At 44.5% G+C, this 72,089-nt stretch overlaps 1 protein-coding gene across 1 annotated transcript; it reads left to right on the top strand.

The window, feature by feature from the left end:
• The first annotated feature begins 16,329 nt into the window (after positions 1-16,329).
• Positions 16,330-64,531, top strand: FMOD (fibromodulin). The gene is made up of 3 exons (XM_077299558.1): positions 16,330-16,668; positions 17,124-18,054; positions 63,952-64,531. Exons 2-3 carry the CDS (start codon positions 17,133-17,135, stop codon positions 64,101-64,103), a joined length of 1,074 nt encoding a protein of 357 aa, XP_077155673.1. The 5' UTR covers positions 16,330-16,668; positions 17,124-17,132; the 3' UTR covers positions 64,104-64,531.
• The last annotated feature ends 7,558 nt before the right edge of the window (positions 64,532-72,089 follow it).

The following is a 72,089-nucleotide window of genomic DNA, read 5'->3' as shown; positions in this document are numbered from 1 at the left end:
ACGACGTACGATTCTCAGCAGGGTCCCTGATCGCTGCTGCGTGTCAGACACAGCGATATCGTATGGATATCGCTGGAACTTCACGGATCGTACCGTCGTAGCGACAAAAGTGCCACTGTGAGACAGTTCCCTAAGTGAGTTTGTGTTGTTTGATTTGCTCTTATTATCTCTCCTCACCAACAGGTCTGATACTATTGGGCCAGAGAAAGGGCGCCAAAATGTAAACTATAAATAGATCCTGTGACTGGTCAAAAGTGCCCAATGATTTTATGGAGACACTGTATATATATATATATATATATATATATATATATATATATATATATATATATATACTGTATATATATATATATATACACTCACTGGCCACTTTATTAGGTACACCTGTCCAACTTCTTGTTAACACTTAATTTCTAATCAGCCAATCACATGGCGGCAACTCAGTGCATTTAGGCATGTAGACATGATCAAGACAATCTCCTGCAGTTCAAACCGAGCATCAGTATGGGGAAGAAAGGTGATTTGAGTGCCTTTGAACGTGGCATGGTTGTTGGTGCCAGAAGGGCTGGTCTGAGTATTTCAGAAACTGCTGATCTACTGGGATTTTCACGCACAACCATCTCTAGGGTTTACAGAGAATGGTCCGAAAAAGAAAAAAATCCAGTGAGCGGCAGTTCTGTGGGTGGAAATGCCTTGTTGATGCCAGAGGTCAGAGGAGAATGGGCAGACTGGTTCGAGCTGATAGAAAGGCAACAGTGACTCAAATCGCCACCCGTTACAACCAAGGTAGGCCTAAGAGCATCTCTGAACGCACAGTGCGTCGAACTTTGAGGCAGATGGGCTACAGCAGCAGAAGACCACACCGGGTACCACTCCTTTCAGCTAAGAACAGGAAACTGAGGCTACAATTTGCACAAGCTCATCGAAATTGGACAGTAGAAGATTGGAAAAACGTTGCTTGGTCTGATGAGTCTCGATTTCTGCTGCGACATTCGGATGGTAGGGTCAGAATTTGGCATAAACAACATGAAAGCTTGGATCCATCCTGCCTTGTATGGAGCATCTTTGGGATGTGCAGCCGACAAATCTGCAGCAACTGTGTGATGCCATCATGTCAATATGGACCAAAATCTCTGAGGAATGCTTCCAGCACCTTGTTGAATCTATGCCACGAAGAATTGAGGCAGTTCTGAAGGCAAAAGGGGGTCCAACCCGTTACTAGCATGGTGTACCTAATAAAGTGGCCGGTGAGTGTATATATATATATATATACTGTATTTATACAGTACAGACCAAAAGTTTGGACACACCTTCTCATTTAAAGATTTTTCTGTATTTTCATGACTATTAACATTGTAAATTCACACTGAAGGCATCAAAACTATGAATTAACACATGTGGAATTATATACTTAACAAAAAGTGTGAATCAACTGAAAATCTGTCTTATATTCTAGGTTCTCCAAAGTAGCCACCTTTTGCTTTGATGACTGCTTTGCACATTCTTGGCATTGTCTTGATGAACTTCAAGAGGTAGTCACCGGAAATGGTTTTCACTTCACAGGTGTGCCCTGTCAGGTTTAATAAGTGGGATTACTTGCCTTATAAATGGGGTTGGGACCATCAGTTGTGTTGTGCAGAAGTCTGGTGGATACACAGCTGATAGTCCTACTGAATAGACTTTTAGCTGCTTTTTTCTTGCCATAATACAAATTCTAAGTAAAGGAAAACCATTGGCCATCATTACTTTGAGAAATGAATGTCAGTCAGTCCGAAAAATTGGGTTAACTTTGAAACTGTCCCCAAGTGCAGCTGCAAAAACCATCAAGCGCTACAAAGAAACTGTCTCACATGAGGACAGCCCAAGGAAATGAAGACCAAGAGTCACCTTTGCTTCTGAGGTTACATTTATCCAAGTCACCAGCCTCAGAAATTGCAGGTTAACAGCAGCTCAGATTAGAGACCAGGTCAATGCCACACAGAGTTCTAGCAGCAGACACATCTCTACAACAACTGTTAAGAGGAGACTTTGTGCAGCAGGCCTTCATGGTAAAATAGCTGCTAGGAAACCACTGCTAAGGACAGGCAACAAGTACAAGAGACTTGTTTGGGCTAAAGAACACAAGGAATGGACATTAGACCAGTGGAAATCTGTGCTTTGGTCTGACGAGTCCACAGCATCTTGCAGTGGCATGCTATTCTATCCGGTTTGCGTTTAGTTGGGCCATCATTTATTTTTCAACAGGACAATGACCCCAAACACGCCTCCAGGCTGTGTAAGGGCTATTTGACCAAGAAGGAAAGTGATGGGGTGCTACGCCAGATGACCTGGCATCCACAGTCACCAGACCTGAACCCAATCGAGATGGTTTGGGGTGAGCTGGACCGCAGAGTGAAGGCAAAAGGGCCAACAAGTGCTAAGTATCTCTGGGAACTCCTTCAAGATTGTTGGAAGACCATTTCCGGTGACTACCTCTTGAAGCTCATCAAGAGAATGCCAAGAGTGTGCAAAGCAGTCATCAAAGCAAAAGGTGGCTACTTTGAAGAACCTAGAATATAAGACATAATTTCAGTTGTTTCGCACTTTTTTGATAAGTATATAATTCCACATGTCTTAATTCATAGTTTTGATGCCTTCAGTGTGAATGTACAATTTTCATAGTAATGAAAATGCAGAAAAATCTTTAAATGAGAAGGTGTGTCCAAACTTTTGGCCTGTACTGTATGTATATATATATATATATATATATATATATATATATATATATATATATATATATATATATATATATATATATATATATATATATATTTATTTATATATATATATATATATATATATATATATATATATATATATATATATATATATATATATATATATATATATATACAGCTCTGGCAAGAATTAAGAGACCATTACATTACAGCCCTCTAATGGGTAGTCCAATCTCCAGACCTGACCCATTGAAAATCTATGGAATGTAATCAAGAGGATGATGGATAGTCACAAGCCATCAAGCAAAGAGGAACTGCTTGAATTTTTGCACCAAAAGCAGTGTGAAAGACTGGTGGAAAGCATGCCAAGACTAGTGTTGAGCATTCCGATACCGAAAGTATCGGGTATCGGCCGATATTTGCTATATCGGCATTCCGATACCGAGATCCGATACTTCTGTGATATCGGGAATCGGTATCGGGATCGATATTAATGTGTAAAATAAAGAATAAAATTAAAAAATATTGATATACTCACCTCTCCGACGCAGCCTGGACCTTACCGATGTAACCGCCAGCTTCCGTTCCTAAGAATGAGTGCTTGAAAGACTTTAGATGACGTCACGGCTTGTGATTGGTCGCGATGCGTTCACGTGACCGCTCCGCGACCAATCACAGGCCGCGACATCATCTATGGACTTTCAAGCGCTTGAAAGACCTTATATGACGTCACGGCTTGTGATTGGTCGCGTTGCGGTCACGTGACCGCTCCGCGACCAATCACAGGCCGCGACATCATCTAAGGACTTTCAAGCGCTCATTCTTATGAACGGAGGCTGGCGGTTACAACCAGGGCACGTCAGAGGGTGAGTATATCAATATTTTTTATTTTTATTCTTTATTTTACACATTAATATGGATCCCAGGGCCTGAAGGGGAGTTTCCTCTCCTTCAGACCCTGGGAACCATCAGGATACCTTCCGATACTTGGTGTCCCATTGACTTGTATTGGTATCGGGTATCGGTATCGGCGATATCCGATACTTTTCGGGTATCGGCCGATACTATCCGATACCGATACTTTCAAGTATCGGACGGTATCACTCAACACTAGCCAAGATGCATGAAAGCTGTGATTAAAAAATGTGGTTATTCCACAAAATATTGATTTCTGAACTCTTCCTGAGTTAAAACATTAGTATTGTTGTTTCTAAATGATTATGAACTTGGTTTCTTTGCATTATTTGAGGTCTGAAAGCACTGGCGTTTTTTTTAATTTTGACCATTTTTCTTTTTGAGAAAAAAAAATACAAAATTTATTGCATGGAAATTCAGAGACGTTGTCAGAAGTTTATAGAATAAATGAACAATTTACATTTTACTCAAAAATATGCCTATAAAGAGAAAAATCAGACAAACTGAGCATTTTGCAAATCCGCAACGTGTGAGCGTTGGCATTATTTTGAACAAAAAACTTACTACAATATTTCTATTGGAGCCTAATATTGATACAAAAGTCATTCATGGGTCTTGAAAACAATCAAGATATCAGTATTGGTAAAGTTCAGTATTATTGTAATATTATTAATTAAATACTGTGAAAGAAATTTAGGCTGGCGAGGAAAAAATGCTACAAAATTAGAAAAGTTAATTGTTTATTTTGCATCAATTAACAAAATGCAAAATGAATGAGTAAAAGAGAAATCTACATAAAATCAATATTTTTGGTGTGCCCATGTTTTGCCTTAAAGCGGTATTAATTCTTCATGCACACAGCTTTGAAGGAACTCAGCCGGGAGGTTGTTCCAAATCTCTTGGAGAATAATCTTTTATGGACTTAGGTTTGCATAAATCGTTCACTCTCTTCATTTAATTCCAGACTGACTTAACCCCTCAGTGACAAAATCAATTTTGTGCTTAATGACCAAGCCAGTTTATACAATTCTGACCACTTTCACTTTATGTCACTATAACTCTGGAACGCATCAACGGATCCAACTGATTCTGAAATTGATTTTTCATGACATATAGTAGTTCATGTTAGTGGTAAAATTTCCTTGATATGACTTGCGTTTATGAAAAAACGGAAATAATTTTGCAATTTTAAAACTTTTTTATGCCTTTAAATCAGAGATTGGTGTCACACAAAATACCTAATAAATAACATTTCCCACATGTCTATTTTACATCAGCACAATTTTGGAATCAAAGGTTTTTTTTGTTAGGAAGTTATAAGGATTAAATTAAAAGTTGACCAGCGGTTTCTCATTTTTCCAACAAAATTTACAAAATCATTTTTTTAAGGACCATCTCGCATTCTAAGTTACTTTGGGGGGTCAAAATAACAGAAAATACCCAAAAGTGACAACATTCCAAAAACTGCACCCCTCAAGGTGCTCAAAACCACAATCAAGAAGTTTATTAACCCTTCAGGTGCTTCACGACAACTAAAGCAATGTGTAAGGAAAAAATGAACATTTTACTTTTTTCACAAAAAATTTACTTTGGAACCAATTTTTTATTTTCACAAGGGTATTGGAGAAAATAGACCACACAATTTGTTGTGCAATTTCTCCTGAGTACGCCGATACCCCAACAGTGGTTTGGGTGCATAGCAGGGCTCAGAATGGAGGGAGCACCGTTTGACTTTTTGAATGCAAAATTGGCTGGAATCAAATGTGGTGCCATGTCGCGCTTGGAGACCCCCTCATGTACCTAAACAGTGGAAACCCCCCAATTTTAACTACAACCCTAACCCCAACACACCCCTAACCAAAATCCCAACCCTAACCATAACCCTAACCACAAACTTAAACCTATCCCTAGCCCTAACCCTAACTTTAGCCCAACTCACTTTAGCCCAATCATAACCCTAACTTTAGCCTAACTCTAACCCTAATGGAAAAATGGAAATAAATATTTTTTTTTATTTTATTATTTCTCCCTAACTAAGAGGGTGATAAAGGCGTTTTATATACTATCTTTTATATTTTGATCACTGTGATAGGGTCTATCACAGTGAGCAAAATGAACCAATAGGAGAAATTTCCTATTGTTACAGGCCGGCAGATCTCGGCAGGCACACTGCACAAGCGCCCGCCATTTTTCCCGGAAGATGCCAGCAGCTCGGGGGATTCCATGGGGGGATGCTGAAGGATCCAGGGACAATGGAGGTATCGCGGGGGGATCGGGGGACCTTATTTCTCTCTTCATTGATGTGCAATCACATCAGAGGAGAGAAAATTAAATGGAAAATCTGACTTTTTTTATTCTTTACAGTCGCTGTTATACCGTTAATAATGGCGATCGCAACACCGGGTAAAAACCAACCTGAATCATGTCCTCTGGGGTCTCAGCTACCCCCAGTAGCCAAGACCCCAGAGAAATTCTGACTCTGGGGGGTGCTATACCATTAAATCTTAGTGTCCTTAATTAACGTCGCTGTGGTTTAATTACCCTTAACTGCCGCCGTTAAAAGGCGTATCAGCTGTCATTTAGGGGTTAATGATATTGTCCTATACACTGAATATGTCTTATCCTCTTCACCACCATTTTTCATTTTTACCTCCTTTTCTTCCAAGAGCCATAACTTTTTTAGTTTTCCAGCTATATAGCCATATGAGGGCTTGTTTTTTGAAGGAGGAGTTGTACTTTTGAATTGCACCATTCATTCTGCCACATAGTCTACTGGAAAATAGGAAAAAAAATACCAAGTGCGATGAAATTGTAAAAAAAATGCAATTCAATAATGTTTCTTTGGATTTTTTCTTTACCATGTTTAATATATGTACAACAACAAATATAATAGAATAGATGCATGATATAAGTGAGTATTCACCGATTAAATAGATACATCCTACCAATAAAGTGAATAGACACCGAAATCATCAATAATATGCTGAATTTTTCAGACTATAAAACTCACTTTTTCCCCAAAATTTGGGAGGAAAAAAGGGGTTGGGTCTTATAGTCCAAATGCAGGCTTACTGGGTGGCTGCAATGGTGGTGGATCAGGGTCCCCCCACAGGAAGCGTGCGGTGGCAGAACTGTGGCGATGCTGCGTGGCCAATGTCGGCAGTGAACAGAGCGGAGTGCATCATTGGTTTCAAGGTGGATATTTCCCTGAAGCCATGTGCCTCCTCGAGCGGTACATGTGCAGATTGTGTACTCGGTCTAGCTGAGATTTCAATCTGCTCACATGCTGATGAAGGCAAGCATTTTCCTGAGGCTGTGGGCTTAAGAAAAATGGCCGTCGGAGGCCGTGCATGCACAGAAATATGGCCTCAGAAAATTGGCTGCTATGAAATCAATGATGCACTCTGCACTGCTCACCGCCGACACGGGGCTTGTAGCATCGCCACACTTCTGCAATCGCCAGCCAAGGAAGGGACCTTGCTCCACGCAATGCACTCTGCTCTGCATCATTGCCAACACCAGGCCCACAGCATCGCACCCCTTTCAACTTCTTGAGAAAGGGACTATGCCTTCTGTGACGCCGCTCCACCTCCACCGGCCCCCAGGTAAGATACCTTAAATTTGGGCTATAAGATGGACCCCATCTTGTAACAATCTTTTTTTTCCTATTTTCCACCCCAAAATTTGGGGTGCGTCTTATGGTTTGGTGCTGTAATGATAGGACTGGCGAGTAAACTGAGACCATGGGGCACCTTTCCTGGCCCTAGAACTAGGGGGCACCCTAACTCGCCCTGTTCCCCGGGATACCTCAGATGGCGAGGCTGCCTCCGCCCTTCCACTGTCTCCTAACTGCAGCCCTGCGTCTGTCCCCTTCCCCCGTGTACCGCAGTACATCAACCCAATCGACAGGGGAACAAAGACAAGGGTAAAAAAAATTCCACTCACACAAATATACTCTCACAAATAACAGATGTATTCACCAGGGTGTAAAGGACGGGGAAAGAAAATAAGGTAGGTAAGGATGAGGAATTTCCATGCGTACAAACCAAGCAACTTTCGCACAATAAACTCCTCCAGCTCTCCAGACACCAGCTCTTCACTCTAGAGGTCTATCTAGCAAGTGCTATCTCAGACAAGGATCTGGCCAGAAGGCCTAGCTTTTATAGGATAGAGGAGTGGCTAACCGAGCACAGCTGAATGCAGGGATTACCACATGGCTGATTAACCCCTGTCCTGCTGAAAGAAAACAAACACATTTAATACACTAGAGAAGTGCTTCTTCTCAGCAGTGTAGCAGGAGCCATCAGACAATGCGATCTTCTGGTACTGCTCTGTTGTGGTAACTCCGTGACAGGTGCTTCTTATAGTCTGAAAAATACGGTATGTATTTTTTATTAATACACCAATATAAAAAACTGCATATTAGCAGAGAAGGTAAAAGTACATAAACAAGGGACAAAATCCAACACAGGAAAATTACAAGGAAAAATGTATAGAAAGTGGGTTGGTTTATAAATAAATATTAAATTTCAGTATAAGTCCAAATGGATAAATAGAATAAATAGTCATGTACAAAACATCCAGCAGATATATCATAATACATATAAATAAATAGGGAAAGATTATCATGTATGGACACCCTATAGCTCCAACGTACGTTTTGCCGGGTGGCTTTCTCAAGCATGTATGGTAAAACTGACCTGGCAATATGATTCCCCAGGTCAGTACAAGTATGTAAATATGTAGAAACCAAACATGTATTTTTTTTTTATTTAGGTGGTTAAAACAAATTCAGAAATTTGTAAAAATAATTAAAATGTTGCTTTTGTTTCCATTTTCAGAGTCTTGTAACGTTCTTTTTTTTTTGTTTTTTTCTTCTTTTACTCTGAGCTGACAATTTTACGGATACCCTTTTGGGGTAGATATGATGTTTTGATCACCTTTTATTGAATTTTATTGCAATGTTAGAGTGATCAGAAAAACATTATTCTGGCATTTTGATTTTTTTCTCTTAGTGGGAAAAACAAAATAACGATCTTGTAGTTATGATACCTTTTAATGGCTAACAAAAATAAAATAAATGATGTTACAAAGTAAGATTTTGTGACTTCTTAGGTCCCTTCCTCAGGCATGCTATAACAACGTATCTGAAAAAACACAAATATATACACAAAAAGAAGAGTGGCATTTTTATGATTGAATCCAGGAAGTTAATTTCTGTTTTTGAATGGTCCAATGTTATGTTTATGATGGGATGAAACATATTACACTTTCACTGAATTTTAAAAGTTCTTGTTCAGACTCAATCCAGATTATTAAGATGTCATTGATGTAATGGTAATAGGCCAAGGCTTTGAAAGAACAAGATGGTAAAAAGTAATTTTCCAGTTTAGCCATGAAAAGGTTGGCATACTGGGGTGCCATTTTGCTGTCCATAGCAGTTGCAGTGCTTTATAGATATAGCTCCTTACTGAAGGAGAAAAGGTTATGTGCGTAGATAAATCTGGAGAGTCGCAATGCAGACTCAGAAGGGATCCCATTAGCTTCAAGAAACATTTGGCAATTCTATAGTCCATCTTCATGTTGGATATTAGAATATAGGGATTCTAAATCCATGGTGGCTAAGATGACATTCTTAAGGAGAGGACCTATTTTAGATAGCTTTTTTAACATGTCTGTGGAATCCTTGTAAATAGCTGGCTGCCTTACCAGCGGTTTAAAGACATTATCTATCCACCCTGATATTTTTTCAGTGAGTGCTCCCGCCCCTGAAATTATAGGCCTCCCTGGGTTACCTGGATTATAAATCTTAGGAAGCATATGGAAAATTCCTATCATAGGATTCTCAAGTCTAAAGTCTAGAAGTCTTCTGGAATCTGTACATAGACCTCTAATGACTTTGATGATGACTCTTTTATTTTTTTCTCTTTATGCCTGTGAGTGAAATGATGAAGAAGCCACACCTCGCCACCCAGTCTGACGTTAAAATTATGTCACCCGGATCACAGGCTCCTCACTTGTACAAACATGTCGTTTCACACCCCATAGGGACACATAAGGTCAGCTTGGCACAGTTTTACACAGACCTCCATCTACACTGGCCCAAGGAGGTATGGGAAGTGAGAGAAGGTGGCTCATGAAGTCACTAATGTGGCACCACACTTGCCCAGAATTCTGTCAGGCTGAGAGGCTCCGGTCACTAACCCAAGTGAAACAGAACCTTATCATCCCGGTAGGACTGCCACTAGTTCCTTGTTCAATATACGTCTGGTCTGTTAACAGGGCTATATCGGGCCAGAAACCTGCCCCAGTAGAAAGTGTGATTAGGCAGAGACTAGACAATACATCATATATAGACAATGGTTGTACATATATAAGGGTCATATATGCAAATACAATAGGAGTAGGACAAAGGGTATAAACAGTTACCAGTTAGATGAAAGGCCTGTCTTGTGGGGGGAAGGGCTGCCACATGGCAGGTTTCTGGAGCCCTCTTTGTGTGACTTGTCCTTACATGATGTCCTCGTGATCTCCCAGAGAAAAAGCAATAGGAAAATGCTGCACACCATCATTTAACCATCTGGGTCACTCCCCTTCTGCCCTCTGGGCTGAACCTAATTCTCCTCCTCTGGAGGTTTGGAGATAAATCTCCCAAAACCTATGAAAGATCATAAATCCTTTCTGGACGGCCCTAGGTCAGTGGTTCTTGCACCATTGGATCCAACCGGGCCCCTGCTACTCATAGAGACTAAACACAATTTTGCTACCCAGCTGCTTGTGGCTTTTCTATGTATGTCCCTTCCCATACATGTTAGGAGGACTCGAGACCCAGACAGGCATTTGCCCTGGTCTGGGGATCTCGGAAATATATACGATGTGCAGCTAGGACATAGAGTATTTCCATAACTCATTTATGAAATCCTAGCTGCCTGAACAAAGGACTCAGGCCACATGGCTTGGATGCACAGGGGGTCTTCCTGTAGAAGGTTACATACCAACTGCTAGTGGGGGTGTGAATCCTTTGTTGATTGAGCTGTCAGCTGTCCTGTTACCACAGCATGTGGAAGAACTTTTTATAATTCCATGCCCAATAGTATGCAGATGATTGACTTGGAATTATGTCTCCAACATTCTTCACAACGCCGCTTACCGATTGTATTAATTTATTTAAAATTTTGACAGATTGGACTTTGCGGCGATACCAAATATGTGTATTTTTTATTTTTGTTCAATTGTTTTATTTTTATTGGGGCAAAAGGGGGGTGATTTGAACTTTTAACATTTTTTCTTTACTTTTTACTGTATTTAATATTCCACTTAGGAGACTTGAAGCTGAGATCATGTGATCACCTGAGCTGTACATAACAGTGTTTCAGTACTGCTATGTATAGCAAAAATAACAATCTCCTTTGAAATGCCAGCGGATTCAACGATGCACTTCTTGTCAATGGGTGTTAAATGCAACTGTCAGTGATTATGGAAGAAAGAAACTAGGATAGAAAAAGCACAATAGGGCCTTATCCGATGACAATGGGGTGTAAGGGAAAGGGGATATACACTCACCTTGCTAGGTTGCTGAATGGCAACACATAATGAGCATATAAAACAGCTGCTGCACACATACCAGTCAAAAGGACGAGCAAAGATACAGAGAGGAAGACGGAGGTATCACTCATGCGCTGCTGATATCCAAATATCGGTAAAATTAAAACATTTTATTTAGAGAGGTTTAATATTTGGATATCAGCAGCGCATGAGTGACGTGTTCGTCTTCCTCACTGTCAGTGATTGACAGCAACATTTGAAACATTTAACTAGTTAACAGCCTCAGATGGATCTCTGATCCACCTGCGACTGTTAGAGGCACTTGATGGCTGATTAAATCAACAAGTGCAAGAAAAGATGATTAAATTCCACAACAAATGCAGTGAAACAAGCCAGCTGAATATGTCAGCCCGCATCAAAGGCAGTGAATGGGTTAATAACATTGACTGCATGTTTCATGTCACTGTCCTGGTGCAAAATAAATTTGGACTAAAAATAATAAGAAAAAAAACACTGTCGCTACTGCCACATCCAAATTCAGGAAAAACATAATGATGAGCCAAAAATATTCAGACTGAGTACAGATCATGCTGTACTCAGTTTAATAGATACCGTATTTTTCGGACTATAAGATGCACCAGACCATAAGGCACACCCCATATTTTCAGAAAGAAAATAGGGAAAAAAATATAATGTGTCAAATGGAAGTTCGTCTTACATCCCAGACTGGTGCAGCGGTAGTGCTCTGTGGTGCTGCTCTGTGTTGCTCCTCTGTGGGGCAGCAGCGGTGGTGGTGGTGCTCATCTGAGGGGTGACGGTGGTGGTGGTGCTCTGTGGTGCTCCTCTGTAGGGTGGCGGCGGCGGTGGTGGTGCTCTGCAGTGCTCCTCTGTGGGGTGGCGGTGGTGGTGGTGCTCTGTGGGGTGGCAGGGCTCACCGGCATTTTGTGAAAGCCCGGAGGCCCCCGCAGATCCAGTGCTGCGATGCGGTGGCCTCCGGGAAAACGGCTGCCGGGGGAGGTGCATGCTCAGATTCAGATCTCGACAACGAGATCTTGTCCCAAGATCTCAGGACAATATCTCGTTGCCGAGATCTTAATCTGAACATATGGTTACCTCCGGGAAAATGGCTGCTGGGGGTGGTGCATGCTCAGATTCAGATATGGGGCCTCCAGGCTTTCACAAAATGCCGATGGAGCCCCGCTGCCAAACAGAGCATCACCACCGCCGCCACCCCACAGAGGAACACCACCACCGCCGCTGCAACAGCCTGGGAAGGGAGGCTGCATCGCCCTGCAGCGTCCAACCGAGATCGCCGCCATAATATTTGTAAGTATATTCCGACCATAAGACCCACTCCCATTTTTCCCCAAAATTGTTTTGGGAAAAAGTGCGTCTTCTGATCCGAAAAATACGGTAACTTTATTCTATAATGACAGAATTTTGTGAATGAGGAAAGTGACACTCACCACTGGCATATCAGCAAAAGGCAACTTTATTCAGGCATAGGATGGCAAACAGAGACATAATTATAACCAGCAACAGTTGTTTCGCCTGAGTACACGCTTCTTCTGGCTCTCATGTCATTATTAACACACTCTCGCTTATTTTACAGAATACTCGGTCCATAATTTTATACTTTGATAAATACCAACAACAAAATCATAGCTAATGGGAGTCATTATAAAAACAGAGACAAACAAACATAATGCAATAAAAAATATGAGTCACTAGTAAATGCTGTCTTATAGAAAAGGGCTTCTGTTTTTTTCAATAAATATATTTATTTTTATGTTTTTATCCTGGGTTTTGTCTGCTTAGTGGCCAGTGTGAACATGCACTTAAATGCTGCATGCACACCAACTCATATTCCTGTTCATCTCTTCAGTTACATTTTTTATAAGTAACATTTAATGTCCATCACCATCTTCTTTGGGTACTTTCTGAAAATGTAAAACAATTGATACTGGTATAGCATGACAGATATGTTTCTCTCTGTATTTCTCAGCATTGAGCACACCATTAGTTATGTCTAAATCTCTAACTCAGTTTGCGGAAAATGCAGCTCTACGCTTTCAAATAACCTCCACAATGATTCACTGTTACCGGCAGACACTCATTATTGTACCATTCTCCGGCCATTTGACCAACAAACTGTACTTGATTCTAAATCAAAGGTATGGTATCTGAAGACAATATTTCCATGAAGACAACTTCTGTTCATTTTTCTCCAAATAGTAAATTATGGTAGCTGGATCCTACACATAGCTACCAGTTCTGAGCTGATGGCACTGCTGGGCATCTTCAGATTTTGAAGGAAAGTAAACATCGCCCTATATCACTTCTCCTCTATGCCTCAAAACTACTGGAACAACACGTCCATGTTGAACTGTCCTCCCATCTATCTTCCTGCTCCCTCTTTGACCGCTTACAATCAGGCTTCCGGTCACACCACTCCACTGAAACTGCCCTAACTAAGGTCACTAATGACCTATTAACCGCCAAGAGCAAGCGACACTACTCTATCATCCTCCTCCTGGACCTTTCCTCTGCCTTTGACACAGTGGACCATTCCCTATTACTACAGACCCTCTCATCCTTTGGCATCACAGACTTGGCCCTATCCTGGATCTCGTCATACCTAACTGACCGAACATTCAGCGTCTCCCATTCACACACCACCTACTCACCTCGCCCCCTATCTGTCGTAGTCCCGCAAGGTTCAGTTCTAGGGCCACTGTTCTTCTCCATTTACACTTTTGGCCTGGGACAGCTCATAGAATCTCACGGTTTTCAGTTTCATCTCTATGCTGATGATACACAGATCTACAACTCTGGACCAGATATCACTACCCTACTAACTAGAATCCCTCAATGTCTATCTGCTATTTCATCCTTCTTCTCCGCTAGATTTCTAAAACTTAACATGGACAAAACAGAATTCATTGTCTTTCCCCATCTCACGCGACCCCCCCAACGAACCTATCCATTACAGTAAACGGCTGCCCACTCTCCCCAGTTCTACAAGCTTGCTGTCTCGGGGTAATCCTCGACACTGATCTCTCCTTCAAACCGCATATCCATGCCCTTTCCACTTCCTACCGCCTCCAACTCAAAAATATTTCATGGATCCGTACATTCCTAAACCAATAATCTGCAAAAACCCTAGTCCATGGCCTCATCATCTCCTGCCTCAACTACTGTAACCTCCTGCTCTGTGGCCTCCCCTCCAACACTCTCGCACCCCTCCAATCTATTCTAAACTCAGCTGCCTGACTAATCCACCTGTCCCCCTGCTATTCCCCGGCCTCTCCCCTCTGTCAATCCCTTCACTGGCTCCCCATTACCCAGAGACTCCTGTACAAAAGCCTAACCATGACATACAAAGCCATCCACAACCTGTCTCCTCCATACATCTGTGACCTCGTCTCCCGATACTTTCCTGCACGCAACCTCTGATCCTCACAAGATCTCCTTCTCTACTCCCCTCTTATCTCCTCTTCCCACAATTGTATACAAGATTTCTCTCGCGTATCACCCCTACTCTGGAACTCTCTACCACAACATATCAGACTCTCACCTACCATCGAAACCTTCAAAAAGAACCTGAAGACCTACCTCTTCCGGCAAGCCTACAACCTGCAGTAACCACTGATCGACCAACCACTGCACAACCAGCTCCATCCTCACCTACTGTATCCTCACCCATCCCTTATAGATTGTGAGCCCTCGCAGGCAGGGTCCTCTCTCCTCTTGCACCAGTTGTGCCTTGTATTGTTCAAGATTATTGTACCTGTTTTTATTATGTATACCCCTCCTCACATGTAAAGCGCCATGGAATAAATGGCGCTATAATAGTAAATAATAATAATAATAATGTGTCTTTCATCTTCTGACCTAAGATTCCTTGGCCAGCCACTGCAACTTAAGACCCTCTACATTGCCAATTTATTTTTTCATCTTAAAAATAGATTGATCAGCACTTCTTAAAACTCCAGTCTACTTTAAAATCTTTGCATGGGAAAGACCATGCTGATGCGGCATAACTACCTTATGTCTAGTTGCTGTACTCTGTAGTTTTTCCATGGTGTATGAGTAGACATAAAAATGTCTAAAACAATATAACTTTTGAAGCAGAGTATATTAGGCTATGTGCACACATTGCGGATTAGGCTTAGGAATTTCTGGTGCGGATTCTGCCTCTCCTGGCAGAAAACGCACCTGCGGTTTTTTGTGCGGTTCCGCAGCATTTTTTTGTGCGTTTTTGCTGCGGTTTTCTTGCGGATTTGCTGCGTATTTTACCCCTGCGGTTTTCTATAATGGAATGGGTACATAAACGCTGCAGATTCACAAAAAAGAAGTGACATGCTACTTCTTTTAAACCGCAGCGTTTCCGCAGCGGATTTTCCGCAAAGTGTGCACAGCATTTTTTTTTTCTCATTGATTTACATTGTACTGTAAATCAATTGCGGATCTGCAGCGTTTCTGCACTGCAAATAATGCTGCGGATCCGCAGAGAATCCGCAACGTGTGCACATACCCTTAAGAGTCCGACACAGCTGTTTCTGTTTCAGTTAACAACTGTTTTTTCAATGTACCAATAAAACTGATGATCATTATCACCTGTTTAATATAATTGGTTACACAAACATCAGACTATAGTCCTATAAAATCCATTAATTTATGCAAGTGAAAACAGAAGAATTGAAGCTGCATTGAAGGCAAAGAGTGGCCATACTGAATATTGATTGATTTAGATCTCTCTTTTGTTCTTTCACTTTCATTTTGTTAAATGAAAATGATAAACTATTAATGCTTCAATTTTTTAAAAGCATTCCTTCTTTGCAGCATCTTTCCACACCTGCCTAAATCATTAGCATTATGCTGTATGTCACTTTTTATTTAAAAAAAAAATACTGTGACGAAGCTAATCAGAATGTAAATTGTGAAATCTACAATTAGGTCCTTGTTATGGACTAAAAAGAATAAGCTCATAATAGCATGCAGACATTTTAACAGGGCCTTATTGCATGAGAATAACTCTGGCAATACAGTTAAGGGCAGAAGACAAGGAGGAGCCACAGAGAAGTTACAAGTGAAGGTTGTAATTGGCAGGAGACGGAGGAAAATTTCCACTTTCATCCCAAGTCTCAACTTCCATAAACACCTCATAGGAACACAGGGAAAGGAGCTCATCAGAAAGGAAAGAGAGATCGTGACAGAGGAAAAGAAAAAAGTATTTAGCTAAATAAAGGGGAAAGTATTTTCTTTTTACTAAGAAAAAAATTGTGTGAAGTTAAGTCGAGGGTGTAGAGAGAAGAGATTTCTTAGTGAGAAAGACACATCATTTTGTTGGACTTGCACTACTGTATGCTATTAATAAAATACAGTATAAAGCAGTGTTCAGATGTAAACTCTTCAAGATACCTGAAGAATTGACTTACTATACAAGCTTTAAGGATACTGGACTGAAGTTACAGAAATAACTTACAAGGTAAATACATTACTATATATTTCATTTTAATTGTATATTATGTTAGACCTCAGGCCATTAATTGTTCTAAAACTCAGGACTGAAAGCTTACTTATTCTTAAAATCACAAAATCACAATTTTCTTCCTAATTGTAAAATTGTAATAAGCCATAAAAATTGTTTATGATTTTAAATATTGCATATCATCATATGTTGTAAAACTATTATATTTAATAGGAAATGCTTGCTTCCATGTTCGTTCATCTACTCAAAATGCAACGTATATTTTACATTTGTCTCCCCTACTATATGCCTCCTCTTTTAACATCCATACGTATTTTGATACCACTGATCTTATAACTCATATTATACTTGCTTTCAGTATATGGCTTCCAGTAAACACTAATGTCAAGTCTTGTTACATTTTGCAAAATTGCTTTTTATGTAAGTAATGATTTTTACTTTTTCTCCGTAAGGTGACCACAATGAAGTTCCTTGCTATCATTCTTTTGGTCTCCCTCTGTGAAGTCTCATGGTCACAATATTATGAATATGATTCTCATTGGTGGATTTCTTATTTGCACAGTCAGCAGTACAGCTATGGTCCCTCTTATGATTATGATCCAGATCCCCCAAGGACATCTGTCAGTGACTGTCCGCAGGAGTGTGAGTGCCCCCCAAGTTTTCCCACTGCTTTGTATTGTGATGGACGCAATCTGAAATATTTGCCCTATGTTCCATCTCGTGTTAAATATGCCTATTTTCAGAGCAATCAGATTACTGCTATTCCAGATGGTGCCTTTGACAACGCCACAGGACTAGTGTGGCTGGCTCTGCATGGGAACCAGATTTTAAGTGATAAAGTTGGCAGAAAGATTTTCTCCAAACTTCGAGGGCTGGAAAGACTTTATATGCAAAACAATAATTTGACCCGCATTCCTAGTGGCCTGCCTCGTTCACTCCGTGAACTACACCTGTCTTCGAATCAGATAAACCGAGTTCCCGCTAATGCACTGGAAGGGTTGGAAAATCTAACTGCTCTCTACCTTCATGAAAACCAGATTCAAGAAGTGGGAAACTCACTGAAAGGTCTGAAGTCTTTGGTGCACCTGGACCTTAGCAACAATCAGCTACGTAAACTACCAGATTCCCTTCCAGATTCTCTGGTGCAGATGTATTTAGAATATAATCAAATGAGCTCCGTGCCAAATGATTATTTCAAAGCTTACCCAAAACTACAGTATGTTAGAATATCACATAATCGACTTACCAGTGATGGGTTGCCTGGAACCACATTCAATATGAGTAGCCTTGTGGAACTTGACCTCTCTTATAACCAACTGCATCGTATACCACCAGTTAACACCAACTTGCAGCACCTGTACTTACAAGGGAACCAGATTGCAGGTGAGAATAATTGTCCCTGTAAATGGATGCACTCTAACAAAGTTTAATTGTTGGCTAATGCTTTGCTTGTTTGGTAATGCCAGGGTCCATAAAATTTTAGAGCTTCAGTTAACTTAAAATGTTTCATAGTCTATGACATGAGCTATGATTCAAAATGTTTGTTCTTTATTCAAGTTCTCCATCAGATACTTGTTTCAAACTTAAAGAGGTTGTCCGACCCTGAAAGTTTCTTTTACTAATCTATGCTGTATTACAATACTTGTATATAATACCCCTATACATTTTGTTTTTTGTTTCTACCTTTTCCACCTGAATTTCACTTCATACTCTGTAGGTAGCCACGATGCCAGCCTCAGTATCCAGCACTGCCCTCTGCTCGCCCACTACACACTCATTGACTGTTAGTAATCTGCCCCAGCACCACCCTCTATCATTCCTCCCATCATTGGAAGTGACAGAGGAGCAATCCTATGTACTCAACTGTAGTGCAATAATCTACCTCACATCACATCCACATTGGTGATAGAACCGTCACATGTCCCCAACATCACCCCTGACATAGGAATACTGTGAAGTGAAAAGTCTATAGCCATGTGTGTGCAAGAGTGTAAATATATATGTATGTGTGTATATGTATAATTATGTTCTCCCACACACAAACCTCAGCTTCTGCAAAACAGCAAAATATACATCTCAGTTACTGCTGAGCATCATAATGCACACCTCAGCTGCTGCAGAACCTCAGAATACATGTCAGCTACTGCACAACCTCATAATACACTTCAGCTGCTCCAGAACCTCAAAATATACACCTCATCTACTGCAGAACCTAATATTATACACCTCAGCTTCTGCAGAACCTCATGATATACATTTCAGCTGCAACAGAACCTCATAAACATCTTAACTGTTATCATTGCTTGAAATTGATAGAATCGGTTTTATTTCCACATTGAGCCATACATAGTGATCTGGAGATAGAAGTATATAATGTATGACTCTGAGGCTTCCAATTTTCTTTTTCCACACAATAAGGAACCTGACACCTGATAGCTTCTGCACGAGATCCTGGGCAGAATGAATCAAACATTGGCACTATTATTGCAGTTGTGTATGTTTTACTCTGAAGTTACCATGTTTTAGATAAAATGTACATTTAATATTTGTCCGGCAACTACGCTGACTAGCTTGAGTCTGATCCCCTGAAGCTTCTCTCTGTTTTGCTTCCCTAGACTGACAGGTGTCCCCCTTGTGTTTGTAATTCTTCAAGTTGACATTGACATGCTGAGTCCTAAAGGTGTGTAATATGCGCTCTGTTAGGATTTCACTGTACTTGCTGACTCCAGCGTTCATCACATGATCACTCACATATAATTTGCAGACTTGTGGTCATGTGACATTGAAGTTCCTCTTGCTTCTCTCAACTGAAAATTAGAACAAAGAGAGTGGCAGTAGGAATGTCAGTCTTCATATGACCACAAGTTTGCAAATTGCATGTGAGTGATTACGTGATGACCACTCAAATCAGCAAGTAGAGTGAAATACTAACAGAGTGCATATTACACACCTTTTGGGCTCAGCATGTTAGTTACACCCTGCAGAACTACAAACATGTAAATCACACCTATCTATGAGGCCTCTTTCACACATCCGTGTTTAAAATAAGTGTGGTATCCATCTTTTTCACGGATACCACACATATCCATTTTAACCTAACTGTGTGTCCATGCAAAACACAAGGAGACAGATCTGTTTTTTTCTGGTAGCATGGATGAGGGCTAATACAAGTCTATTGGTCCATAAAACTTACGGCATCCATGTGCCCTCCGTGTGCTGTACATATTTAACATTATTTGGTATAAGGGAAGGAGTCCCTGGTCCCGGGACACCCGACAACAGAGTTATGACATTAACTCTGACCGAAACCATTTTTTTTTATCCATTATGGAATCTATCACTGCTCTGACAGGGCAACTGCAGCAGTTTAGTCTGGAGGTGGCAGAAATACGCACTGTCGTTTTGCAGTACCCTAACACATCAGGTTTGGGGACCATGGCTCCAGGCAAACTTTAGTGGAGCCCAAGATCATTTTGCCTGACAGGTTCTCTGGGGGGCATGAAAAGTTTGTTGCTTTCAGGGAGATCTTTAAATTATTCTTCAGGTTTCAGGACCCCGAAGCATGGGCATATTCGCTCCCGCCTCACTCCCAGTCGCTCCAGATGATGGAGGAATTTTTTTGGTGCTGGGTCTTATATACGACAACCCCGACCGCGTCTACCTGGAGTCCACACTATGTCAGCTTCAGCAAGGAGACCGGCCGGCGGAGGAGTATTGCTCCGAGTTTTGGAGGTGGTCCACTGACATGAAGTGAAATGACCCCGCACTCCGTAGCCTGTTCTGTGAAGGGCTAGCAGTAAGGGTGAAAGATGCCTTAACCCTGTTTGAGGCTCCAGTTTCCCATGAGGCGGCCATGTCTCTGGCTGTCCAGATGGATCGCCGTCTTTGTCAGAGACATAAAGAGACACCCCAATGTGCAGGAGGTCCGGGGCCAAGAGAAACTTGCTCTGAGTCATCTGCGGAACTCATGCACTTGGGTGGGGCCACTCATTCTGGAATGCAATCTGCTGTTTGGTGCAAAGGGGAGTATGTTTTTACTGTGGTAGAAAGAGCCATTTTGTGGGCACGTGTTCTTACCTATCTCACTGTAAACAGCCAGAGGAAAACTAAGGAGCCCGGTTGTACATACTGTATCTCCTCCATGGGTTGGACACAATTTTTTCTGCCTGCTGAGATCCATCTGGGCAAAAATAAGGTGGTTATCTCTGCCTTTCAATACAGTGGAGTGGGGTTTAACTTGAACGACTCTAGGTTCGTCCAAATTCAGGGCCTAAAACCACCTACACTGTTCAGACCCATACCCATAATCACCATCAACTCTACACCCTTGAGAAAGGGGTATTTCACTCAAGCCGTCCAGGGGTTACATCTACAGGTAAGGGCCATGCACTCAAAAGGTATTGACTGTTATATGCTAGAGGACATGTGCTCTCCTGTGGTTTTTGGACTTCCTTGGCGCACTCTGCACAACCCTGTGGTAGATTGGCAAACTCAGGAGGTGGTAAAGTGGAGTGAGTATTATCAAAAACACTGTCTATACCTAAATATCTGTTGGACTTTGGGGATGTGTTCTCTCTTACATCAGACCTTCATCAGTTACAGGACAAAGTAAGGTTATTAGATCAGGTGGACCAATAATCTTGGTTGGAGATCACTAGACCATTAAACATTCTGTGACATGAAAAAGTGGGACAAGGGTTGTCAGACCTGTGCACATATAGGGTTAAGTGCGGAGTGCCTCAGTGGCATGTGCGGACACGGTGTCCACTGCTGGACCGAAACATTTTACTTACTACTAGTGTGGACAACATTAAATTATCTGATCACTTAAGTTGAGTGCCGAGTCTCTTAATATATGTTAATGGTGTGGCAACCTACTCTGGCATCTACAAAAGCTGTGCACATGCCTATCTATTCAACTTATGACTCATGCTAATGACTCAGGAATGTTTCAACAAAACCCAGTGATTATGAGATTGTTTTTTCTTGGCACATTATAGTTTATGATAATCGTAAATTGATGTCAATATGTTTTGTGTTTATTTACAAAAAATATGAGAAATGTAAGAAAAATGTAAAAAAAATTGCAATTTTCAAACTTTAAATGACTATCTCTTTGATAGTCAATCAAGATAGTCATACCATAGAAAAACATTAATAAATAACAATTCCCTCATGTCTGCTTTACATCAGCAACCATTTGTAAAATGTTCTTCAATTTTATTAGCATTTTAGGAGGTTTAATAATGTAGCAGTATTTTTTCATTTTATCAAGGAAATTTACAAAATATATTTTCTTAAGGACCTATCCAAGTTTGAAGTGACTTTGGCGGTCCTTTATATTGTGAAACCTCCAAAAGTGATCCCATTTTAAAAACAGCACCTCCCGACGTATTGAAAACTGCTGTCAGGTAGCTTTTTTTTCCCATTCAGGTTATTTTCAGGAGTTAATGCAAGGTGACTAGTGTTGAGCGATACCTTCCGATACTCAAAGGTATCGGTATCGGATGGTATCGGCCGATATCCGAAAAATATCGGATATCGCCGATACCGATACCCGATACCAATGCAAGTCAATGGGACACAAGTATCGAAAGGTATCCTGGATGGTTCCCAGGGTCTGAAGGAGAGGAAACTCTCCTTCAGGCCATGGGATCCATATTCATGTGTAAAATAAAGAATAAAAATAAAAAATAGGGATATACTCACCCTCTGACGCGCCCTGGTAGTAACCGCTGCAACCGGCAGCCTCCGTTCCTAAGAATGAGCGAGTGAAGGACCTGCGAGACGTCGCGGCTTGTGATTGGTCGCGTGACCGCTCATGTGACCGCTCACGCAACCAATCACAAGCCGCGACGTCATCGCAGGTCCTAAACTCACGGCATTCTTTGGAACGGAGGCTGCCGGTTACATCGGTAAGGTCCAGGGGCCGCCGGAGGGGTGAGTATATCCATATTTTTTATTTTAATTCTTTATTTTTTACATGAATATGGATCCCAGGGCCTGAAGGAGAGTCTCCTCTCCTCCAGACCCAGGGAACCATACACTGGGAACTTCCGATTCCGATTTCCGATATCACAAAAATATCGGAACTCGGTATCGGAATTCCGATACAGCAAATATCGTCCGATACCCGATACTTGCGGTATCGGAATGCTCAACACTAAAGGTGACATGACTCATTTGGACTCATTTAACTTCGATTTTATCACTGATCAACCCATGTCAGCAGATAATACTGTCATTTTGGTGGTGAACAGATTCAGTAAGATGTCACATTTTATTGCACTATCCTACCTAATGCCAAGACCTTGGCGTAAAATTTATTCAGTGAGATAGTAAAATTAGATGGGATCCCTACCGATATTGTGTCTGACAGGGGGTGCAGTGTATTTTCTAATTTTCAAGGGCATTTTGCACTTTTTTGAGGATTCACCTGTCACTATCTTCTGCATGTCACCCACAGTCTAATGGGCAAACTGAACCAGTTAACCAGAATCTTGAGACTTATTTTAGGTGTTTTGTGTCTGAGAATTAGGAGGATGATTGGGTTACCTAATTATCTTTAGCTGAATTTATGGTAAATAATCGTTGTCATGAGTCTACTGGTAAGTCACAGTTTTTCAGGGCATACAGGTTTCATCTTCAGTTCATTTAATAGGAATCGTTCTTCTGGAATACCTGAATAAAAATGGTTTTAATCATCCATTACGTCTGTGTGGCAAGGGTTTATTGATAATTTGAGGACGATGGGGTCCAAATATGAATGTGGCTGATCGGAGTCGTTTGGTAAGTCCAGACCTGTGTATTGGTGAATTGGTGTGGTTGTCCTCAAGGAACATTAAATGGAAGGTTCCCTCTTGAAAATTGGATTCCAGGTTCATCGGTCATAAGATTGTGGCAGTCATCAATCCATAGCATTACACCTTGGTTTGCCACCCACTTTTAGGATCCATAATGTGTTTCATCAATTGCTACTCAAAAAATAAGTTGCGTCCTTTGTAACATCACCGCTACTGCTATCTCCAGCTATTGTGGATGGAAATTTGGAATTTCAAATTGCCAAGATCGTTGATTCTCTCTCAGTTCGTCGATCTCTTCATTATCTGGTACACTGGCAGAGAGGATGTGGGTACCAGCTGGCATCTGAAGTCTATGTGGCCAGGCTCATCCGGTCTCTTCATGTGACATACCCTGATAAACCCGTTTCGGAGGTTCAGGAGGTCCCTCGTAGAAGGGGCGTTACTGTTACGGGTTTACCAAGACAGAGAGGAGCCAGAAGACAGCAGCATCTGATTTCTCCTACTCCTGCACGGACTAGAAGCACTTCACCTTCTTATTAAACTTTGTAAATTTCTGTGGGCAATGCAGGGGTTAATCTGCTTTGTTGAGAGCTCCTAGATCTCAGTTGTGCACTGTTAGCCACTCTCATCTCCTTTATAATCTGAGCCCTGGCTGGCACTCATTGTGAGAGCAAACTTTTGCTGCATGGCTAGAGTTGTTGGTGGTCATTGGAGAAAGGCGTTTGGTGGATTTATCTGCATTTATCTGTTACTGTTGCTAGGCTTTTGAATGTGTGATAATTCCCTTCCTTCTCCTACTATGGTTTAACCCCATACTCCACTCCTCGCTGCATACCTCCATTGTTTATGTGTGTATATTGTGTATATTTGTATGTTTGGTTAGTCTTGTTGGTATATTACAGTATACTACTTTCCCCCTCTTCCCTGAGTGGGTTAAGGGTAGTGTTGAGCGATACCTTCCGATATTCGAAAGTATCGGTATCGGATTGGATCGGCCGATATTAAAAAAATATCACTTATCGCCGATTCCGATACCCGATACCAATGCAAGTCAATGGGACAAAAATATCGGAATTAAAATAAACCCTTTCTTTCCTTGTAGGTTAATTCTACATGAAGGAAAACAACTAAGAATAATGTAGGATGTATTGGGGGAGGTGAAGGAGACATTAAAGGCATATAGAGACCGTGCAGACAGCCGTGAACGGCGCTGCAAGGCCAAAAAAAGCTCCTCTATGTAATCCTATATAGGGTTTTTCCACAATCTAGCAGGAAACCGATGGAAAGCCACAAATAGGATAAATTTGAAAAAATGTGCAGCAGGCTGCACTAATTGAAAAACGGACAAAAGAATGGTATGAGGCAGTGACGCACCCTGAGCTGACTGTAACCAGCGGTGGCTGCAGACCAGACTACAGAGTGAGCTGCACTCACACAGAGACCTTGCAGACAGCCATGAACAGACGCTGCAAGGCAAAAACAAGGTTCTCACACAGCGGTTGCTAAATTAGCCTGGGTAAAGCACAATGAAGCAAATCGCTATCTCAAAACTGGCCCTCAGTCAGAACACAGCGTCCTGTCCCTAACTGAATTCACAGCAGAGTGAACCCAAAATGGCAGCGGCGACTTTTATACTGCATCATGACATCATTTCAGCAGCCAATCACAGCCATGCCAGTAGTTACATGCCTACCATGCAGAACAGGATGTGCTCACACTTCTAATGATTCCTCATTGGCTGAATTCTGGCTCTTTGAATTATGGGAACTTCCGATTCCGGTATCTGATATACTGAAAGTATCGGAACTCGGTATTGGAATTCCGATACAGCAAATATCGGCCGATACCCGATACTTGTGGTATCGGAATGCTCAACACTAGTTAAGGGTACAGACTGAAGGCTGATTCAGGAGCTAAAGCAAGGTACATGGCCCGGCATCTTCACCATCAGAAGTAACCCAGGGAACAGGATGATTTAGGACTCCACTAGCGTTAAGGACAAGGAAGGAGCCCCTGGTCCTGTGACAGCCGACAACAGAGTCATGACACTGTGAGTATATTATAAACTGTCAGCATTCTGCAACCTAGGTACATACACAAAATAAGAAAAAAGTTCAGACAAGTTTTTTACATACATAATGAAGGTATCTGTACTCACTTGGCTGCAATTGAGGTAGGCACAGGAAGCATTATTTCTGGAATATCCAAGCAAGTTTATTAAGCTGCATAAACCGCTCTGGATAGAAAAACAAATGAACAACTTTTTTAGGCACAATGTGAAAACAAACAGAAAATAAACAGTCCATAAAGCACTGTGGGTCCACCCACTCAGGTCAGTGTATTCAGCAACAGACACATAGAGGTCTCCACACCTCCAGCCACACACACTGAATGAGGCAATTGGCCTCCATTTTATTAGCCAAACCACGCCCCTGGGGTGGGGATACAATATGTGATCGGTCATTCCCACCCATCTCTTATGGCCGCTCGTAAATCCCTGCCCTAGAGCGGCCCAAACAACTCTCTCAGCACTATACATGCTGGAGCATACTTCAGAGCTCACATGACCGCAGCTAATAGCAGCTTGTCACATATCTCCCCTCATGGACTTGTCCGGCGGCCATCTTACAATAGGTTGGTTTATATGTTTATACATTGGCTCTAATGATATGGAGGACAATGGCAAATACCAAAAGAAGCAATACATACGGCAATCCCATTCCACTTGACATGCAGGTTTTGAAAAGCTAAGCACATGAAACATAAGGTTTAATGTCTGTCAAGAACAGTAATAATGTTCTGAATTGTTTCATGCTAAACTTTACACATAATATAATAGTCGCTGCAGAATAAAATGTTTCTGATTGTTTTTTTATTTTGCCTCTTTGTTGTGGAGAAACTAACAGTCAAATATTTGGCACCTAATTTAACCCCTTAACGACCACTGATATGCCTTTTAACGGCGGTAGTTAAGGGTACTTAAACCACAGCGCCGATAATTAAGGGTATAGCGCCCCCCAGAGTCTTACTTTCTCCAGGGTCTCGGCTGTCGGGGGTAGCCGAGACCCCAGAGAACATGATTCATGTCAGTTTTTACCAACCTCGGTTTTGCAATCGCCTCTATTAACCATATAGTGGCGACCGCAAAAAAAAGTCTGATGTGTCATTTAATTTCTCTCTCCTCTGATGAGAGAGAAATAGGGTCCCCAACTCCCCCCCGGTACCTCCTACTGCTCCTCGGCCCACCTGTTTCCCCCCATGGGCGCCACCATCTTCATTCAGGAAGAAAATGGCGGGCGCATGCGCAGTGCACCCGCCGAGATCTGCCGGCTGGTCCAGCAACAGTAGGAAGATTTGTCCTATTGTTTCATTTTGGTCACTGTGATAGACCCTATCACAGAGATCAAAATAAAAAAATACTAAATAACCCCCTCTTTATCACCCCCTTAGTTAGGGAGAAATAATAAAATAAAGAAAATGTATTTATTTCCGTTTTCTCATTAGGGATAGAGTTGGGCTAAAGTTAGGATTAGGTTAGGGTTGGGGCTAAAATTAAGGTTAGGGTTAGAGTTTGGATTAGGGTTATTATTAAGATTAGGATTAGGGTTAGGATTACAATCAGGGTTGAGATTAGGGTTAGGTTTGGGATTAGGTTTAGGTTTGGGATTAGGGTTATAGTTAGGGTTGGGATTAGAGTTAGGGGTGTGTTAGAATTAGGGTTGGGATTATGGTTAAGTTTGTGGTTAGGGTTATGGATAGGGTTGGGATTAGGGTTAGGGGTGTGTTGGGGTTAGGGTTGTGATTAGGGTTATGGTTAGGGTTGAGACTAGGGACAGGGGTCTGTTGGGGTTAGGGTTGTGATTGGGATTATGTTTAGGATTGGGATTAGGGTTAGGGGTGTGTTGGTGTTAGGGTTGGAGTTAGAATTGGTGGGGTTTCCACTGTTTAGGTACATCAGGGGGTCTCCAAACGTGACATGCCTCCACCAGTGATTCCAGACAATTTTGAGTTCAAAAAGTCAAATGGTGCTCCCTTCTTTCTGAGCTCTGCCGTGTGCCCAAACAGTGGTTTACCCCCACAAATGGGGCACTAGCGTACTCAGGACAAATTGTACAACAACTTTTGGGGTTCAGTTTCTCCTGTTACCCTTGGGGAAATAAAAAAAATTGAAGGCTAAAAAAATCATTTTTGTGAAAAAAAATTTTTTATTTTCACGTCTCGTTATAAACTTCTGTGAAGCACATGGGCATTCAAAGTGCCCACCACATATCTAGATAAGCTCCTTGGGGGTCTAGTTTCCAAAATGGGGTCCCTTGTGGGGGTTTCTACTGTTTATGCACATCAAGGGCTCTGCAAACGCAACATGACGCCCGCAGACCATTCCATCAAAGTCTGTATTCCAAAACATCACTACTTCCCTCCCGAGCCCGACGTGTGCCCAAACAGTGGTCCCTCACATATGGGGTATTGGCATACTGAGAATAAACTGGGCAACAACTTTTGGGGTCCAATTTATCCTGTTACCCTTGTGAAAATAAAAAAATGAGGGCTAAGAAATTTTTTTTAAGGAAAAAAAAAGATTTTTTATTTTCACAGTCCTACGTTATAAACTTATGTGAAGCACTTAGGGGTTCAAAGTGCTCATCACACATCTAGATAAGTTCCTAAAGGGGTCTAGTTTCCAAAATGGTGTCACTTGTGGGAGGTTTCCACTGATTAGGTATATCAGGGGCCAGGGCCGGCGTCAGCACCCGGTGCACCCGGGCAAGTGCTGGGGCCCTGACAAGACAGGGGGGCCCACTCACGCAGTCATACATCCATCTGGCCGCTTTAACCCTTTCTACCCTTTCAATTTGCACTGCCTAGCACAAGCATCTTCTCAGTCAGTGCAGGGCCAGGCACATAGGGGTTAAGGACACAGCCAGCATGATATTGTGGGCGGAGAGTTCTCCTGCTCTGCTCTCCTGGCTGCCTGCAGTGCTGAACTAATCAGGCACAGGCAGATTCCAGACTGGAGGAGCTGCTACCGGCACCTGAGTGAGTGCCATGCTATCGTTGTATGTTCTGACAGTCTGGGTGACCTGGGGTGGCCATGGGCTGGGCGGCTGCAGCTGACATATATATATATATATATATATATATATATATATATATAAATATACTACAGCAGCCGCCCAGCCCAGGCCCCCAGCACAGCCTGTATAGATACAGTGTATATAATATATATACAGGACTGGTGCTCGGGGCCTGGGCTGGGCGGCTGTTGAAGTATATACACCGCACAGTACCTCTCCCCTGTATATATACACCGCACAGTACCTCTCCCCTGTATATATACACCGCACAGTACCTCTCCCCTGTATATATACACTGCACAGTACCTCTCCCCTGTATATATACACCGCACAGTACCTCTCCCCTGTATATATACACCGCACAGTACCTCTCCCCTGTATATATACACTGCACAGTACCTCTCCCCTGTATATATACACTGCACAGAACCTCCCCTGTATATATACACCGCACAGTACCTCTCCCCTGTATATATACACCGCACAGTACCTCTCCCCTGTATATATACACCGCACAGTACCTCTCCCCTGTATATATACACTGCACAGTACCTCTCCCCTGTATATATACACTGCACAGTACCTCCCCTGTATATATACACTGCACAGTACCTCTCCCCTGTATATATACACCGCACAGTACCTCTCCCCTGTATATATACACTGCACAGTACCACTCCTCCTGTATATATACACTGCACAGTACCTCTCCCCTGTATATATACACCGCACAGTACCTCTCCCCTGTATATATACACTGCACAGTACCTCTCCCCTGTATATATACACCGCACAGTACCACTCCTCCTGTCCTGTATATATACACCGCACAGTACCTCTCCCCTGTATATATACACCGCACAGTACCACTCCTCCTGTCCTGTATATATACACCGCACAGTACCTCTCCCCTGTATATATACACCGCACAGTACCACTCCTCCTGTCCTGTATATATACACCGCACAGTACCTCTCCCCTGTATATATACACTGCACAGTACCTCTCCCCTGTATATATACACTGCACAGTACCTCTCCCCTGTATATATACACCGCACAGTACCACTCCTCCTGTCCTGTATATGTACACCGCACAGTACCTCTCCCCTGTATACTGTATATACACTGCACAGTACCACTCCCCTCTATATATACTCCGCACAGTACCTCTCCCCTGTATATATACACTGCACAGTACCACTCCTCCTGTCCTGTATATATACACTGCAGAATTTACAATAGCTATCACTCATGTAAGAAGTGAAATCTGGCATTGTACTATAGCCATATTTCTCTGCTGTATCTGGGCATCATGAATCGTGGTATGTGTTAAAGGGGGGGGCCACTGAGACTCTTTCACCCGGGGCCCTCAAAAACCTTGAGCCGGCCCTGTCAGGGGCTCTCCAATCTCAATTCCAGCCAATTCTGCATTGAAAAAGTCAAACTGTGCTCCTTGCCTTCCGAGCTCTGTCATGCACCCAAACCGTGGTTTACCCCCACATATGGGGTATCGGAGTACTCAGGACAAATTGCAAAACATCTTTGGTGGTCTAATTTCTCCTGTTACAATTGTGAAAATAAACATTTGAGGCGAAAATATCATTTTTGTGGAAAAATAAGAATTTTAATTTTCAAGGCTCTGCGTTATAAACTTCTGTGAAGCACTTGGGGGTTCAAAGTGCTCACCACACATCTAGATAAGTTCCTTAAGGGGTCTAGTTTCCAAAATGGTGTCACTTGTGGGGGGTTTCCAATGGATAGGCACATCAGGGGCTCTCCAAACGCGACATAGCATCTGATCTCAATTCCAGCCAATTCTGCATTGAAAAAGTCAAACGGCACTCCTTCTCTTCCAAGCTCTGCCGTGCGCCAAAACAGTGGTTTATCCCCACATATGAGGTATCGGCGTATTCAGGAGAAATTGAAAAACACATTTTTTGGTTCATTTTTCTTTTACTCTTGTGAAAATAAAAAAAATTGGTTCTGAAGTAAAATGTTTGTAATGTTTCCACATTGCTTCAGTTCCTGTAAAGCACAAAAAAGTTAATAAACTTCTTGAATGTGGTTTTGAGCACCTTAAGAGGTGTGGTTTTTAGAATGGTGTCACTTTTGGATATTTTCTGTCATGTAAACCCCTCAAAGTGACTTTAAATGTGAGATGGTCCCTAAAAAATTGGTTTTGTAAATTTTGTTATAAAAATGAGAAATCGCTGGTCAACTTTTAACCCTTATAACTTCCTACCAAAAAAAAATTGTTTTCAAAATTGTGCTGATGTAAAGTAGACATGTGGGAAATGTTATTTATTAACTATTTTTTGTGACATATCTCTTTGATTTAAGGGTATAAAAATTCAAAGTTTAAAAATTGCAAAATTTTAAAAAATTTTCGCCATATTTCAATTTTTTTCATAAATGAACGTAAGTATTATCAAAGAAATTTTACCACTAACATGAAGTACAATAGGTCAAGAAAAAATATTCTCACAATCAGCAGGATCCGTTAAAACGTTCCAGAGTTATAACCTCATAAAGTGACAGTGGTCAGAATTGTAAAAATTGGCCTGCTTATAAAGCTGCAAATTGGCTCTGTGACTAAGGGGTTAATAGAGCCAGGTGGTTGTTATTTAGTTTTCACCGGGAACATGTACTTCTGCCTCCATATGATGCTGACCAATCATAAGCAAGCAGAAAAGTGCAGCTGGACCTGTGATGATAACATGAGGGTCGTTTGTCCAGAGTCCACAAGTCCGGCCAGCCAGGGTGTGCAGCCTAAATAAGCACTGAAGATATACTATATAGTACAGAAGTTTGGAAATATTAGCTGGAGTTAGTATCTCCTCAATTCTGTGCTGTGTAAATACATGTGCTTCTCACAAAATTAGAATATCAGCAATATCATTTATTTCAGTTCTTCAATACAAAAAGTGAAACTCATATATTATATATGATCTATTTCAAGTGTTTATTTCTGCTAATGTTGATGATAATGGCTTACAGTCAATGAAAACCAAAAGTCATTATCACGGTAAATTAGAATAATTAATGAAAAACACCTGCAAAGGCTACCTAAGCATATAAAAAGGTCTCTTAGACTGTTTCAGTAGGCTTCACAATCATGGGGAAGACTGATGACTTGACAGATGTCCAGAAGGCAGTCATTGACACACTCCACAAGTACGGTAGGACACAAAACGTCATTGCTAAAGAAGCTGGATTTTCACAGATTGCTGTATCCAAGCATATTAATGGAAAGTTGAGTGAAAGGAAAAAGTGTGGTAGAAAAAGCTGCGCAAGCAATCGGGATAACTGCAGCCCAGAACGGATTGTTAAGAAAAAGGCCACTAAAAATTTTGGGGGGGATTCACAGGGAGTGGACTGCTTCTGGAGTCATTGCTTCAAAAGCTACCACACACAGATGTATCCAGGACATGGGCTACAAGTGTAGCATTCTTTGTGTCATGACCAATAGAAAACACCAGAAGTGTCTTACCTTGGCCAAGGAGAAAAAGAACTGGACTGTTGCTCAGTGGTCCAAGGTGTTATTTTCAGATGAAAGTAAATTTTGCATTTCATTTGGAAATCAAGGTCCCAGAGTCTGGAAGAAGAGCGGAGAGGCACACAATCAAAGATGCTTGAGGTCTAGTGTGAAGTTTCCACAATCAGTGATGGTTTGGGGAATCAAATCATCTGCTGGTGTAGGTCCACTGTGTTTTATCAAGACCAAAGTCAGTGAAGCCAACCACCAGGAAATTTTAGAGCACTTCATGCTTCCCTCTGCCGACAAAAGAGACGAAAATTTAGTTCTCCAGCAGGATTTGTCACCTGTCCACACTGCCAAATGTACCAATACCTGGTTTAAAAACAACAACATCACTGTGCTTGATTGGCCAGCAAACTTGTCTGACCTTAATCCAATAGAGAATCTATGGAGTATTGTCAAAAGGAAGATGAGATACACCAGACCCAACAATGCAGGCAAGCTAAAGGCTGCTATCAAAGCAACCTGGGCTTCCATAACACCTCAGCAGTGCCACAGGCTGATCGCCATGCCATGTGCCATGCCACATTGATGCAGTAATTGATGCAAAAGGAGCCAGAACCAAGTATTGAGTGCATTTACTGAACATACAGTACATTGTTGAGATATTGACTTTTGGGTTTTCATTGGCTGTAAGCCATAATCATCAACATTAACAGATATAAACACTTGAAGTAGATCACTCTATATAATATATAAGTTTCAATTTTTGTATTAAAGAGCTGAAATAAATTAATTTTTTGATGATATTCTAATTTTGAGAGAAGAACCTGTATCTTCATGGCTTACTTAGGCTGTATACTGTGGCTGTCAGGCTCTGGACTAATGTGATCCTTATGACATCATCACAGGTCCTTCTGCACTTCTATGTTGCTTCCTTCTTCTGATTGTTCAGCATTATATAGGAGGCAGAAGTAGAACTAACTAATGACATCCAATCAGACTTAATTAAAGTTTGTTCATTATATGTTTTATTTTGCTCTACACTGCAGCCACTATTAAAACATGTGTCCAGTTCAACATGAAAAATTTGGTAAAAGGTTATTGTAGCGCCCCTGAGGGTTCAGTCGCCACAGAGTTACTGCAGCTCATCCAGAGGTGTGGTATCCCAGTATCAGGTAAGAAGGGGGCACTACCCAGGACTCTAACACCAGCATCCAACACCACACCACTCCAGTCAGGGCATCTGAGCTTACCGCAAGGGAGGATGGACTTATCCCAGTCTGGAGAGGGTCAGTAGGTAGAGGGTGTGGGTTGAGAGAGTAGAGATGTCATGGAAACAGTAGGAGTCAGGAAAGGTCTAGAATGTTAGTCTATGAGAAGGAGTGGAGCAGAGGAGACGTGAGAGATAGTTGCAGCTGGGGACTTGAGCAGTGAGGAGCTCGACCCAGGACCAGAGAACAGAGAAAGAAAGAGAGAAACTTCTGACGGAAGGAAGAGCAAGAAGGGGTACTAAGGGCACAGGTAGTGAGCAATACACCCGTGGGGCCTGCATCCAAGCTAACCATTGCCAGGTGGAGGGACCAGGTCGCAGTGGGGAACCGGCCCCCAAGACTATTGGAGAACTACAAGGCTCAGCTAGCCAGCTGGAGGTTGTGGTATCTGTACATGCCACATCCACACACATTTGCTGAAAAGGTAGCCACATAGGACCAAAGAGACTAGAGAGATGATGCCCGACAAGATCCGGGGCTGCTGGCTTGCAACACTGTGTGAAGGCGCAGTTCAGGAGAGATGAGAACCAGCGCTGTGAGATGGCCGGGGAAGGAACTTAAGAGAGTAGTCCTGGAGAAGTGTACCCTAAATTATCTGGAGGTTGGTTGGACCACAGCCCCGGAGGACACAGCACGCAGCTGGAGACAGTAATCTGCAGAACTGTGAGCAAAGTGTTGAAAACTGCACCCAGCTGTGTTCTCTGAATTATTCCTGCGTCACTTGCCCTGCACTACAAATACCACAGCCACCATCATCGCAATCAACACTTATATCTGCCCTGGGGACTAGCTCTGGTCATGGATAGCTGAAACATCTTAGCTGCGTCACCAACTGCCCCAGTGGATCTAAACTGCAGCGTCGGCCATATTGACCGAGTACCATGGCTGGCGTCACGAACAATTCCCTTATAAATTTTATCCCATTCCCCTTTAATTTCAATTGACTCTTTTATTGGATGCCCAGGGCCATGGACTAGGTCACTGCTGCAGTGACACATCCCTACAAGAACCGGCCCGGTACCGAGTATCCCCAAGGCCCTGGCGGGCGCTCCATTTTCTTTAAATGGGATTCTGGTATTTTCATATTTATGACCTACCAATGAGTATAAGACACTCAGAACGCCTCACCCATCAGCAAATATCTGCTGCAGAAACTGCTGGATTTATGCAATACTAGCTGAAGAGCCCAGCGTTGCCTGGGCATAGTAAATATCTGTGGTTAGTTATAGCACCTCACTTCTCTTATTTTCCCATCATGCCTCTCATTTTTCCCCTCACATCTCTCATTTTCTCCCTTACACCTCTCATTTTCCCCCTCACTCCTCTTATTTTCCCCCTCACTCCTCTCATTCCCCCCTCACTCCTCTCATTCCCCCTAACACTTGTCATTTCGACCTCACATCTGTCATTTTCCGATAACTCCACTATTTTCCCTCACTCCTCTCATTTTGCACTCACATCTTTTCATTTTCACCTCACACCCCTCATTTTCACCTCACACCTCTCATTTTCCCCTCAGTATATACGTTTGTCATCTCCCTTATATATAGTATACACCTGTATGTCATCTCCTGTATATAGTATATACCTGCATGTCATCTCCCCTGTAAATAGTATATACCTGCTGTATGTCATCTTCTCCCTTATATTGTATATACCTATGTGTCATCTCCTCCTGTATATAGTATATACCTGTATGTCATCTCCTCCTAAATATAGTATATACCTGTATGTCATCTCCTGTATATAGTATATACCTGTATGTCATCTCCCCTGTATATAGTATATACATGCTGTATGTCATCTCCACCTCTATATAGCTATGTGTCATCTCCTCTTTTATATAGTATATACCTGTATGTCATCTCCTCCTGTATATAGTATATACATGTGTCATCTCCTCCTGTATATAGTATATACCTGTGTGTCATCTGCTCCTGTATATAGTATGTACCCGTGTGTCATCTCCTCCTGTATATAGTATATATCTGTGTGTCATCTCCTCCTGTATATAGTATATATGTGTGTCATCTCCTCCTGTATATAGTATATACCTTTGTGTCATCTACCCTGTATATAGTATATATGTGTGTGTCATCTCCTCCTGTATATAGTATATACCTTTGTGTCATCTACCCTGTATATAGTATATATGTGTGTGTCATCTCCTCCTGTATATAGTATATACCTGTATGTCATCTCCTGTATATAGTATATACCTGTGTGTCATCTCTCCTGTATATAGTATATATGTGTGTGTCATCTCCCCTGTATATAGTATATACCTGTGTGTCATCTGCTCCTGTATATAGTCTATATCTGTGTGTCATCTCCTCCTGTATATAGTATATACGTGTGTCATCTCCCCTGTATATAGTATATACCTGTGTGTCATCTCCCCTGTATATAGTATGTACCTGTATGTCATCTCCCCTGTATATAATGTATACCAATGTGTCATCTCCTCCTGTATATAGTATATATGTGTGTGTCATCTCCTCCTGTATATTATATATACCTGTATGTCATCTCCTGTATTTATTACATACCTGTGTGTCATCTCCCCTGTATATAGTATATATGTGTGTCATCTCCTCCTGTATATAGTATATACCTGTATGTCATCTCCTCCTGTATACAGTATATACCTGTGTGTCATCTCCCCTGTATATAGTATATACCTGTGTGTCATCTCCTCCTGTATATAGTATATATCTGTGTGTCATCTCCTCCTGTATTAGACCTCTTTCACATGATATTTGCTCAGTATTTTTACCTCAGTATTTGTAAGCTAAATTGGCAGCCTGATAAATCCCCAGCCAACAGGAAGCCCTCCCCCCTGGCAGTATATATTAGCTCACACATACGCATAATAGACAGGTCATGTGACTGACAGCTGCCGTATTTCCTATATGGTACAGTTGTTGCTCTTGTAGTTTGTCTGCTTATTAATCAGATTTTTATTTTTGAAGGATAATACCAGACTTGTGTGTGTTTTAGGGCGAGTTTCATGTGTCAAGTTGTGTGTGTTGAGTTGCGTGTGGCGACATGCATGTAGCGACTTTTGTGAGATAAGTTGTGTGTAGCAACTTTTTGTGTGTCGAGTTGCATGTGACAGGTTAGTGTAGCAAGTTGTGTGCAGCAAGTTTTGCGCATGGCGACTTTTATGTATGGTGCGTTTTGAGTATGTGCAAGTTTTGTGTGAGGCAACTTTTGCATGTGTTGCAACTTTTGTGCATGTGGCAATTTTTCCGCGTGTGCAAGATTTGCATGTGGCAAGTTTTCCATGAGGTGAGTTTTGCACGTGTGGCAAGTTTTGCGTGAGCCTAGTTTTGCATGTGGCGAGTATTGCGCGTGGCGAGTTTTGAGCGGCGACTTTTGTGTTTCGACTTTTATGTAGCGAGGTTGGTGTATGTGTGGTGAAATGTGTGCTGAGGGTGATATGTGTTCAAGCATGTGGTAGTGTGTGGCACATTTTTTGTGTGTGTTCATATCCCCGTGTGTGGTGAGTATCCCATGTCGGGGCCCCACCTTAGCAACTGTACGGTATATACTCTTTGGCGCCATCGCTCTCACTCTTTAAGTCCCCCTTGTTCACATCTGGCAGCTGTCAATTTGCCTCCAACACTTTTCCTTTCACTTTTCCCCCATTATGTAGATAGGGGCAAAATTGTTTGGTGAATTGGAATGTGCGGGGTTAAAATTTCACCTCACAACATACCCTATGACGCTCTCAGGGTCCAGACGTGTGACTGTGCAAAATTTTGTGGCTGTAGTTGCGACGGTGCAGATGCCAATCCCGGACATACACACATACACACACACATTCAGCTTTATATATTAGAAATGCATATTAGATATGCAGCTGAACTTGAATGGGAGGTAAATTTCTGTATTCAACAGCAGCCACTAAACAATGTATGGAGCTATGGTGTTTGGCTCTGTAGATTACTCACATCCTGCCACTTCCAGGCTCCCGATGTATTTGGCAGATAGTGTGGTGCCAGAAATAATCAGAGGACACAAGGTTGCAATCCCCTTTACCTGTTTTACTGGTGGCTTACGGCCACAGTCCAAGGTACCAGCAACAGGTGACGGTGAAGACCAGGCAGCCTGGAAACGAGTTGAATTCCCTTTGCCAGGTCAGATTGGGAGCCTTCCTTTACGCACTTTGTAATAGTCCTTTGCTGCCTATGGCTTCTTTCAAGGTCCTATCTCACTCTCTGTCCTGAGGCTGTTCCTGCATGGTAGGCAACGAGACCGTTTTATAGGGGTCTCTATTCACGGTGGCTCCGGACTCTGTATGTTGCTGTACCTCAGGGCGTAGATGTAGGCAAGTTACTTTCAATCTCCTGCCCTCAGATTTCTGCTGTGGGGCATACAGTCCCACACAGCCTCAGACTCCCGATGTCTCCTTCCTGCCCTCCAGCGTAGAGGGAGCCCAGTTGCAGCCCTCCTCCAGCTCCTTATTTCTCCTGTGCTCCTTCCTCCTTCACTGTCTCACACAAACTCCAGACTGAACTAACTAACTCCGCCTCCAAGCCAGAATATATATTTATCTAGGGAAGCTCCCCTGAAACCGGGTTCAGAGCTCCATCTTCTGGCCTGGAGTGAGAAAGTGTTGCATGTACAGGTTACCTGCCAAAGGGATCCTCCTTATTTCCAGGCATGCCATCATCCTCCCCGAAAGGAAGGCAGTACCACTGTGGTTCCCGAACTCCTGGGGTGCCACACCTGCACATCTACTGTGTGCCATCGTAACTTGGATGTACAATTATGGTAGTTTGCATTAAAGGGTTCTTTGAAAACAAGTTATCACCGATCCACAGCTTAGGTAGGTGATAACTTACTGATCTGTGGAATCCAACCATTGGAAACCGCAATGATCGGAAGAATGGGGAACTTTTATCCCTGACAGGGAACTTTTATCCCCATTTTATTCCCTTTTTAAAATCCCAATTCATTCTCATTGGGGGCTTCCTGAAAAAGCCAAGTGAAGCCCTGTAGTGAATGAATGTATCAGAGATCGAGTCACACATGCCGCTCCATACTAATGGGGATAAAAGTTACGCATTCTGCAGGTTGGTGTAGGTCCTGGCAGTTGGACAACCACCAATCTATAGCTTATCACTTATCCTTTGGCCACGTTCACATGTTCAGTATTTGGTCAGTATTTTACATCTATATTTGTAAGGCAAAACCAGCATTGGAACAATCAAAGGAAAAGTATAAAACACATCACCACTTCTGAATATATCACCCACTCCTGGTTTTGGCTTACATTGATGAGACAAAATACTAACCAAATATTGAATGTGGGAACGTTGCCTTAGAATAGGTCATTACTTGTTTTCAACATAGAACTCCTGTAAGTGCATATTTGCTACTGTGTAATAGTCACAGGACAAGGAGGGGTTAAACGTCCAAGTATTTAATCTCTATTGGAAATCAAGAATCAGAGAGAACAAGTGACCTCCATACACAACACAATCCCCAAGATCAATAATACCACATACAAGGAACAAATACCGCCACACCGTGACCAGGCCACATATTACCACCATATAGTGACCAAATAATACCACATACAAGGAACAAATACCACCACACTGTGACCAGACTACATATTATCACTATATAGTGACCGAATAATACCTCATACAAGAAGCAAATAACGCCACACCATGACTAGACCATATATTACCACTACATAGTGACCGAATATTACCACATACAAGGAACAAATACCACCACACCATGACCAGACCACATATTACCATCACATAGTGACCAAATAATACCATACACAAGGAACAAATACTACCACACTATAACAGACTACATATTATCACTATATAATGACTAGTGATGGGCGAGCACTAAAATGCTCTGGTGCTCGTTGCTCAGGTTGAGCAAATTGTAATAATCGGGTACTCGGCCAGAACATCGAGCCCATTGTAAGTCTATGGGAGACCCGAGTATTTTTACCGCTATCCCCCCCGGGCAGGGCCATATTTGCCACTAGGCACCCGAGGGCACGTGCCTAGGGCGGGGCTGATGCGGGGGGCGGCACCAGAGCAAGGTTTTTTTTTTTTTATAAAGTCCGGCAGGGTCACCTTAATTCCCCCGCCCGCCCGCGAGTCCTTGCCCCGACTTCATACAGTATGAGTGAGTCATCATGCATACTCACCTAGGTAGCTCCAGTGATGCCTGGTCTGGTCTCAGCGTCGGCCGACGGCAGCTCGTCCTGTGTGAGCGGTCAGGTGGTACAGCTCATTAAGGTCATGAATATGCGCATATTCTTGACCTTAATGAGCTGTACCACCTGACCGCTCACACAGGACGAGGGTGCTGCGTCGGGACAGAGGTGGAGAGGATTCCGTTCCACGCGGTGTGGAAAAGGACAAAGGTGAGTATGATGACATCCAGGGTGGGAGGACGGCGGGGGGAGGATGAAGAAGGATCGTGGACGGGGAGCAGCCGAGCCATACAAGATGGGAGCACGGCGCGGCGGGGAGCCGATGAAGATGAGCCATGCATGGAGCCTGGGGGCGGCTGGCCAGGGGGGAGAGATGACGAGCCATGCAAGATGGGAGCCGGCGATGAGCCACGCGTACAGGGGGGTAGGCGAGATGAGGCAGAGCCACACATGCATACAGGGAGGGGGAGATGAGCCAGGCATACAGGAGGGGGGAGAGATGAGCCATGCATGAAGGGATCGGGGAGCCTATGAGCCATGCATACAGGGAGGAGGGGGAGATGAGCCATGCATACAGGATTGGAGGGGGGGAGATGAGCCATGCATGCATGGGATGCATACAGGATTGGAGGGGGGAGATGAGCCATGCATACATGGGGGGAGAGATGAGCCATGCATGATGGGAGCGGGGAGCCGATGAGCCATGCATGGGGGGGAGAAGAGCCATGCATACAGGATGGGAGGGGGGTGGGCCATTATACAGTATGCGTGGAGCATCATATGTGGCCATTATACAGTATGGAGCATCATGTGTGGCCATTATACAGTATGGAGCATCATGTGTGGCCATTATACAGTATGGAGCATCATGTGGGGCCATTATACAGTATGGAGCACTGTGTGGCCATTATACAGTATTGAGCATCATGTGTGGCTATTATACAGTATTGAGCATCATGTGTGGCTGCTATACAGTATTGAGCATCATGTGTGGCCGCCCATTATACAGTATGGAGCATCATGTAGAGCCATTATACAGTATGGAGCATCATGTGTGACTATTATACAGTATGGAGCATCATATGTGGCCATTATACAGTATGGAGCATCATGTGTGGCCATTATACAGTATGGAGCATCATGTGTGGCCAATGGCCATTATACAGTATTGAGCATCATCTGTGGCCATTATACAGTATGGAGCATCATGTGTGGCCATTATACAGTATGGAGCATCATGTTTGGCTATTATACAGTATTGAGCATCATGTGTGGCCATTATACAGTATGGAGTACTGTGTGGCCATATTTTTTTTTGGTTATAATTATTGTATATGAAACAGTGTGATCAGCAGTGCTAAATGGGTGTGGTTGGGACTTGGACATGGATGTGACTAGTTGTGAAATGGGTGTGGTCAGTGGCTTGGCCTAAAATCTGCAGCGGCGCACTATGTGCGCCGCAAATTTTATACCTCTTTCCCTTCTTCAAAAGTTGGGAGGTATAATACCGCATTTGCCAGATCACAGCAAGCATCGCAAATCCCATAGAGAATGAATGAAGCCAAACACAGTGTTGCCGTAAGTGATCCGTTATGCGGCAGATGCGGAAAAACTGCCCGATCTGCTGCAAAAGGTGACTTTCACATCAGCGATTCTTGCCAAAGTCGCTGCCGATAGTGTCATACTCACCAAAGGGGGAGGCAGCACTAAAAGTGCCTAGGGCAGCAGAAACTCTAAATACGGCCCTGCCCCCGGGGGTCCTTTTAAGGTCTAAAAACGTCTGCAAATGATGGAAACAGTGTTTAAATGACACAAGGACCTCATGGGGATCGCCCCTGGAAGCATTCCTGACTCCTAGTTCACAGCCTTAATCATTTTTTTCTGAGATTCATGCTATTTGTCCCGGTGCCACAAAAAGCACATGAAAACGAAACCAAAACAAGTTTTGTTTGGAAATATATCAAGGTACATCCTTTGCAGGTTTATAACTTGCCTGTAAGGCCAAATATTTAACCCCAGACTGAAAATTTCCTCTCCCACTTAGGCTTAGTTCAGATGCTGCTTTTTTTTTTCAACTTTAACATTGCTTTCAACCACTACAAATGCATTCACTGGGAAATGTCATTGTAACATTTAACACCCCTAGCTGGCCATGTGGTGTGTGACACATAAGCAGACCCATCTTGTTTCATTTATGAAGGAGGGACTTTTAAAGTCGCAGAGCCTATTTTTACTGGTGCATCAGGCGGCATTAATCTTCTTAAAGGGCCATTATGAAACAGTGGGTCTCATAAGCTGTGTATGCCTATGCTGTGAGTGGATGGGCTGCCAAGAATTACGACGCACCACAATACCCATGTCATAAGATGTCCAGGGGGGACTCCTGAAAAAGTGTCGCATTGAATTCAAGGCCTGCCCTGCTACCAATTAATATGCATCCCAATAAGCCTTTGAACCCACATAGTGGATGGGCCCATGAAAATACACTTCACAATATGCATTTTGTACTCCCGTACTCCTTTGTTTTACACATTGGCGGCAAGGCCTGCCCTGCAGCACAGTCAGTCATATGTACCCCATTAGGCCTTGGAAGCCACATAGTGGATGGGCCCAGAAAAATCCACTTCACAAAATGTATGTTGTGCTCTATACTCCTTTGTTTTATACATTGGCAGGAAGGCGAGCCCTGCTGCATAGTCATATGCACCCCATTAGGCCTTGGAACCCACATACTGGATGGGCCCATTAAAATCCACTTCACAATATGCATTTTGTGCTCCATACTCCTTTGTTTTATACAATGGCAGGAAGGCGAGCCCTGCTGCATAGTCAGTCATATGCACCCCATTAGGCCTTGGAGCCCATATAGTGGATGTGGCCATAAAAATCCACTTCACAATATGCATTTTGTGCTCCATACTCCTTTGTTTTATACATTGGCAGGAAGGCGAGCCCTGCTGCATAGTCAGTCATATGCACCTCATTAGGCCTTGGAGCCCATATAGTGGATGTGGCCATGAAAATCCACTTCACAATATGCATTTTGTGCTCCATACTCCTTTGTTTTATACATTGGCAGGAAGGCGAGCCCTGCTGCATAGTCATATGCACCCCATTAGGTCTTGGAAGCCACATACTGGATGGGCCCAGGAAAATCCACTTCACAATACACATTTTGTACTCCTGTACTCCTTTGTTTTACACATTGGCAGGAAGGCGAGCCCTGCTGCATAGTCATATGCACCCCGTTAGGCCTTGGAACCCACATAGTGGATGGGCCCAGGAAAATCCACTTCACAATATGCACTTTGTGCTCCATACTCCTTTGTTTTATACATTGGCAGGAAGGCGAGCCCTGCTGCATAGTCAGTCACATGCACCCCATTAGGCCTTGGAGCCCATATAGTGGATGTGGCCATAAAAATCCACTTCACAATATGCATTTTGTGCTCCATACTCCTTTGTTTTATACATTGGCAGGAAGGCGAGCCCTGCTGCATAATCATAAGCACCCCATTAGGCCTTGGAGCCCATATAGTGGATGGGCCAAGGAAAATCCACTTCACAATATGCATTTTGTGCTCCATACTCCTTTGTTTTATACATTGGTAGGAAGGCGAGCCCTGCTGCATAGTCAGTCATATGCACCCCATTAGGTCTTGGAACCCAGATAGTGGATGGGCCCAGGAAAATCCACTTCACAATATGCATTTTGTGCTCCATACTCCTTTGTTTTATACATTGGCAGCAAGGTCAGCCCTGCTGCATAGTCATATGCACCCCATTAGGCCTTGGAGCCCACATAGTGGATGTGGCGATGAAAATCCACTTCACAATATGCAGTTTGTGCTCCATACTCCTTTGTTTTATACATTGGCAGGAAGGCCAGCCCTGCTGCATAGTAAGTCATATGCACCCCATTAGGCCTTGGAACCCACATACTGGATGGGCTCATGAAAATCCACTTCACAATATCCATTTTGTGCTCCATACTTCTTTGTTTTATACATTGGCAGGAAGGCGAGCCCTGCTGCATAGTCATAAGTACCCCATTAGGCATTGGAACCCACATAGTGGATGGGCCCAGGAAAATCCACTTCACAATATGCATTTTGTGCTCCATACTTCTTTGTTTTATACATTGGCAGGAAGGCGAGCCCTGCTGCATAGTCAGTCATATGCACCCCATTAGGCCTTGGAACCCACATACTGGATGGGCCCAGGAAAATTCACTCGTATTTTTTAATGGTATGATGGCTCCCACTTTGCACAATTATTTACAGGAGAATTTGGCAATTTTATTTGACATTTTTTTAACACTAAGGTTCAGATACGGCTTTAAAAAGGGCAAATACTTGCAATACAAGGCAATTTTATTGCAAACTACAAAATTCAAGGACTAGTATTATTGAATAGTGTGAGTGCGTACACTTTTGTATGTGTTAACATACACAGGTTAATAAGTACATATAAGGATTAAATAAATATAGTGATTACGTATATATGAAGATTAGCTACATACAGTATAGTTAGATGATCACCAAGAGGCTTTTAAACATCATCTTTCTGGAATATCAGAGAAGCAACACCAAGACAGAGAACCCCTGGGAGATTACCTACACTGCATAGGCTTCCCCAATTATGCAGGTATCAGCACACTGTACATGTACAGGTAACCCAGTTTTGGCATCTTTCTTAGTCATGTTTCTCTGGTCTTATATAGTGAATAACACTATGTAGTAACTCTAGTTTCAGACACACCTTCAAGTGGCCAAGGTTGGATGAAACTGAGATATCATGGAGTCATCAGACGAGGGGCCATAAACCCCTAGAAAATAAAAGCCACAAGGATTTAGATCAAACCACCACCGGCATAGTTTCAGTAAACCTTAATGTTTTACAATGACAAATAGCAAACATATAGAGGCTTAGAACTGTTTGTGAAGGGAATAAACAAACATTTATCAAGATTGTGTCACTATGAGCATTGTCTGTCACAACTCTAAATGTTTTTCAGGAAATGCAGCTATGTGATTGAATGCATTCAGTATACAGTATTTCAATCTTGCTTAGAAATCGCCATTTGTACTGTATATTCTCCGTTTGTACATTTAAGGCAGACAAAGTTAAGGCTCACAAGGAGAAAAACAAATATAGTGGACAAAGCTATATTTTTAATGAACTACTGAAGCAAAGTAACAGCATTGCTTTATCAAATTTATATGAAGTGTATTGTGTCCAATGTTAGCAACCAGGCAACACAAAAAGGAGCTTTTCAAGTGAGCTCTTTAAGGTACACAAATGTTATGAAGTGTTTTCCAACAAGGATGTGGTTTCACCAATGGGGGTACCTTTTGTAAAAATAGACTAGTGCCATCACAGCCCCCCTTGACCAAACTGCACCTTCCTATAATAGTACAAAGCACATTCACCCTGGAGATCTAGTGGCAGTTATTCAAGAGACATTGCAGGAGACAGAGTTAAGAAGTAGGCCCAATGGAATGCCATGCCCAATTCCCCAATGTGGGGTCCTTTTGGACTGATTAAAATAGTGCCATCACAGCCTCCTAGACCTAAATGCCCCGAACAGACCATGTTCACCTTAGTTATCTACTAGCAGGTAAGGACAGATTGCAAGAGCCCGAGTTAAGAAGTAGGCCCAAAGAAATGACATGCCCAATTCCCCAATGTGTTGTTCTTTTTGGACTTAAAAATAGAGTGCCATCACAGCCCACTTGCCCAAAATTCACCGGCCTATAATACTGAGCACGTGCACACTGGTCATGTTGTCGGAGATAAGGAAGAGACATTGCAGGAGACAGAGTTAAGAATTAGGGCCAATGTAGTGGTGTGGGTCTCTGAGACTTTTAATGTAGTGCATGATCTGCCAAACAATTCCCCAATGGGGTACCTTTTTAAAAATACACTAGTGCCATCGCATGCCCCTAGCCCAAACTTCAACGGCCTATAACAGTACTGAGCACGTTCACCCTGGTGATCTAGTGGCAAGTACATTTTAGATTGCAGGAGACTGAGTTAAGAAGTCAGCCCAATGGAATGTCATGCCCAATTCCCCAATGTGGGGTCCATTTTTTTAAAATAAAAGAGTGCCATCACAGCCCCCTTGGACAAAATGCACCGTACAGAGCACGTTCACCCTGGTGATCTAGTGGCAGGTACATTTTAGATTGCAGGAGACCGAGTTAAGAAGTTGGCCCAATGTAATGCCATGCTCAATTCCCCAATGTGTTGTCCTTTTTTAAAAAAATAAAAGAGTGCCATCACAGCACCCTTGGCCAAAATGCACCGTCCAGACCACGTTCACCCTGGTGATCTACTGGCAGGTACAGGACAGATTGCAGGAGACCGAGTTAAGAAGTCGGCTCAATGTAATGCCATGCCCAATTTCCAATTTGTTGTCCTTTTTTAAAAAAATAAAAGAGTGCCATCACAGCATCCTTGGCCAAAATGCACCATACAGACCACGTTCACCCTGGTGATATAGTGGTTCTGGATGAGGAGGATGAGGATACGGAGAAGGTTAAAAACAAACAGACCAAATCTGGAAGCATATACCCATGTGTGGTTGTGAAGAGGTGCATGAGAATACACCTCTCCAAAAGAGAAAATGTATTTGAGGTTATGTTTCGCTGTTTTCACTTGGTGGTGTACAGAAGTCTTTCCCAATCCAGGCCTTGTGCATTTTGGTAAGAGTCAGCCTGTCAGCATTTTCAGTTGACAGGCGGATGCTCTTAACTGTGATAATTCCACCAGCGGCACTAAAAACCCGCTCTGAAAGAACGCTTGCAGCAGGGCAGGCCAGGACTCCCAAGGCATAGAGAGCCAGTTCATGCCACGTGTCCAGCTTGGATACCCAATAATTAAAAGGCACAGAGGAATCACGAAGGACGTTTGTACGATCAGCAAGGTACTCCCTCACCATCTTCCCAAACATTGCACTTCTTGTGACAGCACCCCTTGCCTCTGTGCCGCCACGATGAGAGGGTCTGAGAAAACTGTCCTAGAACTTGGCCATTGTTCCCCTGCCTGAGCTGGATTGTACTTCTGTCTCTCTCACTTGGAGACCTTGGTTGTACAACAAACTCTGACGTCTGCTGCCAGCGTTCTCAAATGGGAATTTTCTAAGTAAGGGCCCTGTGGTACTGCAACATTTTAGTACACCTCTGTGCCTCAGGCAGAAGAGATTGAAAGCTCTCCTTGTAGCATGGGTCTAGAAGTGTCACCAACCAGTAATGAGTGTCACCCAAAATTTTGATAATCCGAGGGTCACGTGAAATGCAGTGCAACATAAAGTCAGCCATGCGTGCCAGACTGCTAACAGGCAAGACTTCCGTGTCATCACCAACAGGACAACTGACCATACTATCCTCCTCCTCCTCATCCTCATCCTCCTCCCCCCTGTCCTCAGGCCATCCCCACTGAACAGAAGCTAATACAGATGTGTTTGTAGTACCGTCTATAGCGCATGAAAGTAGCTCCAGTTCTTCCTCCTCCTCCTCATTGCCTACCAATCCACGTTGAGAAGACATGAGGCTGGGCTGAGTGTAATCCCCCTGTATGTTTCCTTGCTCCATGTCCTCGTGCTCCGCCTGCAATGCTTCCTCTTTGACTGTGAGCAGAGTTTTTCAGAATGCTGAGAAGTGGGATGGTGATGCTAATTATGGCGTCATCGCCGCTCACCATCTTGGTGCAGTCCTCAAAGTTTTGGAGGATGTTACATATGTCTGACATCCATGTCCACTCCTGAGGTCTTATGTGTGGAGTCTGACCTGAAATTCGACAGCCTTGTTGATGTTGGTAGTCAACAATGGCCTTCTGCTCACAAATCCTTTCCAATATATGCAGCATAGAGTTCCAGCGTGTGGGGACATCACACAACAGTCGGTGAGCTGGAAGCTGAAACCGCTGCTGAAGCACGGCAAGGGCAGCTGAAGCTGTAGCTGACTTTCTAAAATGGGCAGACAGAAAATGTTGAACCATGAAGTTAAGCACATGGGCCAAGCAAGGTACATGTGTGAGCTCACCTTGCCTCAGAGCCACCACCATGTTACGGCCATTGTCACACCTGACCATACCTGGCTGTAGGTTCAGCGGTATCATCCAAACATCTGACTGCTCTTTCAGCGCTGTCCACAACTCTTCTGCATTCTGCGGTTTGTCACCTATGCAGATTAGCTTCAGCACAGCCTGTTGCCGCTTGGCTGAGGCAATGCTGCAGTGCTTCCAGCTTCTGACTCATGTGTTGATTTCAGACATGGAGGATGAAGAGGAGGAGGAGGAGGTGCAGGAGCTGTAGACTGTGGGGGCAACCCTGATTGATGTAGGGCCAGCAATCCATGGCGTGGGGAGGATGTGTTCCATCCGAAAGGTCCGACTGGGTCCCGGCTTCCACTATGTTAACCCAGTGTGCGATCATTGAGATGTACCATCCCTGCCCACAAGCACTTGTCCACGTTTCCATGGTTAGGTGAACTTTCCTGGTAACAGCATTGTTGTGGGCACGGGTAATGTTGTGGGACACATGCTGGTGTAATGCCGATATGGCACACCATGAGAAATAGTGGCAACTGAGGACCGAGTACCTTGGGATGGCCGCCGCCATCAGGTTGCAGAAAGCTTCCGTCTCAACAAGCCTAAAAGGCAGCATTTCTAGAGCAAGCAGAAGAGAAATATTAGAATTGAAGACTGTGGCATGTGGGTAGTTGGCTGGGTATTTCCTCTTGCATTCCAAAGACTGGGCTATAGACAATTGAACGCTGTGCTGGGACAAGGGCGTGGACGTGCTTGCTGATGGTGCTGCTTGACTGTGGGCCACAACAGGTGCAGGGCTAGAGGCATCTTCAGATGGATGGTGTACTGGGAATTGGCTTCTACGCAAAACAGTGGAAGAAGCAGTGGTGTGACCAGCAGATAGTGGTCCTGGAGCCTGGGGTTCAGCCCACAAAGTCGGGTGCTTTGCTTGCATGTGCCTGATCATGCTGGTGGTGGTCAGGCTGGTTGTTTTGCTACCCCTGCTGATGCGGGCATGGCAGGTGCTGCAAATGGCCTGTTTGGGGTTATCGTCAGAGTCTTTAAAAAATAGCCAGACTCGGGAAGATCTCACAGGTGGAATGGCAACTTCACTCATGTTGGTGTTTCGGGGAATGGATGCACGCCTTCTTTCTGTGGCCACCACACTGCTTCTTCCTGCCTGTTGGGGGGATATGCCTCCTTCCCTATTTGTGCTGCTGTCCTTGCTATGCATGTCCTCCTGCCAGGTAGGGTCAGTCACTATGTCATTCACCACCTAGTCTTCCACATCCGCACCCTGCTCCTCCTCCTGACTTTCTGGCAGTTGTGTCTCATCATCGTCCACCTCTTGTGACACTTTCCCACCATCGCCTTCGTGTGATCGGGGCTTGTCAAAGTTTTGGGCAGCCCTACATGCGATCTCATGAAATGGAAAACTGAACAGCTCTTCAGAGTGTCCAAGCAGTAGTGTATCCAGGGGGAGGCAGCCGGGGCTTGTGCCCCTGGTGCAGCCGACAGGGGGGCGCCAGCGGGCCACCTAATGATGCGGCGGTCCAAGGAGGGGGTTGGCAGGGCCAGGGAGCGGGGGCTGTCTAATTATACTGACCTACTCCTGGCACGGTCCCTGCAGGTCCCTGGCTGCCCGGCCCCCCGGCTTCTTCCTATACTGAGCGGTCACATGGTACCGCTCATTACAGTAATGAATATGCGGCTCCACCTCCCATAGGGGTGAAGCCGCATATCATTACTGTAATGAACGGTAACGGTGACCGCTCAGTACAGGAAGAAGCAGCAGCACCGGGGAAGCAGGGACTGCACCGCGCCAGGAGCCGGTGAGTATAATGGGGAGGGGGAGCTGTTGTGAATTCCGTTCTCGGGCTCCTGTTGTGAATTTGCTTTTTGCTCCCTCTAGTGGTTACTAGTTTTTTGACTCTGGTTTTTCTGTCATTCCTCTTATCCGCACCTGGGTCGTTAGTTAGGGGTGTTGCTATATAAGCTCCCTGGACCTTCAGTTCAATGCCTGGCAACGTAGTTATCAGAGCTAGTCTGCTGTGCTCTTGTCTACTGATCCTGGTTCCAGTTATATCAGCTAAGTCTGCCTTTTGCTTTTTGCTATTTGTTTTGGTTTTGTATTTTTGTCCAGCTTGTTCCAAATCTATATCTTGACCTTTGCTGGAAGCTCTAGGGGGCTGGTGTTCTCCCCCCGGACCGTTAGACGGTTCGGGGGTTCTTGAATTTCCAGTGTGGATTTTGATAGGGTTTTTGTTGACCATATAAGTTACCTTTCTTTATTCTGCTATCAGTAAGCGGGCCTCTCTGTGCTAAACCTGGTTCATTTCTGTGTTTGTCATTTCCTCTTACCTCACCGTCATTATTTGTGGGGGGCTTCTATCCAGCTTTGGGGTCCCCTTCTCTGGAGGCAAGAAAGGTCTTTGTTTTCCTCTACTAGGGGTAGCTAGATTCTCCGGCTGGCGCGTGTCATCTAGAATCAACGTAGGAATGATCCCCGGCTACTTCTAGTGTTGGCGTTAGGAGTAGATATATGGTCAACCCAGTTACCACTGCCCTATGAGCTGGATTTTTGTATTCTGCAGACTTCCACGTTCCTCTGAGACCCTCGCCATTGGGGTCATAACAGTTTGCCAGGCCAGTATTAAATGTTTAATGCATTGCAGAAGAGGGATTATAAGAAAGAAGATTCTGAGTTGTTTTTTTTTTTCTTCTTCCCCTTTACCTCAGAGTGGCTATGCTTGCTGCAGACATGAATGTCCAGACCTTGATTACAAGTGTGGACCAGCTGGCTACTCGTGTGCAGGGCATACAAGACTATGTTATCAGAAATCCTAGGTCAGAACCTAAAATACCGATTCCTGAACTGTTTTCCGGAGACAGGTTTAAGTTTAGGAATTTCGTGAATAATTGTAAATTGTTTTTGTCCCTGAGACCCTGTTCATCTGGAGATTCTGCTCAGCAAGTAAAAATTGTTATTTCGTTCTTACGGGGCGACCCTCAGGATTGGGCTTTTTCGCTGGCGCCAGGAGATCCGGCATTGGCTGATCTTGATGCGTTTTTTCTGGCGCTCGGTTTACTTTATGAGGAACCCAATCTTGAGATTCAGGCAGAAAAGGCCTTGCTGGCTATGTCTCAGGGGCAGGACGAGGCTGAAGTGTATTGCCAAAAATTTCGGAAATGGTCCGTGCTGACACATTGGAACGAGTGTGCACTGGCCGCTAATTTTAGAAATGGCCTTTCTGAAGCCATTAAGAATGTTATGGTGGGTTTTCCCATTCCCACAGGTCTGAATGATACTATGGCACTGGCTATTCAAATTGACCGGCGGTTGCGGGAGCGCAAAACCGCAAATTCCCTCATGGTGTTGTCTGAACAGACACCTGATTTAATGCAATGTGATAGAATCCTGACTAGAAATGAGCGGAAAATTCATAGACGCCGGAATGGCTTGTGCTACTACTGTGGTGATTCTACACATGTTATCTCAGCATGCTCTAAACGTATAGCTAAGGTTGTTAGTCCTGTCATCGTTGGTAATTTGCAACCTAAATTTATTCTGTCTGTAACTTTGATTTGCTCACTGTCATCTTATCCTGTCATGGCGTTTGTAGATTCAGGTGCTGCCCTGAGTCTCATGGATCTCTCATTTGCTAAGCGCTGTGGTTTTACTCTTGAACCATTAGAAAATCCTATTCCTCTTAGGGGTATTGATGCTACACCATTGGCAGCAAATAAACCGCAGTATTGGACACAGGTTACCATGTGCATGACTCCTGAACACCGCGAGGTGATACGTTTCCTGGTTTTACATAAAATGCATGATTTGGTTGTTTTAGGGCTGCCATGGTTACAGACCCATAATCCAGTCCTGGACTGGAAGGCTATGTCAGTCTCAAGTTGGGGCTGTCGTGGTATTCATGGGGATTCCTTGCCTGTGTCTATTGCTTCTTCTACGCCTTCGGAAGTTCCGGAGTATTTGTCTGATTATCAGGATGTCTTCAGTGAGTCTGAGTCCAGTGCACTGCCTCCTCATAGGGACTGTGACTGTGCTATAGATTTGATCCCAGGCAGTAAATTTCCTAAGGGAAGACTGTTTAATCTGTCGGTACCTGAACATACCGCTATGCGTTCATATATCAAGGAGTCTCTGGAGAAAGGACATATTCGTCCGTCTTCTTCCCCTCTTGGTGCGGGATTCTTTTTTGTGGCAAAAAAGGACGGATCTTTGAGACCTTGTATTGATTATCGGCTTTTAAATAAGATCACTGTCAAATTTCAGTATCCTTTACCGCTGTTGTCTGACTTGTTTGCCCGGATTAAGGGTGCCAAGTGGTTCACCAAGATAGACCTTCGTGGTGCGTACAACCTTGTGCGCATTAAGCAAGGTGATGAATGGAAAACCGCATTCAATACGCCCGAAGGTCATTTTGAGTACTTGGTGATGCCTTTTGGGCTCTCCAATGCGCCTTCAGTTTTTCAGTCCTTTATGCATGACATTTTCCGGAAGTATCTGGATAAATTTTTGATTGTTTATCTGGATGATATTTTGGTTTTTTCTGATAATTGGGATTCGCATGTGGAGCAGGTCAGGTTGGTCTTTAAAATTTTGCGTGAAAATTCTTTGTTTGTCAAGGGCTCAAAGTGTCTCTTTGGTGTACAGAAGGTTCCCTTTTTGGGGTTCATTTTTTCCCCTTCTGCTGTGGAGATGGACCCAGTCAAGGTCCGAGCTATTCTTGATTGGACTCAGCCCTCGTCAGTTAAGAGTCTTCAGAAGTTCTTGGGCTTCGCTAACTTCTACCGTCGTTTTATCGCTAATTTTTCTAGCATTGTGAAACCTTTGACGGATATGACCAAGAAGGGCTCCGATGTAGTTAACTGGGCTCCTGCTGCCGTGGAGGCTTTCCAGGAGTTGAAACGCCGGTTTACTTCGGCGCCTGTTTTGTGCCAGCCTGACGTCTCACTTCCCTTTCAGGTTGAGGTGGATGCTTCGGAGATTGGGGCAGGGGCCGTTTTGTCGCAGAGAGGCCCTGGGTGCTCTGTTATGAAACCTTGTGCCTTTTTCTCTAGGAAGTTTTCGCCTGCCGAGCGAAATTATGATGTGGGCAATCGGGAGTTGTTGGCCATGAAATGGGCATTTGAGGAGTGGCGTCATTGGCTCGAGGGTGCTAAGCATCGTGTGGTGGTCTTGACTGATCACAAAAATCTGATGTATCTCGAGTCTGCTAAACGCCTTAATCCGAGACAGGCCCGCTGGTCATTGTTTTTCTCCCGCTTTGATTTTGTTGTCTCGTATTTGCCAGGTTCAAAGAATGTGAAGGCCGATGCTCTTTCTAGGAGCTTTGTGCCTGATGCTCCTGGAGTCGCTGATCCTGTTGGTATTCTTAAAGATGGAGTTATCTTGTCAGCTATTTCTCCGGATCTGCGACGTGTGTTGCAGAGATTTCAGGCTGATAGGCCTGAGTCTTGTCCACCTGACAGACTGTTTGTCCCGGATAAGTGGACCAGCAGAGTCATTTCCGAGGTTCATTCCTCGGTGTTGGCAGGTCACCCGGGAATTTTTGGCACCAGAGATCTGGTGGCCAGGTCCTTTTGTTGGCCTTCCTTGTCAAGGGATGTGCGGTCATTTGTGCAGTCCTGTGGGACTTGTGCTCGAGCTAAGCCTTGCTGTTCTCGTGCCAGCGGTTTGCTCTTGCCCTTGCCTGTCCCGAAGAGACCTTGGACACATATCTCCATGGATTTCATTTCTGATCTTCCGCTATCTCAGGGCATGTCCGTTATCTGGGTGATATGTGATCGCTTCTCCAAGATGGTCCATTTGGTTCCTTTGCCTAAGCTGCCTTCCTCTTCCGATCTGGTTCCTGTGTTTTTCCAGAACGTGGTTCGTTTGCACGGCATCCCTGAGAATATTGTGTCAGACAGAGGATCCCAGTTCGTTTCCAGGTTCTGGCGATCCTTTTGTAGTAGGATGGGCATTGATTTGTCGTTTTCGTCTGCTTTCCATCCTCAGACTAATGGACAGACGGAGCGAACCAATCAGACTTTGGAGGCTTATTTGAGGTGTTTTGTCTCTACTGATCAGGACGATTGGGTGACATTCTTGCCGTTGGCTGAGTTTGCCCTTAATAATCGGGCTAGTTCCGCCACCTTGGTTTCGCCTTTTTTCTGCAACTCTGGTTTCCATCCTCGCTTTTCTTCGGGTCATGTGGAGCCTTCTGACTGTCCTGGGGTGGATTCTGTGGTGGATAGGTTGCAGCAGATCTGGAATCATGTGGTGGACAACTTGAAGTTGTCACAGGAGAAGGCTCAGCGCTTTGCCAACCGCCGCCGCGGTGTGGGTCCCCGACTACGCGTTGGGGATTTGGTATGGCTTTCTTCCCGCTTTGTTCCTATGAAGGTCTCCTCTCCCAAATTTAAACCTCGTTTTATTGGGCCTTACAAGATATTGGAAATCCTTAATCCTGTATCTTTTCGTCTGGATCTTCCTGTGTCGTTTGCTATTCACAATGTATTTCATAGGTCCTTGTTGCGGCGGTACATTGTGCCTGTAGTTCCTTCTGCTGAGCCTCCTGCTCCGGTGTTGGTTGAGGGCGAGTTGGAGTACGTGGTAGAGAAGATCTTGGATTCTCGCCTCTCCAGGCGGAGGCTTCAGTACCTGGTCAAGTGGAAGGGCTATGGTCAGGAGGATAATTCCTGGGTGGTCGCCTCTGATGTTCATGCGGCCGATTTAGTTCGTGCCTTTCATGCCGCTCATCCTGATCGCCCTGGTGGTCGTGGTGAGGGTTCGGTGACCCCTCACTAAGGGGGGGGTACTGTTGTGAATTTGCTTTTTGCTCCCTCTAGTGGTTACTAGTTTTTTGACTCTGGTTTTTCTGTCATTCCTCTTATCCGCACCTGGGTCGTTAGTTAGGGGTGTTGCTATATAAGCTCCCTGGACCTTCAGTTCAATGCCTGGCAACGTAGTTATCAGAGCTAGTCTGCTGTGCTCTTGTCTACTGATCCTGGTTCCAGTTATATCAGCTAAGTCTGCCTTTTGCTTTTTGCTATTTGTTTTGGTTTTGTATTTTTGTCCAGCTTGTTCCAAATCTATATCTTGACCTTTGCTGGAAGCTCTAGGGGGCTGGTGTTCTCCCCCCGGACCGTTAGACGGTTCGGGGGTTCTTGAATTTCCAGTGTGGATTTTGATAGGGTTTTTGTTGACCATATAAGTTACCTTTCTTTATTCTGCTATCAGTAAGCGGGCCTCTCTGTGCTAAACCTGGTTCATTTCTGTGTTTGTCATTTCCTCTTACCTCACCGTCATTATTTGTGGGGGGCTTCTATCCAGCTTTGGGGTCCCCTTCTCTGGAGGCAAGAAAGGTCTTTGTTTTCCTCTACTAGGGGTAGCTAGATTCTCCGGCTGGCGCGTGTCATCTAGAATCAACGTAGGAATGATCCCCGGCTACTTCTAGTGTTGGCGTTAGGAGTAGATATATGGTCAACCCAGTTACCACTGCCCTATGAGCTGGATTTTTGTATTCTGCAGACTTCCACGTTCCTCTGAGACCCTCGCCATTGGGGTCATAACAGGCTCCCTCCTGTGGTCATGAGTGGTACTTTGTGAGTTCTGTTCATGGGCTCACTCTGGTGGCTTTTAGTGTTACGGCTGGTCTGTAGCTGGACTCCAGCTGCCTCGTTTCCTGCTAGACCTGCTGCCTATTTAACTCCATCTGGACCTTCACTTGTTGCCTGCTGTCGTTGTATTCAGTACTGGTTCAGATCTCTCTGGGACTTCCCTTGTGACCTGTCTCCTCGTGGAGAAGCTAAGTTCATGCTAGTCCATTTTTGCTCATTACTATTTGAAAATGTTTCTCAGTATGTTATGAGTTCAGTCCAGCTTGCTTATATGCTATTTGATTGCTAGCTGGAAGCTCTGGGGTGCGGAGTTGCGCCCCTCACATCGTGAGTCGGTGTGGGGGTCTTTTTGTATTCTCTGCGTGGATACTTTTGTAGTATTTTATACTGACCGCACAGATTCCTTGCTATCTTCTGACTATTTAGTTATTAGCGGGCCTCATTTGCTAAAACCTATTTTCATTTCTATGTTTGTGTTTTCCCCTTAAACTCACCGTTATTATTTGTGGAGGGCTGATTCACTTTGGGGAAAATTTCTCTGAGGCAAGTGAGGCTTTGTTTCTCTCTAGGGGTAGCTAGTTTCTCAGGCTGTGAACGAGGCGTCTAGGCCGAGTTAGGAACGCTCCACGGCTGCCTATATTGTGTGTTGATAGAATCAATAGAATAGAATTGCGGTCAGTAAAGTTCCCACATTCCCAGAGCTTGTCCTTATTTTTGGTTTACCCATCAGGTCAGTTCATGTGTTCCTTACCACCAGGATCATAACATTACAGCAGGCCCGTAAAGTGTTAATGCATCGCAAAAGAGGGATAAGAGAAGCTCTGAGGTTTTTTTTTTTCCTCTGCAGTGTGTTTAGCCTCTCTCCTCCCCTTTATCTCTGGGTGGTTCAGGACTCAGCTGCAGATATGGACATTCAAGGTCTGTCCTCTTGTGTGGATCAGCTTGCTACAAGGATACAAAGCATTCAGGATTATGCAGTTCGCAGTCCTATGTCAGAACCTAAAATACCAATTCCTGAGCTGTTTTCTGGAGATAGATCTAGGTTTTTGAATTTCAAAAATAAATGCAAATTGTTTCTTTCTCTGAGACCTCATTCCTCTGGTGACCCTGCTCAGCAAGTTAAAATTATTATTTCTTTGTTACGTGTTGACCCTCAAGATTGGGCATTCTCCCTGGCGCCAGGAGATCCTGCATTGCTAAATGTGGATGCGTTTTTTCTGGCGCTTGGATTGCTTTATGAGGAACCTAATCTAGTAGACCAGGCAGAAAAGATTTTGCTGGCTCTCTCTCAGGGTCAGGATGAAGCAGAGGTTTACTGTCAGAAATTTAGGAAGTGGTCTGTGCTCACTCAATGGAATGAGTGTGCTCTGGCAGCGATTTTCAGAAAGGGTCTTTCTGAAGCCATTAAGGATGTTATGGTGGGGTTCCCCACGCCTGCGGGTCTGAATGAGTCAATGTCTTTGGCCATTCAGATTGATCGACGTTTGCGGGAGCGCAAACCAGTGCACCATCTGGCGGTATTTTCTGAGCAGAAGCCTGAGTCTATGCAATGTGACAGGATTCTGACCAGAATTGAACGGCAAAATCACAGACGTCAGAATGGGTTGTGCTTTTACTGTAGTGATTCATGTTATCTCAGATTGTTCTAAGCGCACAAAAAACTTCACTAAGTCTGTCACCATTGGTACTGTACAACCTAAATTCATTTTGTCTGTTACTTTAATTTGCTCTCTATCATCCTACTCAGTTATGGCTTTTGTGGATTCAGGTGCCGCCCTGAATTTGATGGATTTGTCTTTTGCCAGGCGCTGTGGTTTTGTCTTGGAGCCTTTGCAATTCCCTATTCCACTAAAGGGAATTGATGCCACGCCATTGGCCAAGAATAAACCTCAGTACTGGGCTCAAATGACTATGTGCATGACTCCTGCACATCAGGAGGTGATTCGCTTTCTTGTGTTCCATAATTTGCATGATGTTGTCGTGTTGGGTCTGCCATGGCTGCAGGCTCATAATCCAGTCCTGGATTGGAAAGCAATGTCTGTGTCAAGTTGGGGTTGCCAGGGGATTCATGGCGATGCTCCTTTGGTGTCAATTGCTTCTTCTACTCCTTCTGAAGTCCCTGAATTTTTGTCGGACTACCAGGATGTATTTGATGAGCCCAAGTCCAGTGCCCTACCTCCTCATAGGGATTGTGATTGCGCCATAAATTTGATTCCTGGTAGTAAGTTCCCTAAGGGACGACTTTTTAATTTGTCTGTGCTGGAACATGCCGCTATGCGGAGTTATATCAAGGAGTCTTTGGAGAAGGGGCATATTCGCCCGTCCTCGTCCCCTTTGGGTGCGGGGTTCTTTTTTGTGGCCAAGAAGGATGGTTCTCTAAGACCCTGTATAGATTATCGCCTTCTAAATAATCACGGTCAAATTTCAGTATCCTTTGCCACTGTTGTCCGATCTGTTTGCTCGGATTAGGGGGGCCAGTTGGTTCACCAAGATAGATCTTCATGGAGCGTATAATCTTGTGCGTATAAAGCAGGGCGATGAACGGAAAACAGCATTTAATACGCCCGAAGGCCATTTTGAGTACTTGGTGATGCCTTTTGGGCTTTCTAATGCCCCTTCTGTGTTCCAGTCCTTCATGCACGACATCTTCCGAGAGTATCTGGATAGGTTTATGATTGTGTACCTGGATGATATTTTGGTCTTTTCTGATGATTGGGAATCTCATGTGAAGCAGGTCAGGATGGTATTTCGGGTCCTGCGAGCCAATGCCTTGTTTGTGAAGGGCTCTAAATGTCTCTTCGGAGTCCAGAAGGTTTCCTTTTTGGGCTTTATTTTTTCTCCTTCTACCATTGAGATGGATCCAGTCAAGGTCCAGGCTATTTATGACTGGACTCAACCTACATCGGTAAAAAGTCTTCAGAAGTTCTTGGGTTTTGCTAATTTTTACCGTCGCTTCATCACTAATTTTTCCAGTGTGGTTAAGCCTTTGACGGATTTGACTAAGAAGGGTTCTGATGTGACGTATTGGTCTCCTGCGGCCGTGGAGGCCTTTCAGGAGCTCAAACATTGGTTCTCTTCGGCTCCTGTCTTGCGTCAGCTGGATGTCTCTCTACCATTCCAGGTCGAGGTTGATGCTTCTGAGATTGGAGCAGGTGCTGTCTTGTCACAGGGAAACTCTGATGGCTCTGTGATGAGGCCATGTGCTTTCTTTTCAAGAAAGTTTTCGCCTGCTGAGCGGAATTATGATGTTGGTAATCGGGAGTTGTTGGCAATGAAGTGGGCATTTGAGGAGTGGCGACATTGGCTTGAGTGAGCCAAACATCGTGTGGTGGTCTTGACTGATCACAAGAATTTGACTTATCTCGAGTCTGCTAAACGGCTAAATCCTAGACACTCTCGATGGTCGCTGTTTTTCTCCCGTTTCAATTTCGTGGTTTCATACCTTCCGGGTTCGAAGAACGTGAAGGCTGATGCTCTTTCTAGGAGCTTTGTGCCTGACTCTCCGGGAGTTTCTGAACCGGCTGGTGTCCTCAGAGAAGGGGTGATTTTGTCTGCCATCTCCCCTGATTTACGACGGGTACTGCAGGAATTTCAGGCCAATAGACCTGATCGTTGTCCACCGGAGAGACTGTTTGTCCCGGATAGATGGACCAGTAGAGTCATTTCTGAGGTTCATTCTTCGGTGTTGGCAGGTCACCCTGGGATTTTTGGTACCAGGGATTTGGTGGCTAGGTTCTTTTGGTGGCCTTCCTTGTCGCGGGATGTGCGTTCCTTTGTGCAGTCCTGTGGGATTTGTGCTCGGGCCAAGCCTTGCTGTTCTCGTGCCAGTGGTTTGCTTTTGCCTTTGCCTGTCCCGAAGAGGCCCTGGACGCATATTTCCATGGATTTTATTTCGGATCTTCCAGTCTCTCAGACGATGTCTGTTATCTGGGTGGTTTGTGATCGTTTTTCTAAAATGGTCCATTTGGTGCCCTTGCCTAAGCTGCCTTCCTCCTCTGATTTGGTTCCACTGTTTTTTCAGAATGTGGTTCGTTTGCATTTATATTCCTGAGAATATTGTGTCTGACAGAGGATCCCAGTTTGTGTCCAGATTTTGGCTGTCCTTTTGTGCTAAGATGGGCATTGAATTATCTTTTTCATCGGCCTTCCATCCTCAGACGAATGGCCAAACCGAACGTACTAATCAGACCTTGGAGACTTATCTGAGATGTTTTGTTTCTGCTGATCAGGATGACTGGGTGACTTTTTTGCCATTGGCTGAGTTCGCCCTCAATAATCGGGCTAGTTCTGCTACTTTGGTTTCGCCTTTTTTTTGCAATTCTGGTTTTCATCCTCGTTTTTCCTCAGGTCAGGTTGAGCCTTCTGACTGTCCTGGGGTGGATTCTGTGGTGGATAGGTTGCAGCAGATTTGGAACCACGTGGTGGACAATTTGACGTTGTCACAAGAGAAGGCTCAGCGCTTTGCTAACCGCCGTCGCTGTGTGGGTCCCCGACTTCGTGTGGGGGATTTGGTGTGGTTGTCTTCTCGTTATGTTCAGATGAAGGTTTCCTCTCCTAAGTTCAAGCCTCGTTTCATCGGTCCTTATAAGATTTTGGAAATCCTCAACCCTGTGTCATTTCGTTTGGACCTCCCAGCATCATTTGCCGTTCACAATGTGTTCCATAGGTCATTGTTGCAGAGATATGTGGTGCCTGTGGTTCCTTCTGTTGATCCTCCTGCTCCGGTCTTGGTCAAGGGAGAATTGGAGTATGTGGTGAAGATCTTGGATTCTCATGTTTCGAGATGAAGGCTTCAGTACTTAGTTAAATGGAAGGGCTATGGTCAGGAGGATAATTCCTGGGTTGTCGCCTCTGATGTCCATGCGGCCGATTTGGTTCGTGCCTTTCATTCGGCTCGTCCTGATCGGCCTGGGGGCTCTGGTGAGGGTTCGGTGACCCCTCCTCAAGGGGGGGGTACTGTTGTGAATTCCATCTGGGCTCCCTCTGGTGGCCTTTAGCGATACTGCGGGTCTGGAGCTGGGCTCAGCTGCCTCATTTCCTGCTATGCTGGTTCCTATTTAACTCCACCTGCACCTTTGTTTGTTGCCTGCTGTCGTTGTATTCAGTACTGGTTCTGATCTCTCTGGACTTCCTTGTGACCTGTCTCCATCCGGAGAAGCTAAGTCTTGCTAGTTCATGTTTGCTCATTTTTCTCTTGAAAATATGTTTCATTATATGATGAGTTCAGTCCAGCTTGCTTATATGTGATTTTTTGCTTGCTTGAAGTTCTGGGGTGCAGAGTGCGCCCCTCACATCGTGAGTCGGTGTGGGGGTTCTTGTATTTTCTGCGTGGATAGTTTTTGATAGTTTTTGTACTGACCGCACAGATCCCTTGCTATCTTCAGTCTATTTAGCGTTAGCGGGCCTCATTTGCTTAAACCTGTTTTTCATTACTACGTTTGTATTTTCCCCTTAACTCACCGTTATTATTTGTGGGGGCTGTCTAAACTTTGGCAAGTGAGGCTTGGCTTTCTCTCTAGGGGTAGTTAGTTCCTCAGGCTGTGACGAGGCGTCTAGGTTTTTAGGTAACGCTCCACGGCTGCCTTTAGTGTGTTTTGGATAGGTTCAGTGTTGCGGTCAGTATAGTTTCCACATCCCTAGAGCTCGTCCTAATATTCTGGTTTACCTATCAGGTCAGTTTGGTGATCCTACCACCGGATCATAACACACAATGTCAGGAAAAGAACATCTCGCCAACAATTAAGCATGGGGGTGCATCAGTGATGCTTTGGGGTTGTGTTGCAAAAATACCAAAGGAAGCATTTCTTGGGTAGAGGGAAGAATGGATTCAATGAAATTTCAACAAATTCTTGATGCAAACATAACATCATCTGTAAAAAAGCTGGAGTTGAAAAGAGGATGGCTTCAACAAATGGATAATGATCTTAAACACACGTCAAAATCCACAATAGACTACCACAAAAGGCAGAAGCTGAAGGATTTAGGGTACTGTCTCACAGTGGCACTTTTGTCGCTACGACGGTACGATCCGTGACGTTCCTGCGATATCCATACGATATCGCTGTGTCTGACACGCAGCAGCGATCAGGGACCCCGCTGAGAATCGTATGTCGTAGCAGATCGTTTGGAACTTTATTTCGTCGCTGGATCTCCCGCTGTCATCGCTGGATCGGTGTGTGTGACACCGATCCAGCGATGCATTCGCTTGTAACCAGGATAAACATCGGGTTACTAAGCGCAGGGCCGCGCTTAGTAACCCGATGATTACCCTGGTTACCATCGTAAATGTAAAAAAAACCAAACAGTACATACTCACATTCCGGTGTCAGTCAGGTCCCTCGCCGTCTGCTTCCCGCACTGACTGACTGCCGGCCGTAAAGTAAAAGCAGAGCACAGCGGTGACGTCACCACTGTGCTCTGCTTTCACTTTAGGCCGGCTCTCAGTCAGTGCGGGAAGCAGACGGCAAGGGACCTGATGGACACCGGAATGTGAGTATGTACTGTTTGGTTTTTTTTACATTTACGATGGTAACCAGGGTAAACATCGGGTTACTAAGCGCCGCCCTGCGCTTAGTAACCCGATGTTTACCCTGGTTACCCGGGGACTTCGGCATCGTTGGTCGCTGGAGAGCTGTCTGTGTGACAGCTCTCCAGCGACCACACAAAGACTTACCAACGATCACGGCCAGGTCGTATCGCTGGTCGTGATCGTTGGTAAATCGTTTTGTGTAGCGGTACCCCCAGGGTATGGCTCCACGGTCCGGAGGGGCGGCGGTATCGCCGCAGCGGCGAAGCCGCTCGGCGCTAAGCCCCGCCCCCTTTCTGGGACGCGATGGTGCCGGATGTGTACAGTACACATCCGGGATCATCGCACCCCTCGCCATAGGGCCCTGTGATATGCCTTGCGGGGACGCTGCGTCCCCGCAAGGTGTACGGACATGCTGCGATCTGAAAAGATGCGCAGCATGTCCGGAGTCGCAGGGCCGCCGCGTGCGGGTTTCCACGCATAGTGGAGACGGGATTTCATAAAATCCCCTCCACTATGCTGGAACATCTGGACGCTGCTTGTTTGACGCTGCAGCTTTCACAAGGGTGTGGTACTAGGTACTAATCATGAAGGATGCTCAAACGTTTGCATCAGCCCATTTTCCCTTTTGTATTTTTCCTTTAAATGTAAAAGATGAAAATATATATTTTTGGAATAAAATACAAAGGAAATGTGTCATCTTTAACTTGCTTAACTGTTCACAAGAACAGTAATTTTGCCCAGGGGTGTCAAAACTTTTACATGCGAATGTATAGTGAAAATCAATCTCTCATTTGAAGCCTGGCCACAGGCGTGGTTTCGAAGGAGCTCCATAATGACAAGCACGGGATCTTTATCAGACTCCCAGCTGTCAAAGCAACCCATTGGCGACCACCAGTCTACTGAGTGAGTTCAGTAGGCATATACGCCCGAAAACTATGCACGACAGAGCACACGTTGACTATGTTGGAACTATTATTGTTAATAGCCCCGTCGGCGTTCACGCTCGAGTCCCATTTTGCTGGGAGTTTGGACGTTAGCCCCAATGGGACAACTGAACATGGCAAAGAACGCCAAGTAAAACAGCCGTAAGGAAGAACTTGACTGGCCCACATAGAGCTCTGACTTTAACCACATAGAAAAACTGCAATGAAATAAAACTGAGATTGGGAGCCCAGCCCTCTCATCCAAAATTATTGTTTGACCTCACAAATTAATCTTCTGGATGAATTGGCAAACATTTATTGAGACACACTTTAAAATCTCATACCAAGGCTTCCCAGAAAAGTAGAAGCTGTTTTAGCTGCAAACTGGAGGACCAACTCCATATTCATGGCATATTACTTATATTGCTATATATGCTGTATACAAATATTAGTGTCATATTAATCCACAGATTTAGAATGGAATGTGATAAAAGCTCCTGCAGGTGTAATGTGTAGGTGTCCCAATACTTCTCTCCATATAGTGTACATGACCCAAGCAGTAAAGAGAGAAAGGCTGATGTACAGCAATGCCATGCAGAATGTATATAGTATTCATGTGAAACATATTCCTCAGCTTATTTTCTCCCAAAATAAAATTGTAAAAATAACAGCACTATGTTATGCCCGATTGAAAAAGAAAAGTTTTTAGAAAAACAGAGTCATATTTATGTGTATGACAAGTCTTGATAATAACTGAGCACTCCTTAAGGCTACTTTCACACTAGCGTTAACTGCAATACGTCGCAATGCGTCATTTTGCTGAAAAAACGCATCCTGCAAAAGTGCTTGCAGGATGCGTTTTTTCTGCATTGACTAACATTAGCGACGCATTTGCGACGAATTGAGTCGCAAACGTTGTGCGACGGTTGTGCCGTGTTGTGGCGGACCGTCGGCCGCAAAAAACGCTACATGTAACGTTTTTTGCTGCCGACGGTCCGCTTTTTCCGACCGCGCATGCGTGGCCGGAACTCCGCCCCCACCTCCCCGCACTTCCCCGCACCTCACAATGGAGCAGCGGATGCGCTGGAAAAATGCATCCGCTGCCCCCGTTGTGCGGCGCAGAGAACGCTAGTGTTGGTAACCTCGGCCCGACGCACTGCGACGGGCCGGGCCCGACGCTAGTGTGAAAGTAGCCTAATGGACATGAATTCTTTGACTTTACACTTCCGTGTGTTGTTGTAAAACTAATTGACTGCAAACTTGCACTAAATGTTGCAGAATCTAATCTCATGTGCATTCAATGCCTTCAATGATATTAAGCATTTTGTCTTTCTCATCTCTAGAATTTACAGTCAAAAGTTTCTGCACACATGTGGATATCACCACCTTCTCTCGGCTGCAAATTTTACGTCTGGATGGTAACGAGATTGAAAGTAATAATATCCCACCGGATACTCCATTATGCCTGCGAAATGCTGATATTATCAATATGTAACCAGCAAAGAGAGCGTGCGCCTTCTATTCTCTGTTCACTTATTCCTCTCTGCTCACAAATAACTGGGAAGCGACACATGCAAAGCAAGCACTCGACTACAGAGGAACACCAACCTTCTTGCAAGACTAGCAGTGAATTATTATTAAGATAACAGGGTAATTATTAGTTTGAGGAAACTACTCTGAAGATTCTATAATACGTACACAAGGCAAAGATATACAATCATTGCTCAATGAACAGGTTAAAAATCTAGCAGCATAAAGATGATCTAGTTACAGTGTCTTAAAGGGCACCTGTCACCTGACTTTGGCGGGACCAGTTTTGGGTCATATGGGCGGGGTTTTCGGGTGTTTGATTCACCCTTTCCTTACCCGCTGGCTGCATGCTGGCCGCAATATTGGATTGAAGTTCATTCTCTGTCCTCCGGAGTACACGCCTGCGCAAGGCAATATTGCCTTGCGCAGGTGTGTACTCCGGAGGACAGAGAATGAACTTCAATCCAATATTGCGGCCAGCATGCAGCCAGCGGGTAAGGAAAGGGTGAATCAAACACCCGAAAACCCTACCCATATGACCCAAAACTGGTCCCGCCAAAATCAGGTGACAGGTTCCCTTTAAAGGGGTTGTCTGGTCTTCTGATGCAAGTTTGCAGTCACTCTATGTGACTGCAAACTTTTGAATCCTTAGAGCACATGCACCACATACTGACAGGATTCTCCGTTATTGCAGCCGAGAGCAGGCCGTCGTGTGACTACAAGTATGGGGATGCAGTCACTTGCACACTAGATATGTGCAGCCTCACTCAATACAGGCGAATTGAGCAAGCCAGAGCTCGTCTAGTCAGAAAATGGCAGGAAGTATGCATAGAACATACTAGCGATCATGTGGCTGCCTGCTCTCTGCAGGCTAGAGAATCCTGACAGCACGCAGTGTACGCAGTGTACGCAGTGTAAATATTCAGAAGTCTGCAATCACATAGAGTGACTGCATATTTTCACCACTTATAGAATATTATAGCATATTACTAGTGGTTCTACCTTAGTCTTTCCCCTTAATAACAGAAATACCATGAAAGAGTCCTACTGTAACTTTCAGCTTTGTATGGTAGGCACACTTTTTTAGAGGATTGACCTCACCATCATATAAATGGTTATAATTTCTTTGGAAAGAGGACATTACTTGCGAGCTCTTTGCTACAGAGCTTGCAAGTGCTGCTATTAGACAGGCGAGATTGCTGTATTTGATCCAGTCTCAGTGCCCCTATGCTCCTCTGAGGTGCAAAAACTACCGCTGCGTCCAATATAGGAGAGCACACACAGTTTGGGCTGGTGGCTCAGCCATGCTGCTGTCAGTCATCAGGATCACGCCATTCCCCAACATGCAGAAAGCTAGGAGGAGGGAGAGAAGTGAGCAGATGAATAGAAAAGGTATAACAACCCCTTTAATCAGAACTAGTGGGCTACGTACAATTATAACAGAAGGTATAGGCGGTGTTCATAAAGAGTTTGTTAGACGTTACTCAAAAAATTAGTGTCTTATCTTGTAAAGCAGAACTATGTAAGATTATGTTCGCACTGTTTAGAATGCACTTTCCTTATATTTAGTTGAATACACTTTGCACGATAAAAAGTTTCAACATGAAACACATTGGCCTCAATTCATCAAGGCCGGCACACATCTCCTAATGAATCAGGAGCAGGACAAGTGTCACGCGCCTCTGTGAGCCTCACCACAGATCTTATTCCAGTCACATACTGGAGCAAGATTTCTGGCATAAGGTGCACTACAGCTCATCATCATGAATTCAATGAACTCATTGAATGCATTATGCCCCATCACAACCCACTTCTGGCCCAGTCCATTTTGGTTGAGCTGGGCAAAACTAACAAAAGTCGCTACATTTTTGTGCAACTCTGCATTGCGCAAAAATCTTGCAACTTTTCAAAGCGATTTGAAAAGAAAATCACTTCGATGAATTGGGGTCACTGTGAGTGATTTTGAAATAGGAGTCTTTTGTTGATGTAAGCAACTATTTGGCATAGAAACAGTAGACTTCCGTAGCCTATTTGCTAAGAACACACTGCCATTGTGGTGCAAACAGAGACTAAGGGTACCGTCACACAGTACCATTTTAATCGCTACGACGGCACGATCCGTGACGTCGCAGCGATCGTATGATTATCGCTCCAGCGTCGTAGACTGCGGTCACACGTTGCAATCACGGCGCTGGAGCGATGCCGAAGTCCCCGGGTAACCAGGGTAAACATCGGGTAACTAAGCGCAGGGCCGCGCTTAGTAACCCGATGTTTACCCTGGTTACCAGCGTAAACGTAAAAAAAACAAACAGTACATACTTACATTCCGGTGCCTGTCCCCCGGCGTTCTGCTTCTCTGCACTGTGTAAGCACAGCGGCCGGAAAGCACAGCGGTGACGTCAGACGTCACCGCTGTGCTCGCTTTCTGGCTGGCCGGCGCTCACAGTGCAGAGAAGCTGAGACGCCAGAGGACAGACACCGGAATGTGAGTATGTACTGTTTGTTTTTTTTACGTTTACGCTGGTAACCAGGGTAAACATCGGGTTACTAAGCACGGCCCTGCGCTTAGTTACCCGATGTTTACCCTGGTTACAAGCGAACACATCGCTGGATCGCTGTCACACACAACGATCCAGCGATGTCAGCGGGAGATCAAGCGACGAAAGAAAGTTCCAAACGATCTGCTACGACGTACAATTCTCAGCAGGATCCCTGATCGCTGCTGCGTGTCAGACACTGCGATATCGTATGGATATCGCTAGAACGTCACGAATCGTACCGTCGTAACGATCAAAATTGCACTGTGTGACAGTACCCTAAGTCAAGTGTACGTCTGTTCTATCGCATGTATCGTTTGCAATGTTGTATGTTCAATAAAATGCCAACATTTTCTTATGTGGAAGACAAGCATTTGACCTATTTTTTTATCAGCACTTAAAAGCATAAGACATGCTGAATCAATCTGAGATGTTTATTGCCTGCTTTTCACAGTATAACCGGCTTCATATATCTTTCTAAAGCTGATGTACATATAACAATTTTAATAAAAATATGTTTATTCATTCATGCATCAAGAATCTCTTTGTTTAATGCTAACACGTTACACAGTTTACTGAATAATATAAACCCTGGAAGCATATAAAGCTAAATTCACATATGGCAGAGATTTACTGTTTGCATTTTTGATCAGAAAATCTGCAGCCAGGGCTGTACTAGGACTGAAAGTCAGCTCTGACATTTAAAAGCACACGGGCACGGTTCAAAGAGCATATCCGAACCCCATTAGGTTCAATGGGAGGCCAAACCAAACGTATATGTAACACCCCAGATAACCGGTTGTTACAGTGAAGTTGCCTTCCTTTTGGGGAGGGCAATATCATGCTTGGAGGCAAAGAGGATTCCCTTTACCAGGTAACGCACCCACATTCAACACATTCTGAATCCAGGCCAGAAGGGGGAGCTCAGGACCTGGATTCAGGGGAGCCTCCCCAGCGTTAAGTGTTCTGGTCTGGAGGAGGAGTTAGGTTAGTTGGTGAGAGACAGTGGACAGAGAAGGAAGTCTGAAACAGAGAGCAGACAGAGGAGCCTTGCAGCCAGGATTGAGCTGCAGCTCCAGGGAAGGACGTGAACCTGAGGGGTTGAGAGTGGTGGAGCAACTGAGGAAAGGAGCACAGTGGAGAAAGCAAGGGGTTTAGATGGGAACTGTGACTGGGCACCCTCAGAGCCGAAGCGCAGGAGCCGGGCACCGGGAGACCGAGGCTGTGTTGCACTCTAGGACACATAGCAGAACCGGAGGGCATAGGACTGTATGTTATTTGCCCACACCACGCCTGGAAACGAAGCAGCACCTGAAGAGCCTGCGTCATGATAGAGACCCTATAAAACGGCTCAAGCTGCCCACCATACAGGTACCTGTCTCAGGACAGGAGGGAGAGGACTTTTCCTGCAAGCTACAGGCAGCAGGGACCTTGCATACTAGTGCAAGTAGGAAGGCTTATGGACCTCACCTGGGAGAGGGATCCATTATTGCCTCCAGGCCGGTCGGACCATATTGTCACCTGTTCCTGGTACCCTGGACTGTAGACTGCTATTGTCAGTAAACCAGATAAAGACTTTACAACTTTGTGTCCTTCACTTATTTTCCGGCATACACCATCCTTGCCCATACACCTTGCGAGCTCTGGGGATCCTGCTTCACCTGTGGGAAGCGTCACCACCTTACTGCAACAAATCACCCCAGAGGAACCCTTTAAGCAGCGTTGGTGCCTCTGACCAAGAACCACAGGTGGCGTCACAAATAAACTTTATTACCAAATTCCTTTTAAAGACTTTTCCCATTTTAAGTGAGCGCCAAGGGCCACAGACCGGGTCGCAGCCATCATGACACCCCCTTTAACAGCGACCGGACCCGGTACTGAGTATCCCCATCGCCCTGGTGGGCGACTCATATACACAATACCTTAAGGGGTAACAAAAAGCTTCCCAAACAGCTAAAATTAGGGGCAGACACCAGGTCCTGACTGCTAATCTGCCCTTCCGGGCATTTGCCCAGTGGGCCACAGAGTGGCACTGTTCCGGGGACCTCCATCCCGTTTTTACAGCTGCTGGCTTCTTTAATTTGCTGGGTGCCTGCTTTGGCATTACAGGGGCGGGACACTCCGAGCATTCATCATCTGAACGCTGTGGTGCATGTGTGTCTGGAGCCGGGAATGCGTTGACTCTGTTATGTGCCAGTGCGTTCTGAGGGCAGAGAGCTTTCGCTCTGTCTTTGGTAATGCTACAGCCGCGGCCCTGTTAACGCTGCAGCCACGGCACTGGTAATCCTGCAACCGTGGCCCTGGTACCACTGTAGCCGTGGCTCTGGTAACGCTGCAGCCACGGCCCTAGTAACACTGCAGCCGTGGCCCTAGTTACACTGCAGCCGAGGCCCTAGTTACACTGCAGCCGAGGCCCTAGTTACACTGCAGCCGGGGACCTAGGAACACTGCAGCCGGGGCCCAGCCAGAGAAGCGGCAGCAGGGAACGAGGTGAGTGTATTTTTTTATTAATAAATCAAACAATACTAGGTAGGGGACCACATGTGGGGCCAGTGTACTGTATGGGGGATGACAGGTGGGGTTAGTATACTATATGGGGATGACAGGTGGGGCCAGCATACTTTATGGGGATGACAGGTGGGGCCAGCATACTATAATGGGGATGACAGGTGGGGCCAGCATACTTTATGGGGGATGACAGATGGGGCCAGCATACTATATGGGGGATGATAGGTGGGGCTGGTGTGCTATATGGGGGACTACATGTGGGGCCAACATACTATATGGGGGATGGCAAGTAGGGCCAGCGTACTATATGGGGGACTACAGGTTGGGCCAGCATAATATATGGGGGATGACACAGGTGCGGTCAGCGTACTATATGGTGATTACAGGTGGGGCCAGCATACTATATGAGGGAATACAGGTTGGGCCAGTATACTATATGGGGGACAACAGGTGGGGCCAGCGTACTATATGGGGAACTACAGGTAGGGCCCGCATACTATACGGGGATTTCAGGTGGGGCCAGCATGCTATATGGGGGAATACAGGTTGGGCCAGCAAACTATATGAGGGATAACAGGTGGGCCCAGCGTACTATATGGGGATTTCAGGTGGGGCCAGCGTACTATATGGGGGAATACAAGTTGGGACAGCGTACTATATGGGGGACTACAGGTGGGGCCAGCATACTATATGGAGGACTACAGGTGGGGAAAGGCGTACTATATAGGGGACTAAAGGTGAGGGCAGTGGAGCGCCCCCACTGCCGCAGGGCCGAGGGGTACCTGATACCGGGCCTCTGAGTCTCTGCTCTGGGGTTGTCATGGTGGCTATACCCGGTCCGTGACCCTGCTGAGGGGCGTCTAGTGAAAGGTGTGGATGGTGGTGTGCGGTGCAGGTCACGGTAAATAACGAGAACACCAGGTTGCAGTCTCTTTACCTCTTTACTGAAGGCTTTGAGATAGTCAATCCAGGGCACTGTTAACAGGGCTGTCTGAGACCGGCCAATCCAAAGGCACATTAGGAGTTCCCTTGACAGGTGGGAGTCAGCGCCTACCTGCTAGCGCCTATGTGTTGTAGTCCTTCCCTGCTGAGCACCCCGGGATAGTCCTCACAACTGATTCTGTCTGCCTTTGATGTTCGTTCTCTCCGTCCCCCAGATGATATGGTTAGGACGCACCCGTATGATGGGGTAGGCCTGGAGTTCTTCCGGGACCCTAGAGTCGCCCCTCTCCCACAGCTGCCTCCGTTGTCTGCTTAGGTGTTTTAGTGAGACAGCCAACCTATAATTGGCTGTCCGGCCGTGGTTTGAAGTAATGCTTGTAGTCTCTTACTTGCTCGGCGTTCCGGCCACCGACTGTTTGTGCCTCAGAAGGATGTTGCCTCGATCTTACAGCACGACTCCTTCTGGTCCTATCGCCTCTCTCTGCTGTATTCCCGTTGCTCACTTGTTTGTCCTTCTCTTAGGAGTCTGCCAGGATCCCATCCCTGACATGTCCTCTCTCTAGCTCTTCCCAGTTTCTTCTCCCTCTGTCTTCCTGTCCAACCCCCAGTTTTACCAGAGTGTGAGGAGTGGCCTACTAGATAGAACCCCCCCCCATGGTGGCCGGAGTGTGAAGTGTAGTGTGTGATACCTGGTCAGGTGAACTCCTTTAGTGCAATCAGACGCAACATCACTCCCCTTAGCGGCAGAGCGACGTTACTGCAACGACCAGGACTCTGGGGCGCTGCACTCCCCCCCGGTTAAATCCAGTACTCCCGGACTGGGAAAATAAGAACAACAATACATGTTAACAGAAAACACACAAAATTTTGAAATATCATAAACAATTAAACATAACAGTGCTTCCCTTTATGGGAGGTGACGACTCTTGAACGCTGAAAAAGTTAGGTCATGCACAGTTTATGACTCTCAGTTCAGTGGTTGAAACAGCGGGGACCCTGGGTAAACAAAGGGGTCCCCTGTTGTGAATTCCGCTCTTGGGCTCCCTCCGGTGGTTGTAAGTAGCACTTTTGTGAATTCTGCTCTTGGGCTCCCTCCTGTGGTTTTGAGTGGTATAGCTGCTTCTTGGATTTAGCATTAGCAGCTGCTTCCACTGATCGTCTTTCTGGCTCGGCTATTTTAGTCTGGCCTTAGCCCTCAATCAATGCCAGTTGTCAATTGTTCCTGCTTGGAGCCAATGCTCTTTTGGATTTCCCTGACACTCTGTCCAGTTCAGCAAAGATAAGTCCTTGCTTGTCCTTTTGCAGTCCATTTGTTGTGGACTTTATTGTTCAGCACATTCTATGTTTTGCTCATTTGTCCAGCTTATCAGTATGGATCTATTTAGCTAAGCTGGAAGCTCTGGGCTGCAGATTTTGCCCTCCACACCTTTAGTCAGGTGTGGAGATTTTTGCATATCTCTGCGGTGGACTTTTTCTAGTTTTTATTACTGACCGCACAGTGTTCTTTCCTTACTATGTATATAGCTAGAAGTGGCCTCCTTTGCTAAATCTTGTTTCATACTACGTATGTCATTTCCTTCTCCTCTCACAGTCAATATTTGTGGGGGGGCTATCCTATCCTTTGGGGATTTTCTCTGAGGCAAGATAGCTTTCCTGTTTCTACCTTTAGGGGTAGCTAGTTCTCCGGCTGTGACGAGGTGTCCAGGGAGTGACAGGAACATCCCACAGCTACTTCTAGTGTTGTGTTAAGATCAGGAACTGCGGTCTGTATAGTTACCACCTGCTCAGAGCTAGTCGCATGTCGCTCCTAAATTACCAGTCCATAACAGTACAACTGGCCAAAAATGAGTTGAATGCATCTCAAAAGAAGGAAAAGAAAAAGAGTTCTGAGCCATTTTTTTTTTCTTTAGTCTGTTTTGTCTTTTTCCTTTCTCTTAATCTCTGGGTGGATTTGGGCGCGGACA

Source organism: Ranitomeya variabilis, chromosome 3 (assembly GCF_051348905.1).
Source record: "Ranitomeya variabilis isolate aRanVar5 chromosome 3, aRanVar5.hap1, whole genome shotgun sequence".
Lineage (NCBI taxonomy): Eukaryota > Metazoa > Chordata > Amphibia > Anura > Dendrobatidae > Ranitomeya > Ranitomeya variabilis.
This window is presented reverse-complemented; position numbering and strand designations above follow the sequence as displayed.

Coding starts and splice junctions, on each gene's coding strand:
- FMOD (XM_077299558.1), top strand. CDS start 17,133: ATGAAGTTCCTTGCTATCATTCTTTTGGTCTCCCTCTGTGAAGTCTCA. Junction 18,055..63,951: donor ACAAGGGAACCAGATTGCAG/GTGAGAATAATT, acceptor TCTCATCTCTAG/AATTTACAGTCAAAAGTTTC.